Source organism: Nicotiana tabacum, chromosome 24 (assembly GCF_000715075.1).
Source record: "Nicotiana tabacum cultivar K326 chromosome 24, ASM71507v2, whole genome shotgun sequence".
In the NCBI taxonomy this organism is placed as follows: domain Eukaryota; kingdom Viridiplantae; phylum Streptophyta; class Magnoliopsida; order Solanales; family Solanaceae; genus Nicotiana; species Nicotiana tabacum.
The window spans coordinates 35693361-35765449 of NC_134103.1; the positions used below are offsets into that span (position 1 = coordinate 35693361).

The following is a 72089-nucleotide window of genomic DNA, read 5'->3' on the forward strand; positions in this document are numbered from 1 at the left end:
ATTTTAATTATGTGAGGGAACCGAAGCATGAGGGTCAAATTATTTAATTTTCACTATAAAACAGGCACCGCGTCGGCAATGCTGCGAGGTTATCGACGACGAAGATGGAAGTGGGAGCGTCTTGCATATCAGAATTAGAGGTTGCAATCCGTGGGAATCGGTGACGCCGCCCTTCCACGACAAGTACGGAGAATTTGCCTACTTTCAACGACGTATCCTTCAACCATTGAATTGGACAAGAAGTTTAAGTCTATGACAAGTGAATTGATGGGAAAGGAAAGAGTTTCTATGAGTATGAAGTAGAATTTTATTGTAACGTTTGATCATGCTTCTAGTAAACTAAAAGTATGTATTTTTATTTTGAAGACTTAAAGGTGATTGGTGAAGTTTCTAAGGATAAAATAAGCGTTGTGTATAGCAGTAGAAGCTAGTACAAAAGTGTCATTAACAAAGATTTATATTTATCAAACTTACACTACGTACAAAATCTAACCTCATGCGACATTTAAAACACATCTATGACTAGTCTTATAAATGTTCCCCCTCTCTATTTAGCGATTTTAACTTTTACGTTTTAACTAAATGAAATTGAAAACATAATTAAAGTCTCTCGTAAAAAATAAATCAAATAATTATCTATTTATTCAAGTACTACTACTTGTAAAGATAATTTTTATCATTTGACTATATTGAACAGAATAAATTTTGGTCGAAATGATAAATTCATTAATAGTTAATATGCATCATAATAAAATACAGGGCCCGTAAGACAAATTGTTCGAATGAATGATTCAGACTATAGATTATAATTACATGCCTAAATATTTTAGTAAAAATAGTCCCTAATTTGTTTGCCATAAGTGTATCTATGACAAACAAAGAGAAACTGTTACGTCAACCACATCACCAAAAAGTTTTCTCTTGGCTAGCTCCTTCCTTCGCTAGTTGATCCGCAGTTCTGTTTTGCTCCCTAAAGCTATATCTATGCATAGGGTTCCCTCACAATTAACTGCATTCTTTTAAAATTACATTATAAATCAAATTTCCTTGATCTAATAAGTAATGTGAGTCCACGCAATAAACTACTTGTTTTTTCAGAAAGATACACCAATAATGCACATACATATTTTATGGGCACGCCCTTAGATCTTCAAGTTATAACTAATGTAACTAATAATTACTTCATCTAAGATTCTTTTGTATTCATCGATAGTAGAACAAGTAAGTACTCTCACCGTCCACTTTTACTTGTCTATTATTCTAAAAATATATTTTCACTTTTACTTATCATTTTTAGCATATCAAGAGAAAATAATTTTTTTTTCTTGTTTCATCCTTATCATTAATTTTTATTCCTCAAATTATTCCCAAGACTTTTTGAATACAATAATTATTATGAAAAAAATTATAAAATACATATTTTATTTATATTTTTTTTTTAAAAGTGTAAAGTCAAAAATGAATAACTAAAAATGAGTGGAGGTAGTACTACTCGACTAATCTTTGTAAATACACATCGAATTTCTTTAATTTATTATTAATAACCAAATCTTTGGAACTTTGCGAACTACCTAGACTTTTACCCAAAAATGTACATTAATGAAGTTGCAAACTATATGATTTTTTCCACAAAAGTACATTAATGAAGGCACGTGCGCATGCCCTCATATATGTATGTATATGTATGTATCTATCTGTATGTATGATATTTTAACCTATTATATGACTTTAATTTGTTGGTTAACCACTATCTATTTTTAACTTTCCACAATTTATCTCAATCATTACGGATGTACATAGATAGAGTTGGTTCAATTTTTTCATTTACCAAACTAGACCAATTATGTTGGATTTTGTTTTTAATGATTTTGACTTAATTAAATTTGGGGAAAGACCTAATCTTAACCATGTTTGTAAAACAGTATCATGGAGGCAACCAACTATGCGTATAGATGCTAAAATGTTCAGATGTTTCACCTCCATCACGAACATTGGTAAATTTGATCTTACCTCTTGAGATTCCATAGTTAAGCAAGAACTAAGGGGTCGTTTGGTTACATGGATTAGATAGATTATCCTAGTTTAACATTGAAACTAATTTTATCCAGTATTTGATCGGTGGTATTAACTAATAATAGCATAACTTTTGTACCAACATTATTGTATATTGCAAATAGTGTCCAGACTTAAAAAAGTTGTTGTATCTTATGTTTATCGGAAAACGGTACAGTTGAATTTGTAACGTGATTTATAGACACGTGAATTAATTTGATCTAAAAATATAAAATAAATAAGAACAGAAGAAATTAATTAAAAATAACTTGAAAAAATACAAGCTTGACTGTGGGCTGAGTTTCTCTGAAAGCAGTAATAAGAGCAATATCAAGAACAAAAGAAAGGATCTTGTTTTATAAAATAAGAGCTAATTTTGCCTTTTTTGCATACAAATATTTCATGTCCTACGATGGATATAAATTCTTCTATTTATAGCTCAATTCATGGAGACAAGATCCCCAAATCAAGCTCTTATTTAATATAAATAAAACCCCTCTTGATGGCTGCATAACGGTTGGACATTAATGCAAAGATTCTTTGTAACGGCTGTGTAGATAATAAATTTGCGTCGAGAAAATAAAATCAAGACCGAAAAATATCGTAACAATCGTAGTATTTGATTTCAAATAATATGAGTATACAATCTCTATGAATCCTCTCATTCTTCTTTCCAATAGTAAATAAATTCAAGGGCCTTCGAGCTTGATCTTTGTAACGACCCGACTGGTCGTTTTGAGTATTACAATCCCGTTTTCTCATTTACTGCTCAAATTATACCTTACAGTTATTGTGTGAATTGCCGGGGTAATTGGTTTGGGTCCAGTGAGGTTTTGGAATGAATTGGAACACTTAGTTCCAAGGTTTAAAGTTTAAGTTAGAAAAATGGATCGGATATGGACCATTATGTAAATGACCTCGGATTCAAATTTTTATGATTCTAATAACTCCGTATGGTAATTTTGGGCTTAGGAGCATGTCCACAATATTATTTGGAGGTCCGTAGTGGAATTGGGTTTGAAATACCGAAATATTAATTTTTGAAAAGTTTGACCGGGGGGTTGACTTTTTGATGTCGGGGTCGGAATCCGATTCCAAAAATTAGAATAAGTTCATTATGTCATTTAGGACTTGTGTGCAAAATTTGAGGTCAAACGGACTTGATTCGATAGGTTTCAGCATCGAATGTAGAAGTTGGAAATTTCATAATAGACTAAAGTTCATGAGAGTTCGCAGAAGACCCAACTTCAAATGAGCATAACTCTCATAATACGAAGTGTTATATAACGTATTACCTATCAAATGAAAGATCTTTGAGTTTAGTTTCTAACGCTTCAAATCGTTCATCATTTGGAAATTCCTACAAGAAGTTATGACTAAATTACCAAAGGCTAGAAAAATGCGATTTTGCGACCAATTATGCGATTGCAGAACCATTATGCAATCACAGAAGTAGTTATGCGACCACAAAATGGTCGCAAACCTGTCCAGTGAAGCACATTTCTAGGAATCAATTTTGCGGTGCATTTTGCAACCCGCATATCCATTATGCAGTCCATTATGTGACCGCATACCTGCTTTCGGAGGGTTAATTTTTTTATTTTCATAACCCGACCATATTTTGATAAATAGGCTTTGGGACTCATTTTGGAGCAAAAATCTGATATTTTTAGAAAGAAGGGAGAGTGTTCTAGAGAGAGGAAGAAGCTCAAGTGCTTTGTTCATCAAGATCTTGTTCAAGCTTTGAAATTAATTGTGACTAGATTCGAGCCATTCGGAAGTTGTTACACGCAGAATGGAATTTCTGGAGCATTATTTAGAGTGCTTGACATTGGAAGCGGCTTGTTCGAGGTAAGTAACTCTTTTAATATTGGAGTTAAGGGCATGAACCCTGAATATATCTATTTCGTGAATTGTTGGGAGGTGACGCACATGCTAGGTGACGGGCGTGTGGGCGTGCACTATAGAAATTGTGACATAATTATTTCTGTGGAATTTTGTAGTTAAATAATCTTGAAATTTTCCATGCGGTTTTATGAGTTAAGAAATTGAGCTGAAAAGCATAAAAATGATGTTGAGGCTATGTGCCAGTATTATTGGGACTCATAGAGGTCATATTGCTGTGAATTATTGGTTATATTGAAAATTCATACTCGGTCATATTCATTTCATTGCATATCATATCTCAGTCTCTGTTGTTATTTATTGATACATCATATCATCATTTTTGGGCTATTCTCATGACATTGTGAGCCCATGAGAGAGAGACTGGAGAGATTGATGACCGAGGGAGGCCGAGGCCTGATTGCGAGGATATTTGTGGGATCGGGCTGCACGCCGCAGCAGGCCATGTTGGCTTTATATATATTATTACTATTTTATGGATCGGGGCTGGCCGCCTGCAGCAGGCCTTAGTGGCTTATTATTGCACGTGAGTTGGCCATGCAGCACGTGAGTTGGCCGTGCGGATCCTTATATTATTATTGCACGTGAGTTGGCCGTGCAGCACGTGAGTTGGCCGTGCGGATCCTTATATTATTATTGCACGTGAGTTGGCCGTGCAGCACGTGAGTTGGCCGTGCGGATCCAGATATTTATATTATGGCACGTGAGTTGTCCGTGCTTATAACGCTTGGGCTGTAGGAGTCCCTCATGAGTCTGTACACACCTCCAGTAAGCGCAGTCGACTATAAACAGGGATCGGACTGCACGCCGCAGCAGGTATTGTATAGCATTGAGTGATTGAGTGTGCTGAGCACAGTGAGAGAGAATGCGAGACAATGAGATTAAGTACTCTGAGAGTGTGAGTACATGAGTGCAATCTCTAAGATACATTGCATTGACATGCACACATGACATATATGCATAGAGATGTGTTTTTCCTCACGCTGTACGGTATCACATTATTAATAATTTCTCACACATGTTGACAGATGGGCATAGTGATGCATTTGTTTTACACTGGTTATCTGGGAAAGAAAATGAGATATTTTATTTATTATTGAAAGGATTTTGAAAAAATTATTGTTTTCAAACTTATTCATATTTTTGGTAACTTCGGTAAACGATTCGGGTTTTCATTAATGTACTTAAAAGGCAAAACTATTTTCAGAAGTCATGATTTAGCTGAGCATTTATTCTTTGAGTTACTTCTGGTATTACTTGTTTAATATTGTTATGAACTATTATTGGTTATGGAAGTTGGACTCTGACCTTGGTAGAAGCTCGTCACTACTTTCAACCTAAGGCTTGGTTTGTTACTTACTAAGTACATGGGGTCGGTTGTACTGATACTGCACTTCTGCACATTGCGTGCAGATATTGGCTGCTGTTGTGGCAGTGTTCGATGGTTGGCAGATTTGAAGATGTATCTGCATTCCTGTTGTAGCTGCCTCTTGTTCAGGGTAGCCTTAGATTTATAAAAGCTCTGTTTATGTACTATTCAAACAGACTATGTATTTATTTTATTTTCGCTTTGTATACTCTATTCTTAGAAGCTCGTGATTTGTACTACCAGTTCTTGGGGAAGTATATTTGTTTTAGATATTCTCTTTTAAATAATTGTTATTGTAATTGGATAATTGAAAGTTGGCTTACCTAGCGGGTTGGGTTAGGTGCCATCACGACTAGTTGGATTTTGGGTCGTGACAATCTTGAATATGTAGTTGATGCCACAAACGATGATCTTGTTCTTGAGTTTGAGCTTGATTGGTTGAACTTGAACTTGATTTGTTCTTCGTTATTGAGCTTGAACTTGACTTGTTCTTCGTTCTTGAGCTTGAACCTGACTTGTTCTTCGTTCTTGAGCTTGAACCTGACTTGTTCTTCGTTCTTGAGTTTGAACTTGATTGCTTGAAGCTTGAAACTTATGGAGGAATTTGCAGCGTTTGATCCACGAGCTCTTTCTTGCTTTTTGTTATAACTTCTGGTGTCTTTTATGTGTTATGAAGACCCTTATTTACAGTTGTGGGAGGGAAGAATTATGATAAAAACAAACTCTTTCCGACCAATCAAATTGAAGTGTGACATGGCCGCATTTGATTGGCCAAAACATGTCACTTGCACATGTGGCGCGATTTCATTGGCCTTTTAATATGACGTGGCATGCCTTGTCATTTTGACACATGTCCTATTGGCTCTTCCGCTTGACTTGGCGTGCCACATCATATGACACGTGGCACCGAACTGGGCCTCTAGGAAGATGACATCTTGGGATTAATGAAGTGGGCTCATCACTTTAGCCCAATTAAATGGGCTAGCCCAATGGATTAACAACAACAACAACAACAACAACAACCTAGTATAATCTCACTAGTGAGGTCTAGGAAGGGTAGTGTGTACACAAAATTTACCCCTACCCTAAGGTAGAGAGGTTGTTTTCGATAGACCCTCGGCTCCCTCCCTTCAAGAACTCCTCACCTTGCTCTTGGGGTGACTCGAACTCACAACTTTTTGGTTGGAAGTGAAGGGTGCTTACCACTATAGCAACCCACTCTTGTCGCCAACTTTTTGGTTGGAACTTAAACTAGTATCAGGAAACTTTTCAAAACCATAGTGGACAATTATATAAGACAACTTTCATGAGACATAGGAGTATGTATTTTACTCGAAGACAAATTGCTTCAGCTGATATCTACTTGATCATGGAAGCATTAAATCACCGCCTTTACCTTTGTCCCACATCGCCACTACATTTTCAACATTGTCTTTCAAAGTTGTATATAAACCCATATGCTCCTATTTTTTCAACACTTATTTGCGGCATCTACAAGCTTGTCCAGGTGTATCTTTTATAGGTAAAAAAAAAATCTTTTTCTTCTTCTTACGTTTTTGTGTACATTTGTTTTTTTGTAGATCAAGCAAGAAGGATATGTTCTTATTTAACGAAATAATCCATGCATGAAGAAGACAATCTTAGGGTACTCATCACGACCCGAATATTAGAGAGATTACTCTTATGGCCCAATTATCGGGGAGATTACTCTCAATGTGGCTTGACTATCGGAGAGATCACTCTCAATGTGGCTCGACTATCGGAGAGATTACTCTCAAAATGACCCGATTATCGGAGAGATTACTCTCAATGTGCCACGACTATCGGAGAGATTACTCTGAATGTGCCACGACTATCGGAGAGATTACTCTCAATGCGGATCGACTATCGGAGAGATTACTCTCAATGTGGCTCGACTATCGGAGAGATTACTCTCAAAATGACCCGACTATCTGAGAGATTACTCTCAAAATGACCCGACTATCGGAGAGATTACTCTCAATGTGCCCCGACTATCGGGGAGATTACTCTCAATGTGCCTCGACTATCGGAGAGATTACTCTTAATGTGCCCCGACTATCAGAGAGATTACTCTCAAGAGACTTACATATCCACCTTAAGATTGAAAAATATAGTTTCCTTTTAAGGACAAACCCACGAAGAGGCCAACTGAAGGTGCAAAGGGACTTATATGTCCACCTTAAGATTGGAAAGTTATGGTTTCCTTTTAAGGACAAACCCACGAAGAGGCCAACTTAAGGTGCAAAGGGACTTATATGTCCACCTTAAGATTGGAAAGTTATAGTTTTCTTTTAAGGAAAAATCCACGAAGAGGCCAACTTAAGGTGCAAAAGGGACTCATATGTCCACCTTAAGATTGAAAAGTTATAAAGCTTCAACTCGAAGATTTCGTGGACTTGACGACATTGACTTGAATATTTGGAAACTTTGAAGATTTGGAGGACTTTGCAGACTTCAACTTGAAGAGTGGCGAACGTGAAGACTTCAACTTGAAGACCGACAGACTTGAAGATTTCAACTTGGAGACTTCAACTTGAAGACCGACAGACTTGAAGACTTCAACTTGGAGACTTGGAGGGTTTAAGCATTTCAACTTGAAGAGCAGCAAACTTGAAGATCGGAGGACTAAAAGATTTGGTGAACATGAAGACATGGTAAATCCCTAAACTTCAGTGCAAATATTTGGTAGCCTCCTAAAAGATTGTAATCTCCCTATTGAAGACACTGGTTTATCATGAAGGCTTGCCCCCTCTAAGTCATATGAGATACAAAGTTCAAAAGAAGAATGAAATTTCAGCCTGATTTTCAAGTGTTGTTTGAATGAATTACTTCTATCATACTTCATTTGGACAACGACTAGGGCAATATGTATCTTTTGAACTTATGCGACTGAACTCAGAATGAAACTCTAAGCTGCCTACGTACCTCTGTGAAGAGGAACAAGTCATACCGTAGTTCAGAATGGGTGATTTATTTTTTATTTTCTTATTTTGGTTTTATTTTTTTATGTCATAACTTTTGCCTAGGCCGCCCCTTTCGATATTTTCAACCTAGCAGACTTTTTTTTTATGTCCTAACTTTTGCCTAGGCTGCCCTTTTCGAGGTTTTTAACCTAGCGGACTTTTTTTTATGTCCTAATTTTTGCCTAGGCTTCCTCTTTCGAGGTTTTCAACCTAGCGGACTCCTTTTTTTTATATCCTAAATTTTGCCTAGGCCGCCTCTTTCGAGGTTTTGAACCTAGCGGACCCTTTTTTTTTCTTTTTTTGGTGGTAGGCCGTACACAGTTACTCATGCGGGCCATGAGTGTAGGAACATGCAGTTTAGGCTCATGCGTCAAGGAGCGTTGCAACTTCAAGGATAATACTTCTTCAAAAACTTATCATTGATAGGGCCGATTCTCATGCCATCTGCATCAACTAGCTTGTAAGCCCCACTTGAGTAAGCTTCTTGTACGACATATTGCCCATCCTATTTTGAAGTGAACTTCCCTACAGGTTTATGGTAAGTAATTTTGGGTCTTCGTACGGCAAGGTCTTGATCTCCTACTTGAAAGGATCTTGGGCGAACTCTTTTATTGAAAGCGTGAGACAATCGAGCTTGATAACATTCAAGACTCTGTTGAGATTCCAACCTCTTCTCATCAAGAGCCTCCAACTCTGCTAATCGAAGTCGAGCATTTTCTTCATCAGTGATCCCTTCTTGAATAGCTAATGGTAATGAAGGTATTTGAGGCTCGAGTGGCAAGACAGCTTCGATTCCATAAATGAGTGCATAAGGGGTCGCTTGTCTTTGCGTGCAGTGAGTTGTCCTATATGCCCACGGAGCTTCCTCCATACGGTCATTCCAATCTCATTTGGATTTGGAGATGACTTTCTTTAATAAGTTGCATAGAGTTTTGTTGAATGCCTCAACTAGATCATTGGCGGCAGCATTATACATCAAAGAGTTACGTTGCTTGAAGCCAAAGAGATCACAAATCTTATTCATTAACCTATTATCGAATGGCTTTCCATTATTCATTATTATGTAACAAGGAATGCCAAAGCGATAGATTATGTTTACTCGAATGAAACTTGCAACATTTTTCTTCTTTACCTCCTTAAGAGCAACAACTTCAGCCCATTTTGAGAAGTAGTCAGTTACAGCCAAGATGTATAGGTGCCCATCAGAGGACTTTGGTAGTGGTCCAACAACATCCAATCCCCAAGCGTCAAACATCCAGGATGCCACGGTCGGGTACAACACTTCAGGAGGTTGATGAATAAGATTCGCATGGAATTGACAAGCCTTACATCTTCGAGCGTAGTCCAAGCAATCTTTTACCATCGTTGGCCAATAATATCATATCCTTTTTATATGGAAGTGGAGCTTTGGTCCAGACTAGTGTGACCCACATACCCCAAAATGTGCCTCTTCCAAAGCTTGGAGTGCTTCTTCTTCCCCTAAGCATTGCAAGAGTACTCCCTCGAATGACCTTCTGTATAGAGTATCTTTGTAGTAAAGGAAGCGAAGTGCACGACGACAGATTTCAGTCCTCCACCTTGGATTTTCTGGAAGTATCCCACAGCTTAAGTATTCGATAATGGGTTGTCGCCATTTTTCTTTCTCAGCTTCAGAAACAACGACAAGATGTTTGAGTTCATTTCCTTCACCTTCAACCTCATTTGGCAGTGGTACTACCCATTTTTGGCAGACAGTAACTTGCGCTTGATCAGGCAGGGTTAACGATGAAGCTAGGCAGCTAAAGCATTAGCCTTCTTGTTTTCTTTCCTTGGCACATGTTGAATAGTCACATCACCGATCCATCCCATTATGTTTTTAATATAATCATGATATGGGCGTAGTTCAGGTTTCTTGACCTTGTAACTACCTAAAAGCTAGTTGATCACCAACTGAGAGTCACTAAAGACTTGCAATTGTAACCGCTTCATTTCGAAATCCATTTCGAGCCCAAGTATTAGTGCTTGATACTCAACAACATTGTTAGAGCAAAGTTGCGACAACATAAAAGAGTAGGGCAGAACTTCACCTTGAGAAGTGACAAATAGTACACCAGCACCGTCTCCTCCGCAATGTGCAGCACCATCAAAGTACATCTTCTATAGAGGTTGAACTTCAATGACCATTACGTCCTCATCAGGTAGTTCGTCAGTTAGATCCCAATCATCAGGTATAGGGTGATCTGCCATGAAGTCTACCAATGCTTGTCCTTCTACAGCCTTTTGAGGGATGTACAAAATCTCGAATTATTGAAATTGGAGATACCATCTTGCTAGTTTATCACTAAGAACATGTTTTGACATCACGAACTTGATGGGATTTGCTTTAGAAACAAGACGAACAACATGAGCTTGAAAGTAGTGCTTTAACTTTTGAATTGAGAAGACTAGCGCTGAACACAACTTTTCAATTGGCGAATAATTCAGCTCGTTTGGTGTCATCATCCTGCTCAAGTAGTAAAGAGAGTTTTCTTTCCCCTTACTATTTTCTTGGGCCAACAACGCTCCAACAGACCTTTCTTGTGTTGAAATATATAGTATCAACAGCTTTCCAAGTATAGGGGCTGTTAAAACCCGAGGCTTCATCAAGTAGGATTTAATACTCTCAAAGGCATTGCTACACGCTTGGTCCCATTTGAAAGGGACACCTTTCTTCATAAGGCGGCTGAATAGTTGGCACCTCCCTGCTAGGTTTGAGATGAGTCTTTTAAGGTGTGCTAACTTTCCTTGCAGTCTTTTCAATTCGTGAATATCCTGAGGCTCAGGCATTTTCAAGATTGCATCTACTTTGGTTTGATCAATTTCAATCCCTCGATGTCGGACAATGAAACCAAGGAACTTTCCAGAAGTAACTCCAAAGGCGCATTTTAATGGATTCATCCTAAGTTGGTACCTCCGGAGTAATTCAAACACCATTCTCAAGTCCTTCAAGTGGTCGCCCTTCTTTCTTGATTTTACCACCAAGTCGTCCACATAGCATTCGACATTTTTGTGGAGGAGTTCGTCAAAAATATTCTGCATAACTCTTTGATAAGTAGCACCAGCGTTCTTCAAGCCAAAAAGCACTACCCTGTAGCAATAAATACCCTTGGGGGTGCGGAATGCAGTAAGATCTTCATCTTTTGGTGCCATGCGAATTTGGTTATAGCCTGACAAACCATCCATAAATGACATTACCTCATACCTAGTAGTAGCATCGATCATCAGCTCTGGATTAGGAAGTGGGAATTCATCTTTGGGACACACATTTTTGAGATCTCTGAAGTCGACGCACACTCGAATCTGGCCATTCTTCTTCCTTACAGGGACAATACTTGAAACCCACATTGGGTATTTAACTTTCCGAATAAATTCAGCTTCAATGAGTTTGTTAACTTCGGTTTCAATCAGGGGAACCAAGTTCGGCCTAAAGCGCCTTTGAGCTTGCTTAACAAGACTAGCGCCATTCTTGACCGCAAGGTGATGGACTGCTACTTTAGGGTCCAAGCCAGGCATTTCTTTGTAACTACAAGCAAATACAACCCTAAACTCCTTGAGTAACTCAATATAAGTGTTTTCTTCATCAATTTCTAGTAAAGCACTTAGGTAGGTGGGTCTTGGTTCTTCATCAGTGCCAAGGTTATCTTATTTTAAGGCATCAATCGTTAACTTCACCCCTTCCTCAAGTTCCGGGGGAGCATCTGTCGCATCTTCATCTTCTTGAGGGTCCCAATCGTTGAAGGATATGTGATAACACGGTGAAACATCGTCCAATTTCTCGTCATCCTCCATTAGAGATAAAACACTATACTCTCCTTGTGCAGTAACATGATACGAAGAACCCACACTTTCTTCGTCTTCATCATGTTCTTTAGTGTAGACCACAGTGTATGACTTCAGATTCAGTACCTCATCATACGAAATCATGACTTTTGTTTGTCGCTTCATTCTAGAAGGAACCAAACTTCGGAAATCTTTAGAGATCTTCTGAATTTTGGGCAAAGCGGTTGTTCTTGTATTTCAATAATTTCTCTAGAACTTATTCCCCTTCTTTAATGAACCCAATCTCTCAAATACGAAAGTTCTCACAATTGATTTTCCAAGTCGATCAAAGACAGAAAGCCTGTTAGAAGCGGCAGATTCGTCTTCTACAGTGATATAATTGATGCTTGCCCTTCTTATAGAGATGCACACTGGTGACAGTTGCTTGTATTCCAAACCTTCACGTGGTTGCCTCGTCGCAGCTTCTGATGGAAGCTTCCCTAACTTTGACGGCTCATTGGGATTGTATCCAACTTTTGCAAATATCCTGTAAGCGTTAGGATCAAAACCTTCATCTGTTCGTTTTGTAGGGAGTGCCACATTTTGCAAACGATTTTGGGCTACAAACCCTGCAAGTGGCTTCAAGGACAACTTTACTGCCTCAATTCGTTTTACCAGAAGAGTTAATTCCTTTAGCATATTAGTTTGGAGATTAGATGATTCGCTTTCATCTTTCTTCTTTTTAGGGATATATTGGAGCGCATGACTTACTTTCTTGCCATAAGACGCAATATCCCCTCTATGAGATTTATTCACGTCGGGTTGTACCTCCTCAGTAACAACTTTGGTTTTGTCGGCAACTACCTCAGCTCTCTTAGCCGTGGACCCGTCATCTTTGTCATTCATGACATCATCAACCTTTAGCTCCTTCACAATGCAGTTCTTCAAGTAGAACTTTGCATCGGCGAAGTGCGACTCAGCCTCGGTAAATGGCTCATCATCAACAATTATCTTCTTCTCAATTTCACCTTCGTAGTATTTCAAACATTGATGGTAGGTAGATGGAACCACTTTATTCTCATATATCCAAGGCCTTCCAAGCAAGACGTTGTATGAAGTCTTTGCATTGATCACATATAGCCATGCACTTGATTACATATCTTCAATGGTGATTCCCAACCTGATCGCGCCTATAGCTCTTTGCCCCTCTTGGTTGAATCCTTGGATCATCACAAGACTTTCCGAAAGTTCGTTCATGTGAATACCAAGTTCTTTCACAGTGCGAATTGGCAAGATGTTCATTGAGGATCCTCCATCAACCAAAATTTGATTTACCCTTTCATCACGCATATAGCTAACCAGGTACAACAGGCGGTTATGAATATTGTCACCTAGTAGAAGGTAGTCATTTGTGAAAGTAACCTTTTCCTCGCACGCGTTAACTTCTTGAGGGATAGACTCGATGAGCTTTTCTGGAGATGGTGCCAACAGTAGGTCATCACTCTTTTCTTCTCCTTTATTAGCATTGCAACAAGAGGCCTCAATACCATCACGGGAAATCTTCATGCGGAACTAACATGGCAAGAAATCCTCCAAGCTCACTGGATGTCGTGGCTTTTGAGGGTGGTGCACCTCCACTTTTGCTTTCTTCAAACGCCTAACTGGATTCCATTTCCTTGGTCTTTTTACCATCATTTTCCTTGTTGGTTCTTCTATTGATTCTTTTCATGGGCTCCTTTTATGGCGCTTACGACGAGTCACCAACATCCAACCTTCATCATCATCAGGTTGATCGACTTCAACTTTATTGTTCTCCAGTAATTCTCCATCTTTACTTTCTTTAAAACCACATAATTCATCCGGACTGAATGAGCCAAAGGTGATAGAGACTTGGTTTGCACTTGCTTTCTCATCTTCAAGCACGATCTTCTTTTCATGAGCCCAGTCCATAACTTTGTCCTTGAAGACAAAGTACTTCTATAGAGGGTGGCTTACAAGTCGATGGTATTTGCAGTAATTTGGATCATTCGTTTTACCAGCTTCATTTGGCTGCTTCATCTCCGGAAGCTCAATAAGATTTAACTTGAGGAGTTCTTCAAAAATTGCAGGCACATCAGAATCTAGAAATAGGTACTCCTTCTCTTGCATTTCTTTTAGAGTCAACTTCCCACTTGGTTTATCTTGAAAAGAAGTGGATTTCGTACTCTTTCTTCTTGCTCACCTGTGTTGTGAACTTCATAGGTGTTGTGTTGGCATTCATAGCTTCTTTGTTTTTAGACCTGGGTAAAAACTTGCTCCATTTCCTGACTTCTTACTTGCCGTTCCCTTTGTGAGGCTCATAGATAGGCAGCCTTTCGTTTCCAGTGGAGGTCATGCTTAACTCCATGTCGTGGGCACGAGTCGCAAGTTCTTCAAATGTGGTAGGCTTGATACCTTGCAAGATGTAGCGGAGTCCCTAATGCATGCCTTGGATGCACAACTCTATGCCAGAAGCTTCACTAAGCCTCTCTTTGCATTAGAGGCTTGCATTCCTCCAACGACTGATAAAGTCGATGACAGGTTCACTCTTTCGTTGATGAGTATTTATAAGTTCTATCATACTCACAGTACGTCTCGTGTTATAAAAGTGATTGAGGAACTCTTGCTCTAGTTGATCCCAGCTATCAATAGATCTAGTCTCGAGGTCTGTGTACCAGTCAAAAGCATTTCCTTTTAGCGAGCGGACAAACTGCTTGACAAGGTAATCTCCATAAGTCCCAGCATTGTTGCACGTCTCAACGAAGTGCACCACATATTGCTTTGCATTACCTTTACCATCAAACTGTTAAAAATTGGAGGTTGATAGCCATCAGGCATCTTCAACATATCGACCCTGGCAGTGTATAACTTTTCATATATAAGGGAGGGCTTGGCAGCAACTTCATACTTATTCTTAATGGTTCCTTCAATGAACTCCTTCAGTTGATCGATTCGAATCATCCCTTCAGATGAGACAGGGATAGACCTAGCGGATGCTACTTGTCTTGGGGGAGAATCAATCTCTGGGACTTCTGGGAGATTACCAGGTGCATGGGTGGATTCTTCTTCCATCAAGATTCCTTCCCTGTTTGTTAGCTTGTCAATTCTAGCATCTTGATTTTTCATGCACTTGGTCAAGCCAGCGATTGCTTCTATCAAGTTTGCCAATTGCTCCTCCACAGATGAAGTGTTCGTCACCATGGCTTGCATGATTATCGTGGACTATGTAGAGTAACATGGATTGTAACACAGATTGATCTTCAATTGGCTCACGCTATGTGGTATAAGTGGGTAGGATCCATCACTTGAAGCATCATCATTTTCCTTCATAGCATAGTGCTTGGATTCGGAGAGGTCAAGCAGAGCAAGAGTTTTCTTGATCTTTTCAGCAACATCGCTTCCTCCTTCGGGTGCGCTTGTGGAAGATCTTGCTCCTTTTGAGGATGAAGATCCGGAAATGAGGGTCGATGCGGACGGCACATGGGGTGCTTGTTGTCCTAACGAGCTTGCTTTGCTCCTCGTAACTGGTCCAAAGCTTCCAAAAGTAACATCGAGGATGCTTTCCACATTAGCATAGAACCTGAAATTAGCAGCCTTGGTGGAAGTTGAACTGGAGTTGATTTTATTTGAAGCCATTTCAATGTTCTTGAACTTTGGTGATTTGAAAAGTTGAGATGAGAGACATAGATTATCCCACCGGGCGTGCCAAAATTTGTAGACAATAAATATGCGTCGAGAAAATAAAATCAAGACCGAAAAATATTGCAACAATCGTAGTATTTGATTTCAAATAATATGACTGTACAATCTATATAAATCCTCTAATTCTTCTTTCCAATAGTAAATAAATTCAAGGGCCTTCGAGCTTGATCTTGAATATATAGTTGTTGCCACGAACGATGATCTTATTCTTGAGCTTGATTGCTTGAACTTGAACTTGATTTGTTCTTCGTTCTTGAGCTTGAACTTGACTTGTTCTTCGTTCTTGAGATTGAACTTGATTTCTTGAAGCTTGAAACTTATGGAGAAATTTGTAGTGTTTGATCCACGAGCTCTTTCTTGTTTCTTGTTATACTTCTAGTGTCTTTTTTGGGTTATGAAGACCCTTATTTACAGTTGTGGGAGGGAAGAGTTATGATAAGAACAAACTCATTCCGATCAATCAAATTGAAGTGTGACATGGCCGCATTTGATTGGCCAGAACATGTCGCTTGCACATGTGGCGCGATAATAGATGCAAGAAATCCTTGACCGGAAGAGGGCTCTTGATGTCGCTCTTAATTTCGGTGAAGGTCTATCTTCCATGAGTCCACAGCCTAAGGATAAAAAACCAAAAATAAGACATACCTCTACGGCTGAGACTCGGGAGAAGCCTTAAAAAAACCTCCAACTGGACCGACCACAGTGGTCCTTGATGAAGAATAAAACAATGATGAGGCGGTTTCTCTTCAAAGAAGAAGAAAAATATCTCGTCCTGCTCAACCGGGATAAATTCAAACACTCTTCACGAAAATGGAAATAGTTGAAAACACTGAATCTCAATTCTGCGCTCTTGTTGTTGCTTCCGGTCAGAGGATTTCTACCTTTGATGTTTCTCCAACTTCAACTTTAACACCATCCGCAACACCATCAACTCCTACCTCCCCACCAGTCCCAACCAAACGAATGGAAGATGTTTGCTCCCCACGATCACCCGATCATGGGAATATAGAGAACACTTTCCTAGCACCCATCTGAAACCCCGACGAAAATGTAGTGTCATTCTTTCGGTTTATAATAAGTGCCACTTACTCTCCAAGCTGATGGGAGTCGCCAACTACTTGAAGCCTATGGCTTCAAACAAAGATTGGAGAAAAATGGATGCTCTTTCTACGAGTGTCTGATCAATAAGAACATGTACCTTGCTGCTCAGGTATCAATTTAATCTTCCTTTTCTCCCCTTTTCTCTTGCTAGACATTGTCCTTATAACTTTAATCTTTGACTTTTTAGGCTAACCTTCTTGCCTCCGAGGGCTTACAAAAGATGATCTTGGACAAAGATGAACTTACCACTGAACAGGATTAGTTTGTTGCTGAACGAGATCAAATTGATAAGCACCTCCTAGTTTTAGAAGTAAAAGTTACTCAAATGGGCAAGCTAGAAACTTGATTGGAGCAATCCGAGCAAGAGAAGATGATTCACAACCAAGAGGCTGCTCAGCTACACGAAGAGCTTAAGGAGTTGAAAGCCAAGTGGGTTGAGCTACAAGATGTCGTAAATATCACAACGGAATGTGAGTCTGCTTCCATGGAACAAATCAACAATCTGGAAGCAAGCTTGCATTCCAAAACCGAGGAGGCTGGTGTTGCCGAGCAGAAAAGAGCCAGAATGGAGGAAAGGCTCAAAAAGGTCATGGAGCAGAACCATGAACATGCGAGAACAAATACTAACCTTAGCCAAACCTATGGCAACGTGAGGGCTGAAAATGAATAGCTACAATCCCAAATCAAGAAGCTTCATACCAAACTCCAAGATCAAGAAGACTCTTTCCTCCTCGAGAAAACTTATGCAATTTACCATATGATGAGGAAGACTTTAGAGGACGCCAAAGAAGGCATTGCAAATATGGATGATTGTATGGCTGAAGCTCTTGAATTGGAGATAACTGCCTTCAATAACATTCCTGCTCGGCCCACAACTTCAAGCTCCTCGATCACAAGTTCTGAGCCTTCAGGAACCGCATAGGAAGCTGGAGAAGAATATAAATATGAAGGTACTGGACCGAATATGGAACAACATTCATCTACAAAAGATGCAGAAGATACTTCCCTTCATTCGGACTCTGCCGGCAAAACCAATTAATGTTTTTTGTAAATATGCTAAATCATCTATTGAGTTTGGAATTTTCAATAAATAATAGACATCTTTTGCTTAATCACCGTGCAAAAATATTCTTTTTATTTGATAATGCTCGGATTTTTTTACATCTGATAACTTTAATCCCGGGCATTCATAGTAGCCGTTAATTGGAGTTCATAGAGTATTCTCTCTTCTTGTGGATCGAGCCAAGCGCCTCAGCAGTATAATAGATGCATCTATGGTTCACATCGGTCAGTCCTCGGCAGTGTACACATCATTCTGGATCGGGTCGTACGACCTCGACATAAATCGTGCATGATATTGCTTGGAGTCTGAATGTACTTGATAATTCTTTCGTGATTTGAGAATTTATGAATACTTGATGGCTCTTACTTGTTGAAATTAGTATGTGATAGTTGGAGACTCTAACCGGTATTTAGTTAAAGAACCACTTATTTATTCTTCATTAATTCGTTATTATTGATGTATTTCCCTACCTATTTATAATTTGTGCACTTTATTTATTGACCCTTAGTAAGTGTCGATGTCGACCCCTCGTCACTACTTCTTCGAGGTTAGACTAGATACTTACTGGTAAATGTTGTTTATGTACTTAACCTACACTTCTGCACTAATCATGCAGGATCTGAGGCAGGCACATCAAGCGGCCATTTAGGCATGTACCCCCATTACCCAGAGGCTTAGTGGTGAGCTGCTCTCTATGCCCGTTCTGCAGTGCCCGGAGTCTCTTCGCACTGTATTTATTTTTTGTCTATCTTACTCCAGGCAGTAGTATAGGAGGTTTTGTATATTTTACTAGTTTACTCGTGCACTTGTGACACCGGATTTTGGGAGTATTCTAGTAGATATATTATAGTTTGGGTATTAAATTCACTATTTTACTCTTTCATTATTTTATGCTTTACTTTACTATAATTTCCTATTAATATTTCTCTTTATAAATAATATCAATTACTTTAAAAATATTAAATGAACAATTACATGGATAGTTCACCGTTGGCTTTTCTAGCGGTGACGTTGGGCACCATCATGGTCTATAGTGGGAATTGGGTCGTGACAGCTTGGTATCAGAGCTCTAGGTTTACATAGGTATCATAAGTCATGAGCGGGCCTAGTAGAGTCTTGAGGATCAGTGCGTAGACGTCCGTACTTATCTTCGAGAGGCTATAGGGTGTGAGGAAACTTCTCTTTCTTCATCTAATATCGTGCAGTTGATGTTGTGCTAAGTATCTTTCTCTTATTCTCTTACAAATGGTGAAAACGCGCATGGTAGATGTACCCGGCCATGGAGGAGCTACTCTCCCTATTGCTAGAGGCAGAGGCTGAGGGAGGGCTCCAGCTTCTGCCATAGGATGAGGGCGTCCTAGAGTTGCTCCTATTGTGCCACCAGTGGATCCAGTGGAGGATCCTGTTATTGAGGGGCAGGGCGAGGCACCTGCATCTGAGCCGGTCTTAACGGATTTCATGTCCGCACCGGAATTCCAGGAGGTCATGGGCCGTATGATGTGGTTCATGGACTCTATAACGTATGCTGGTTTATTTCCAGCAGACCCAGCCATATCTCAAGCGGGAGAGGGAGCACAGACCCCTACCGGTCAGGCTCCAAGGCATGCTATTGTCATATATCAGACTCCAAGTGCACTATCCGTGGGCAGGGCTCAGACAGTTGCAACGGCTATACCAAAGCCTAGACCAGCCTCGACCGGCGAGCTGCATAAGCTATTGTATAGATAGATGAGGCTACATCCTCTTGCCTTAGGCGGTGAGCGACATGAGGACCCCCAGGACTTTATTGATCATTGCAGAGATAGACTGTACAACATGAGAGTATTGGAGTCCCACGGGGTGGACTTTACCACCTTTCAGCTCGAGGGCAAGGCCCGTAGATAGTGGCAGTCCTATCGTCTCCGCAGACCACCAGGTTCTCCTCCCTTGACTTGGGACCAGTTCACACATCTCTTTCTGGAGAGATATATCCCACTCTCTTAGAGGGAAGAGTTACGGGGTCAGTTCGGGCAGCTCCAGCAGGGTCAGATGTCTGTGACCGATTATGAGGCTAGGTTCTCTGAGTTGTCTCGCAATGCACTTATGATACCCCCACCGATGCACAGAGAGTGCAGAGGTTTATTTCGGGCTTGCACTATGGTATTCAGGTCACTATGGCCCGAGAGATTGAGATGGGGACTCGTTACGAGCAGGTTGTGGAGATAGCTCGGAGGATTGAGGGCATTCGTCAGCAGGGCCGAGAGCAGGCACCGAGGGACAATAGGTCTCGATATTCTGGAGGGTTCAGTGGTGCTCTATCTGGGGACAGAGGTCAGTTTGTGAGGGGCCAGTCTAGTAGGCCCACATATCCAGCACCACCGCCTTCTCAGGGTACTCCAGTGAGGCCCTATTTCAGCTCTATTCCAGAGAGCTCCTACCGTCCACCGGTGATTCAGGGTTCTTCCAGTGGGTGTTCATGTCCCTAGGGTTAGACTCAAGGTCATTAATCTTCCGCACGGAGAGCTTGCTTTGAGTGAGGGAAGCTTGGTCATGTGAGGAGATTCTGCCCTAGGCTTCGGGGCAAGGCAGTATAGCAGGGTCATTAGCCTATGATTATCTCACCAACTGCCGCACCAGCCGTCCGACCACCCAGAGGCGGAGGGCAGGCGGTTTGGGGTCGCCCTAGAGGTGGAGGCCAATCAGGTGGCACTCTAGCTAGGTTCTATGGCTTTCCATCCAGACCAGATGAAGTAGCCTCAGAAGCCATGATCACATATATTATTTCTGTCTGCGGTAGGGATGCTTCGGTACTATTTGACCTAGGGTCTATGAATTCATATGTTTCATCTCTATTTGCTCAGTTTTTGGGTATTTCTTGTAAGTCCTTGAGTGCTCATGTATATGTGTCCACGCCAATGGGCGATTCTGTTGTTGTGGATCAGATTTACTGGTCATGTATTGTGACTTTCTATGGTTATGAGACCCGAGCGGATCTTTTATTGCTTGACATGACCGACTTTGATGTCATCCTGGGCATGGACTGGTTGTCTCTATACCATGTCGTTCTCGATTGCCATACCAAGAGTGTTACCTTAGCGATGCTAGATTTGCCTAGATTAGAGTGGAAGGGTTCATCTATCAGTTCATCCAGCCGGGTTATTTCTTTGTTGAAGTCTCGACATATGGTCAAGAAGGGTTGTTTGGAATATCTAGCTTATGTTTTGGATACTGATGCAGAGACTCCCTCGATTGATTCAGTCCCGTGGTGCGGGATTTCTCCGATGTGTTTCCTTCTAATCTACCAGGCATGCCACCATCGATTTCTGTATTAATTTTGCACCAGGTACCCAGCCTATCTTTATTTCACTATACCGCATGGCTTCAAAAGATTTGAAAGAAAAGCTTGAGGAGGTGCTAGCGAAGGGGTTCATCAGACCGAGTGTATCGCCTTAGGGTGCACCGGTGTTGTTTGTAAAGAAGAAGGATAGGACTATGCGAATGTGCATTGATTATCGCTAGTTGAACAAAGTTACCATTATGAACAAGTACCCATTGCCGGTTATTGATGATTTAGTTGACCAGTTACAGGGTGCCAGGGTGTTCTCTAAGATCTACTTGAGATCGGGGTATCATCAGCTGAAGATTCGTGCTTCGGATGTTCCGAAGACGGCTTTCCGGACTAGATATGACCACTCTGAGTTTCTAGTGATGTCCTTCGACTTGACTAACGCCCCGGCGATATTTATGGATTTGATAAACCGGGTGTTCGGGCCATATATTGACTCATTTGTCATTGTCTTCATTGATGATATATTGATCTACTCGCGTAGCATGGAGGAGCACGATCAAAATTTCAGAGTTGTGCTTCAGACCTTGCGGGAATAGAAGTTATATGCTAAGTTCTCCAAGTGCGAGTTCTTGTTAGATTTTGTGGCATTCTTGGTGCATGTTATATCAGGCGAGGGTATTAAGGTAGATCCTAGGAAGATCAAGGCAGTCTAGAGTTGGCCTCGTCCTGCCACGTTGACCGAGATCAGGAGCTTCTTGGGGTTAACAAGTTATTATCATCATTTTGTGGAGGGCTTCTCATCTATTGTGTCACCTTTGACTAGACTGACCCAGAAGGGTGCTCCGTTTTGATGATTTGATGATTGGAAGGTGAGCTTTCAGAAGCTCAAGACCGCATTGACTACAACATCAGTGTTAGTGTTGCCTTCCGGTTTAGGGATGTATATTGTGTATTGCTACGCTTCACGTGTTGGCCTGGGTTGTGTATTAATGTAGGAGGGGCGAGTTATTGCATATGCTTCATGTCAGCTAAAGCCCCACGAGAAGAATTACCCCGTACATAATTTGGATTTGGTCACGATAGTTCATGCTCTCAAGATCTTGAGGCATTATCTTTATGGGGTTTCTGAGGCATTATCTGGATCGCGACCTGAGGTGACGTCCAAATCCACTACTAAAAAGTAAATGGACACGGTCGTATGCTATATAATTTACCCAACTATGAGTCGGGGTCGAATCCCACAAAAGAACAATATGGAGGCGATTAGGCGTGTAAGAGAATTATCACTTATTATACTAAGCCAAACACTTAGAATGATTTTAAGAAAATTTTTATAACTAATTGCAATAATGTAAACTAACCTAGAAAGCAAGTAAAATTATCAATGGCTGCAAGCATGGATACATGGGGATTTACACTCAAGTAACGATCCAATGTATTTTACGATTTTACAAATATGAGCGAGTTTATGTTAATTAGCCTCGGGTAATAATTCTATATTAACTTCTTCCGAAGATTAGCAACACTTCCTAATTGAATTATCCCTAAAACAATTAAGAGATTAAGCACACCCGAATATGGCTACAAGTAGTTCAATCCTATACCTAGGTAGAATTTATAAAATGAGGGTTAAGGCCTCAAGTTCTTGTTAATTAATCTTTTTCAACCCCAAATTATCTTTCCCAAAATTAATTCTAACTAAATGGGCGAGTCCTAGGGTTAGATAATCCCTTTGGAAACATTAAAGAATAAGAATAATTAAATAAACAATAACTTACTTCATAATAAATAAAAATCGTTCAATACATAAGCACAACAACATATTTAAGCCACACTTTAAATATGAATAATCCCATAAACAAGATTCAAGTGTTGGAAAAAATACTACACACATAGATATACAATACAAAGCAAGAAAATAAAAAAATAAACATAAATGGGTAAGAAATTCTCAACCAAAAGCTTCAATTCTTCAAGTCCCAAGTGTGTGTGCAAGAACCCTAGCTTCAAAACTTGTGTTCTCTAGTCAAGAGACTGAAAATGTCACGACCCAAAATCCCACCACAGGCGTCATAACGGCACTTAGTCTCTAAGACTAAGTAAGCCGATTATAATTACAATTCAAGCCATTTTTTTTTATAGATAATCAAAACCAATAGCAGAAATAATTACAAACAACATCCCAAGACTAGTAATACTAAGTCACGAACTCTAACTGAATATATGAAATGATATCAAGGATCGAATATTCAATACTGTTGGAATAATGATTTAACCGTACAATAAAATGGAAAGACTCCAAGGGACTGCGGTGACCAAGCAGCTCTACCTCGAATCCTTGCGATCTCACCTGGCTCCGATAGCTCCAATACCTGGCTCTGCACAAAAATATGCAGAAGTGTAATATGAGTACACCACAGTCGGTATCCAATAAGTATCAAGACTAACCTCAGTGGAGTAGTGACGAGGTACAGTCGAAACACTCGCCATTCTAATAACATGTGCAATATAGCATATAAAATAATAGGAAAGAAATAACAATGATGGCAACAATAATCAACCAGTAATATACACAGCAGGGCGACAAGAACACCATAAATATTACGCAACAAATAATGAATACAAGTAAAATCAATTAATCAAGTCCTTCCAATATAAATATTTCACCTATATAATTTTCAAATAGAAATTTTCATGATATAATACTTTCAAATAAATCTCTTTCAATCTCTTTCAAATATAATTCTTCAAAATAAATATTTTTCAAATAAAATTCTTTCAACTAAATCGCCCGGTGACACAACATTTTAAAATAATAAAATACGGGTCTCAACCCACTTTTATATTTCCACGGCACTTCATGTCAATTTCTCTATCACAACCGCACGGACAACTCACGTGCCAAATATCATCATTCATTTAACCACGGCATCTCGTGCCCATGTTTCATATCACAACTGCACGGACAATTCACGTGCCAATATCAATATTATTTACTCACGGCACCTCGTACCCACATTTTATATCACAACTGCACGGACAGTTCACGTGCCAATATCATCATTATTTACTCATGGCACCTCATGCCCACATTTCATATCACAACTGCACAGACTATTCACGTGCCAACATCATCATTATTTACTCACGGCACCTCGTGCCCACATTTCATACCACAACTGCACGTATAGTTCACGTGCCAATATCATCATTATTTACTCACGGCACCTCGTGCCCACATTTCATTTCATAATCTACCTGGCAATAACCGCAGGCTAACAATTTCAACATAGATCAGACTATTATCAATTTACCAATAACAAGACAAACTGCAAGGTATAAAAATGAACACAAGGAAAATCACAACATCACATGAAAATTACCAACGCAATAACCCCACATCATTACATATCATCCCTGACAATAGCCACCCTTATCTCTCCTATAGCCACCCTTATCACTCCTATAATAGCCTGCCTTATCCTTCCGCCCTGACAATATCAATGGACACCTTTATCGCTCTTATAGTCACATTTATCACTTCTATAATAGCCTCCCTTATCCCTTCGCCCTGAGAATATCAATATTCACCATTATCGCTCTTATAGACATCCTTATCGCTCTTATAGCCACCCTTATCACTCCGCCCAGACAATATCCCAACACACATAACAACAGTGAAATGTCACCCTTATGCCCACTTAATATCAACAATAGAGTGCCACCCTTATACGCCGCATAACAGTAACCCGAATCATACAACAATTCACACCGAATATTATCACAACATCATCAACTCGTATTTATAAATTGCCCGTAGGCCACAACCATTCCAAAGGTACAATAAAGTCAATTAATTTCACAACAGATAGTCCACGGCTCAACACAATGTATATAAAATCTCAAAAATAACTCATCACAGCACAACGCCTTCTTTAATCCAACTTTTTGATAAATATATAAACGCCTCAATTAAACTTATTTGCAAATGAAAATCCATAATGTTATTATTTTCCAAAAATATCAAATCAACAACACACGGAATTCATATAAAAATCCAAGTGACAATAACACCAAATTATCATATAAAATACAAATTCGACAAACAAGGAATGAGCGGTGACAAATCAAGGATTTACTAAGTTCCAACAATTTTCCAATTTAATACATAAGGGCATTTATGAATTTTAACCGATATAATTTGTACATATAAACCAAGTACGTACTCGTCACCTTGCGTACATAGTTTTCAATTACATAATTTCCGCATAAGACTCAATGCCTAAGGGGTAATTCCCCCACTCAAGGTTAGGCAAGATACTTTCCTCGTTTCGCAATCAATTTCAAGATTCCAATAAACCTTTGCCTCGCGAATTCGTGTCTGAAAGCTTAAATCTAGTCACAAACAATTCAATATACTCAACACGAATCATAGAAATTAATTCCATATGAAAATACTAGTTTTCCAGCAATATTCGAAATTAAACTCAAAAATTGCTCGTGGGGCCCACGTCTCGGAATCTGACGAACTCACAAAATACGACAACCCATTTAATTACAAGTTCACCAATACCAATTTTATCAAATTCTGATATCGGATTGACCTTCAAATCTTCATTTTATATTTTTGAAAGATTTTACAAAATATCTGATTTTTCTTCCATAAATTCACGGATTCATGATGTAAATGAGCATGGTATCATGATATATAATCAATATAGTATAAGGAACATTTACCCCAAGATTTATCCGTTAAAATCGCCCAAACATCGCCCAAATGAACAACTTGAATCTTTTTGGAATCAACTCTACAGCCACACTTGGTTTGAACGACAATTGTGTATACTTCTTTGAATCTGGTCCCTTCAACACCGGTAGTGCTCTCGGGATATGATCCAGTCGAGCATGGAATTCTTAGTATTTTGGTCCATTCTTTCATTCATTCCCCTCATTTATCTCATGAGCTCGATTTTTAAAGGATCATTAGCATTGTTGTCGTTGCCGGATCCACTACCTATTCCACCTGCTTCATTTTTATTAAAATCGAACTCCTCTCTCAAAATGACGTTACCGGTTCTTTGTGCTTTTTGATTTGAAGGCACGCTGGGAGAGGCTCTAACTCCTCCATTAGAATTATTGGAAGAAACTGAAAGTGCTTACTTCAACTTCGTCAGTACACGATCTTGTCTTGAGAGATGATTCATGATTTGTCTTCGTGAACCGGAATTGTCTCATCTTCATCGTTGGGAGTTTCACTAGTTGAATCATCACGCAAGAACATGTCCTCACGCTCGTTGTTTGTTTTAACATTGAAAGAGATGCTCACATTATTAGCTGCCATGTCTGATTTATCTTTTGCTAAAGAAAAGAGTCAAACTGCGTTAGTAACAAATGAATGGATCAAAGTAATAATACAATTGTCTATGCCCCACAGTGTGGACCAAACTGTTTACATGAAAAATAGTACAGTTGAATTTGTAACGTAGTTTATAGACACGTGAATTAATTTGATCCAAGAATATAAAATAAATAAGAACAGAAAGAAATTGATTGAAAAAAACTTGAAGAAAATACAAGCCTAACTGTGGGTTGAACTTCTCCGAAAGCAATAATAAGAGCAATATGAAGAACAAAAGAAATGATCTTGTTTTATAGAATAAAAGCTAGTTTTGCTTCTTCTTTTTTTTGCATACAAATGTTTCGTGTCCTACAATGGATACAAATTTTTCTATTTATAGCTCAATTCAGGGAGACAAGATCCCTAAATCAAGCTCTTCTTTAATATGAATAAAACCCCTATTGATGGCTGCATAACGATTGAGCATTAATGCAAAGATTCTTTATAATAGTTGTTCATTGAATGATGTCTTTTCCAACCGATATCTTTCTTTTGAATCTTTGCCCCCGATTTCAACGCATTCGAAACTTATTTAGTACCGGTCACATGTTCGTAACCGATGCCAGCTATTTGCTGACTCATATCTTACTTGTCTTTATTTTTACGTGTCAACTCGTCGAGCATCCATCCGTCGTTTATCAATTTTACCCCGTACATCTTACAAATCTATAGAAGGATAGTAACAATTTGCAATTTAGGCGTTTTTAGGCCACGTCATTAAGAGGCTAGGGGGTTGGTGATTACAAGAGACTTTTCATTTCATGTGGTAGGTGAGTACAATAGACTTTTAGTTTATGGTGTAAAATCATACATCTTCTGGTCCACAATAATTGATCATTTTACCCTTTTATTTTGGTCCAAAATAAGTGTTCATTTACATAATCAAGAAGGAATTAATTTTGTTTTTTCAAAATTTGTCCTTATTTACATATTCTAATGTGTCAAGGTTACAATTAATTAAAATTAATTTGATGAATATATTTTTTTTTTCTAGAAATTCGTATTTCCTTTAATTGGCGTACCAAAGGTAAAATGATCATTTGTGAACCGGAGGGAGTAATTGGTAATCCTCTCTCCATAAGCATTTATAACCATTAAAGCTTGTTAATTCAAATTATATTTTTTGTTTCCTGATTTCAAGATTTTCTCAAATTTGCGTGCTCCTTTAATTTTTAAAGCCCCGATACTGTCATAACTCGAACGGCATATGCGCTGTAGCTTCGCTCCTTTGCAAGTTATAGAGAATTGTGCCACATCAAGAAACGTAAACCAATCCCACTGGTTTGCACTCATAAAGTGACTTAAATATGGCATCTTTTTAGCTTTCAAATATTTTTGAATCCTACACTACGATATTATTATATATTATAAAATATTAGAATATGGCTATCAGATAATTATTTTATTTATTATCCCTTACTTGTGAACTTCTTTTCTAGGACTGAGGTGTCATTCCTTTTTTTTTCATTTCTCTCAACCGAACTCTTTCTTCTTTATGCAATGTATAAAAGATTCAACAATAAAAGTTTCCAACTTAGTAATCCTTCGTCCTAAAATAAGTGTTATTTTTACTTTTTGAGATTCGATTCGGCTAAAACTAAATTGGATTAGATCAACTTAATATTTTAATTAAATTAAAATTTAGATATTCAAAAACTGTACGATAATTATTACTTCCTCAATTCAATTTATGTGGCGGTATTTGACAGGACACAAAATAATAAAAAAGATTAATTTGCGTTCCAAAACAAGGCATAAATATTTGTGTGACTGTAAATCATCTCACTAAGAGTAAAAAAAAAAAATTAAAGTTGAATTATTTCTAAATAAAAAAGTATGATACTCTCTCCGTTTATTTTTACTTGTCTACTATATTAACAATATATTTTCATTTTTACTTGTCCATTTTAGCATATTAAGAAAAAGATAATTTTTTTTCTTCCTGTTTTACCCTTATCGTAAACTACTCATTTCTCAAATCATTCCCCAAGACTTTTTGAAATGTTATAATTATTATGGGTAAAATTAAAAATATATACTTTATTTATTTATTTCTTAAAGGAAGCGCAAAGTCAGTTGTGGATAACTAAAAGTGAATATGAGGTGTATTTCTTTTTGTGGGATAGACTAAAAAGAAAAGTAAGACACATAAAATGGGGCAAAGGGAGTATAAGTTACAATTCTTCTTGCGTCAACATGATGAAAATTTATATTTTAAAATATTACTCAAAGTTCACATATAGTTTTAATCTAGATGTGAAAATTGACCAATAGTTTGGAACTGAGGGAGTAGCTGAAAATTGAGATTATTAGATGATGAAAATTCAAATTAATATTACCTTAACCTTGAATGGTCGTTAGAAAATTGAACTACTTTAATCTTGAATGTTCCTTAAAATATTAAACTACTTTAAAATGTTCCTTAAAATATTAAACTACTTTAATCTTGAATGTTCCTTACAAAATTAAACTAGCAAGTAGTCGGTGAATAGCCCAGGTGTGTGCAAGAAGACTATCTTGAATAACACCGTTGTTAAAAATATCAAATAATAATATATAAAAAAAATTATTAAATAAGTTTAATACGTACCTTCTTATCAAGGATTGGGGAATGCCTGCCATTACAAACCTCCTCATCCATTCAAACTCTGGAAAAACTACGTCCCATTTCCTTCGGAGGCGGATGTCGTTAGCTGCTTACATGTTCAACTATACCCATAATTTTCAATGCAGAGTAAAAATTTATACATAAAATTTTATTAAAATTACAAAAATAGTAGATGTGAACCTATAACTTTAAAAATATAATGGGTTCAATGCTAAAAATATTAAAGTTGAACCTATAGGATTTAAATTCTGGATTCGTCTCCGCTTTCCTTATAACCTCAAATTAATTAGTCCCAAATATTTTCACCATTTCATGAAGGACTTTCTAATAGCCATCTGCTAAGTTGCGGCCATATATCTAATCTACTTCACTGCTAATTTCTCCAATACGTCGAAGTTGTTTAGCTATTCAGTTTTTGGTGAACATGAAAATAACACTGATGAAACAAACGTATCACACATTCTGTTTGGCATTGCAGGGTCCGCCGAAACATGGAAGAATCGCTCGCGTTACTCTGAACTCTGGTGGAGGCCAAATGTAACGCGAGGATTCGTGTGGCTTGACAAGATGTCCTCGGCCCCGGGAAATGAGCCCTTGCCATAGACTTTCCCACCCTATAGGGTCTCACAAGACACTTCCACATTCAAGTACACTTGCTCGTACGGTAACAGGTTAGCAACGGTGGAGCCAGCTTAATCCTTTCGCTGAAAAATGTACTGCGTAACTAGGTTAATATTTTTTATTGACGTATATTATCATATATGTTGAATCCTCTTTAGCTTCTTTATTTGCTTACTTTCTTATCTCGTGAGTCGTGACACCTCTGAGTGAAATTCCTGTTTCCGCTAATGTCTACTGCAGGTCAGCTGTTAGGATTGCGAGGCTTGTGAAGGAGAGTTTTGAACTAGGCTTCAAGAATGTGAGGTGGTTCGTCATGGGAGATGATGATACAGTTTGCTTTACAGAGAATTTGGTGACAGTTTTAGCTAAATATGATCGCAACCAAATGTATTATATTGGTGGGAATTCTGAAAGTGTGGAGCAGGACGTAATATGTTCCTACAGTATGGCTTATGGCGGCGGCGGCTTTGCTATTAGCTATCCTCTAGCTGCGGAGCTCGTGAAAATTTTAGATGATTGCATTAATCGCTACCATTACTTGTATGCTTCTGATCAGAAGGTTGGTGGGTGTATGGATGAGATTGGCATTCCTCTTACGAAAGAACTCGGTTTTCATCAGGTATATATATATGTACAATCTTTTGGATTATCTTTCAAATCGAAGATTTTACTTTACGTAATAGTATCATTTTTTTTGTTGTCAACTAGATTAGTACTATGTCCGTTCTAGTTTATGTGACGTACTTCAGAGAACGAGAGTCACTAATTTTCAGCGTGAATTTGAATATAGAATTTTTAAAATAAAAGTTATATATTTGAAAACTACATGAAAAAGTACTATAGTCACACTTATTAGCAATTTAAAATATATAAAATAATATATACTTACAAAAAACGTGATCAAACTAAATCTTGTTTGACTGTCTAAAAAGTAAATGTACAACATAAAGTGGAATAGAGCGAGTAATATATCCTAGCTTAAATAACACTATTATCATTTGGAGAATCATTTCTTTTTTCTTTGATTAGAACTCTAGAAAATATTCTTTAAACAATATTTTAAACTACAAAATACCTTAATCTATAGTAGTATTACTTTTATGTTGTTGTCAAATATGTTAATTTTATTTTAAAAAATTCTAAGAAATATATGTTCGAAATCACATATAAAGTTGGACCCTTTTAACCTTGATACTCTGAACAGCATTTTTCGTTTTTTGAGACGGACGAAATACTGTTTTAAAGTTAATTTGTTTAAATCAAAATTGTAACACAAATTTGTTGTAAAAAAAATCAAAGTGTGAATAAAATTTCAGTACCCTATTCTTATGTATTCCAGTATTCATCGTGGAAGGGTAGGAAAAGAGCAATTACTATATACTCTTATATAGAAACTGAAAATTTTACTAAGCGTGTTTGTTAAAGATGGATATAACAGGAAGCCCGCGAGGGTTTTTGGCAGCACATCCCCTGGCGCCGTTAGTGTCACTGCACCATTTGGACATGGTACATCCTCTAATTCCTTTAATGAGCCAAGTTGAATCAGTGAAGAAGGTGACTCAGGTTTATAAAAAGGACGTGAGCCGGACGTTGCAGCAGAGTTTGTGCTATGACCTAAATAGAAACTGGTCAGTATCAGTGTATGGGAATATGTTTACCCGCAAAACGGATAGAGTTGAATTTGTACGTAGTTCTAAGCTAAGGATATGTGATATAACTTGACACAAATCGTAAGAGTAAATAGAAATATCGAATATTGACTATAAAGAATGAAAAATAAGCAAAGTTGAAAAAAAGATTTATGGATTAAGCAAGATGAATCAATCTATGAAGCTAAAAAAGATAATTCTTCAATATGGGAGTGTATGATATCTGAGTTACTATGTATGCAAAACTTCCTCCTTTACAGAAACATAGCCATCTCTTTTATAGTGGGGGGATCCTACTTTAGATATAATTTAAAATACATAGTGGGGAACCCATGATAAATCAGTTTTTCCCTAATTCCCGCCGAGATTCTCTCCCTTAGTGCGGTTGTAACGGCTCTTGTCTATGAGCTCGATCATGATCGGACTCGGTATTGGTCGGTATTGGTCGGTTTCCAGTTTTAGAGCTCAATGTAGGTTTGAGCTGTATGCCGACTCTGGCTCTTAAGCTCGATTCCGTCGCTTCTCAGTATAGTTCGATTTGGACTCAAGCTCGATAATGGCATCGAGCTCGGTATTCAATCTGACTCCGAAACTCGAAGCTTGTTCGTGCCTTCTTCATATCTCATCTCGATATTATGAAGATGCTCTTCGGTCCATCTTCACCAATCGTACGAAGGTTGAAAACGGTTTTGACCGTATACAGATAGTCCCCTCGTTTCTCGGGAAGGATGTGGCGAGATACGATATAATTTTCCAACGGCTTGATTAGATACACGCTGACATTTTCATCGAGCTCGATCATGATGTACGTGATAGATGTCCCGCCGGTTTAGTTTATCAAGGCATTTAATGCGTGTCAGACGATGGTCGGCCACTGTTGATACTGAATGGACGTTGCTTAATCTATAAATAGCCCCTTTCTTTACCATTTATCACTTTTGCATCTCCAATCTCCAAATTTTATAAAGATCTTTCTTGCATCTTCTGAGTAAATCTGTGATTTTTCTGCAAATATCTTTCTTCAAAACACCACATCTTTGTCATCTCCTTCTATTTACCATCTCTAAATAAAAAATGGCGAAAACATCTAAAATCGTTCCTCAAAAAGAAAAAGCTTCTTCTTCATAGCCTGTCATCGAAAAAACACCAGTGGAGCCACGACCTGAGGAGTGTCTTCCCGGGGCATGTGTTCTTACCTCTGATTTTAAGGTCGATAACGGTTCGTCGGTTCCCGGTCGGTGCGAGCCAATATAGAGGTATATGTGCTCGATAACCGAGGGGCATCTCGAACAGATAAGGAAAGATTACAACTGGTAGAACAAAGAAGTGGTAATCCCGGCTCCCGAAGAAGATATCACTACTTATGTGAAAGGGTTTTTAAGTGTGTATACTTACTCTTTCACACTGGCCCCCCTCGACCCTGTCGTCATTGATTTTTGCCGCCAATATCGAATAACCCTAGGTCAAATACATCCTTCATTTTGGCGGATCATTATTCTGACCCGCTTCTTCGTGAACAAGATTGAGGGGATGCCTTTCTCCCTCGACCACCTCATTCGATTGTACAGCCCTCGCCTCTTTCGAGGCGAGTTAATAAAACTCCAGCGCCGGGCCACCAAGGTTCTGTTCTCGAGTATAGACGAGGACAAGGATCGAGGTTGGATGGGTAGATTCGTTCGAGTGAAGACTTCGGACCTAATACCGGCCTAGAAGGTGCCATTTCCCGAGGAGTGGAACATGAATCGTAAGTGTAACTCTATTGTTATCTCCTATTGTTTTGTTCCTCTAATTCTTTCTCACTGATATCCCCTTTTGTGATGTAGCGGTTCCTTGGATGCCCGGTGCAGTTTCTGACCTTAAGAACTGGGTACGGGATCAGGCTTCGACCTCTACATACGCCGAGCGCTTATGGCGTGATTTGTCAAAGGGCCGATGGGACGCCAAAAATCATGGTAAGCCTTTTTCTCGTATCTTTGATAGTTCGAACGAAGCGTTTTAAATATACTTAATCAATTTTCTTGTGTGTAGGCCTGGGCAAAGATGCGGTTTTGAGGCCCCCGTCCGACGAGGAAGAGGCTTCGGCCTTTGTTCCAAAATCGGTGAAGGATAATAAGAGAAAAAGGGCCTCTACTTTCGAAGATCCAAAATTGAAAACGAGGACGGCTCGTAAGCCGACAAAGAATACCATCCATTTGACCGAAGAATCAGTTCGGCGTCTAATGGATGAAGATAAGGAAGAAGAAGACAATGGGTCCGTACTAATCATCGATGCCTCAAAGGCAGCTGGATCGATGGTGGTTTGTGTGTCTCCGCCTCGAACTGAGGTGGTATCGGAGAACGATTCGGGCAGAGTCCCCGAATTGTTAGAGATCGAGGATGCTTCCCACCGAAGTCAACGAACGGTGGGTAGATCTGAAGGGGCCGGTCTTGAAGCTCTCCGAATTGAGGAGAACGCCCAAAGTGAATCGCTTGGGGCAATAGTAATCGGAGACTCTCCCACTCTCCCTGCTTTTTTCGAAGGGGCGATTCGGGAAGCCCAAGCTTTGGGGGCCCTCGAGATAAACCGGTCTCATGAAGGGGAGGACCCCTTCTGTGATTTGTTTACTGGTGTCGAGGATGTTGCTGGCCCTAGTGATGTGTCAGGCCTTTTCTGTGAAGTGCAACAAGCTCTAAATCGGGTAAGCTCTAACTACCTTCGTTGATATCACTTTTATGTTTGCTATTCTTCTCTAAATTCTTTTATTCTTTCTTATGTGGGCCGCAATGGTTCATCGAGAAGCATGTTCTCGGTCTCGATCTGAGTTGCGTTGTACGAGGCCGACCTTCGACGGTTCACGGAGGAGAGGAATGCCCTTAAACTCCTCTTCGGGCAAAAGGAAGAAGAAATCAAGGGCCCCCGAGTTGAGTTGGCCAAGGCGCATCAAGACCAGACCGAGCAGGTAATAATAATCTTAAAAACTCATGGGCTCGATCCTGGAACAGTGGCTAATATTTTGATCTCACAGATGCAGCAGAAGCTTGAGGTAATTGGGAAGCTTTGTGAGGAGGTCGATATGATAAGGGAGGAGTCCTTGGGATGGAAAGATGGTATGGACCGTCTTTCCGCAGAAAAAGAAACTGATCGAGCCCAATTATCATTGGCCAAAAAACAACTTCAAGGTATGAAGGAGAAGAGCACAGTTCAAGCAAGAAAAATAGAGGATCTCGAGGCTCGGTTGGCCTCCGAACTTGCCAAGGCCAAATCGGACGCCGAAAAAGCAAAGGCCAATGCGGATGCATTCGTGGCCGTCTATCGGGCCGATGCTGAAGCTGCTCAGGTACAAGCAAGAGAGGCAGCCGAGACCGCTAACACTCGAGCACATTGTGTTGTTGAACTTGCTAAATGCCAATCTCGGAGGGAGACCCTCGAGGAGATCCATGCTCGAGGTTTCGATCTCACCGAAGAGATAAAAAGGGCTAAAGAGCTCAAAGTCGATGATGAAGCCTTGGCTTCCAATGATGATGATGATGATGATGATGGTGGTGGTGGTGATGATGAGAGCAAAAGTGGGTCCGAGAGTAGGGAGGAGCCCGATGGAGAAGAGACCGCCCCCGGAGATAACCAAGAAACCTAGCCCTTAGTTTCCATTTTGGTTTTTTGTGTAGGGTCCTGTTCGGACGTTGTAAACACTCTTGTATATATATATAAAGATCTTTTCTTTTCCCGACTTGCCTCTATTTTATTCTCTGCCTTGTGTAGATTTTGTTTCATTCATGACTTATGAAGGTTTAGATTTTGTTTCATTCATGCCTTATGAAGGTTTTCATAAGGCTTTAGGCAATTTGATCGAATTTGGAACTTGTAGCCTTTATAACCGAGAGAGTGATTGCTCAAACTCGAAATAACGTAGCCCGTAGGCTTAGTAGTCGAGTGAGTGATTGCTCAAACTCGAAGTAATATATCCCGTAGCTTAGAGGTCGAGTAAGTGATTGCTTAAACTCGAAGTAATATAGCCCGTAGGCTTGGTGGTCGAGTGAGTGGTTGCTCGAACTCGAAATAATATAGCCCGTAGGTTTAGAGGTCGAGTGAGTGCTTTGCTCGAAGTTGAAGAAATATAGCCTGTAGGCTTGATAGTCGCGTGAGTGATTACTCGAACTCGAAGAAAGGTAGTCCGTAGCCTTAACAATAGAGTGAGGGATTGCTCGAACTCGAAGTAAGGTAGCCTGTAGGCTTAATAGTCGAGTGAGTGATTGCTCGAACTCGAGGTAAGGTAGCCCGTAAGCTTTATAGTCGAGTTCTTTGTTCGAACTGGAAGAAAGGTAGCCCGTAGGCTTAATAGTCGAGTGAGTGGTTGCTCGAACTCGAAGTAAGGTAGCTCGTAGGCTAAATAGTCGAGTGAGTGCTTTGCTCGAACTCGAACAAAGGTAGCCTGTAGGCTTTATAGTCGAGTGAGTGATTTGCTCGAACTCGAAGAAAGGTAGCCCGTAGGCTTAATAGCCAAGTGAGTGATTGCTCGAACTCGAAGTAATATAGCTCGTAGGCTTAGTAGTCGAGTGAGTGATTGCTCGAACTTGAAGTAATGTAGCCCGTAGGCTTAGTAGTCGAGTGAGTGCTTGCTCAAACTCGAAATGATGTACCCCGTAGGCTTAGTAGTCGAGTGAGTGTTTGCTCGAACTCGAAATAAGAGTAGCCTGTAGGCTTAGTAGTCAAGTGAGTGATTGCTCGAACTCGAAATAAGAGTAGCCTGTAGGCTTAGTAGTCGAGTGCTTTGCTCGAACTCGAAGAAAGGTAGACCGTAGGCTTAAAAGTCGAGTGAGTGATTGCTTGAACTCGAAGCAAGGTAGCCCGTAGGCTTAATAGTCGAGTGAGTGCTTTACTCGAACTCGAAGAAAAGTAGCCCGTAATCTTTATAGTCGAGTGAGTGTTTTTCTCGAACTCGAAGAAAGGTAGCCCATAGGCTTAATAGTCGAGTGAGTGATTGCTCGAACTCGAAGTAATGTAGCCCGTAGGCTTAGTAGTCGAGTTAGTGTTTGCTCGAACTCGAAATAAGAGTAGACCGTAGGCTTAGTAATCAAGTGAGTGATTGCTCGAACTCGAAGTAATGTAGCCCGTAGGCTTAGTAGTCAAGTGAGTGCTTGCTTGAACTCGAAGTGATGTAGCCCGTAGGATTAGTAGTCGAGTGAGTGTTTGCTCGAACTCGAAATAAGAGTAGCCCGTAGGCTTAGTAGTCGAGTGAGTGATTACTCGAACTTGAAATAAGTGTAGCCCGTAGGCTTAGTAGTCGAGTGAGTGCTTGCTCGAACTCGAAGTGATGTAGACCGTAGGCTTAATAGTCGAGTGAGTGATTGCTCAAACTCGAAGTAAGGTTAGCCCTTGGGCTTCGTAGATAGTCCCCGAGTGAGAATGGTTGCTAGAACTCGAGTCGGTGTAGCCATTTGGCTTTATAGTCGAGTGAGTGTTGCTCGAACTCATTGATATTTTGGTTGTCAGTCCCCGATTTATGGGGTAATGGTCTGCCCTTAAGCCTGTTTGCATAATAGATCTCAAAATAGAGGAATTTTTCTTGGATATAATATATCGGTAAAGAAAAAATATTTCTTTGTAAGTCATTATACATGTGTTCCTGTTTTGTGTCAGTTCTCGGGCCAACTACATGGGCATGGCTCGTTTGATCATTTGGCCCTTACAATTTTTCCTGTCGAGACCCTTTTGCCATGAATAAACGAAGTAACTTCCTTTGTACCGAACTTGATAATCATCATTGTTATGTTCAATGACAATAGGCCTCCGATACTGTTGAATTGTTTTAGCACGATCAATGGTTTCCTCATTAAAAAACCTTGCCTAAAAACCCATTTGGGATAAAACCGTTCTAAGGGAAAAAGAGTGCAAAGCGTGCTTTCAGACCTAAGGCTTCGTGTTGAATAATCCATCCTTGTTCCTGATCGAACGCCTACAAGGGTTAGTTTCGAAATATAATTTAAATAGGGGGGGGGGCCGTACCTTAGCAGTAGTATCATTTTAGGTGTGACACGTTCCAATTGCTTGGTAGTTGATTGTCGTTTATCACACCGAGCTTGTAGGATTTCCACTATACGGCAGGTATCGGTCTCTCATCGACCTTTGGTTGGTAGCCCTTTTAATAACAGCCCTTTGGTTGGATTGATATCGATTATGCACATCGGCCCAAGTAATAGATGGGTACTCGATCAGATTATGCTTCAGCCACCGTGAAGCCATCGAGCTTCATTCGTTTAGACCTTGAGTGAAAGCTTGAACAACCCAATCATCAGTGAATAGTGGTAGATCCATTCGTTCCATTTGGAAACGAGATACAAATTCTCTTAGCATCCCGTTATCCTTTTGTCATACCTTGAATAGGTCTGACTTCCTGGTCTTGACCTTTATGGTCCCAGTATGTGCTTTTACAAATGAATCTGCAAGCATAGCAAAAGAATCGATAGAGTTAGACGGTAAATTATGATACCATATCATTGCTCCCTTTGTCAGGGTTTCACCAAATTCTTTCAATAATACAGATTCGATCTCATCATCCTCTAGATCGTACCCTTTGATGGCATATGTGTAAGAGGTGACATGTTTATTGGGATCAGTCGTTCTAGTATATTTAGGAATCTCGGGAATGCGAAACTTTGTGGGGATCGGTTTTGGAGCTGCACTTGGTGGAAAAGGCTTTTGCATGAATTTTTTGGAATCCAACCCTTTCAACACTCGTGGTGCCCCCGGGATCTGATCAACCCTGGAGTTATATGTTTCCACTTTTTTAGCGTTTACCTCGATCCTCCTTTCTCCTGACTCTATTCGTTTGGTCAGTTCTTCGAACATCTTAGTAATTTCGGGATTAGTCCCCGATTCTTGCTCATTTGACCTTACTATAGCTAGCTCCGTTCTATGGGTGACTTCTCGGGGTGGACTGGGCTCCGACCTGCTCGGTACCTTGGTTTGACTATACAACTGAGATATTGCTACATGTTGAGCTTGCAATATTTCAAAAATCATACGCAAACTGATTCTGTTTTCCTCAACGTTATGAGTTTCTCGAGCTGCAGATCGAGTACCACCATGAATGCTATTTGCAGGTTCAGAATGTAGGTTTGCCTCAATGGCCATATGCGAATTAACGTGTAATGGTATTTCGACTCGAGCTCCAACAGCGTCGACAAGTGGCATTCCGGCCCTGGGCGTCAAGTTGTTGTTCTCACCTTGAAGGCTAGCTCTGTTGTCGATAGGTAAGGCCATTTAATTGAGAACTCGTCGTTGCTAATCCGAAATCAAAGACACTTCCGAAAACAAGCTTAAAATGGTGTGTTTTTGCAGATTCTTATCAAATAATCACTATTATCCTTAGCCCCACGGTAGGCGCCAAACTGTTTACTCAAAAACGGATAGAGTTGAATTTGTACGTAGTTCTAAGGGTATGTGGTATAACTTGACATAAATCGTAAGAGTAAATAGAAATATCGAATATTGACTGTAGAAAAATAAGCAAAGTTGAAAAGAAGATGATTATGGATTAAGCAAGATGAATCAATCTATGAAGCTAAAAAGGATAATTTTTCAATATGGGAGTGTATGATATCTGAGTTACTATGTATGCAAAACCTCCTCCTTTACAGAAATATAGCAATCCTTTTTTAGTGGTGGGAGGGGGGGGGGAGGGGGTCCTACTTTAGATATAATTAAAAATACATAGTGGAGAACCCATGATAAATCAGTTTTTTCCTAATTCCCGCCGAGATTCTCTCCCTTAGTGCGGCTGTAACGACTCTTGTCTATGAGCTCGATCTTGATCGGATTCTGTATTGGTCGGTTTCCATTTTTAGAGCTCGATGCAGGTTTGAGCTCGATGCCGACTCGGGGTCCGGTATTGACTTGGGCTCGGTATTGGTTGGCCTCTAGCTCTTAAGCTCGATTCCGTTGCTTCTCAGTATAGTTCGATTTGGACTCGAGCTCAATAATGGTGTCGAGCTTGGTATTCAATCTGACTCCGTAACTCGAAGCTTGTTTGTGCCTTCTTCAAATCTCACCACGATATTATGAAGATGCTTGTCGGTCCATATTCACCAATCGTACGAAGATTGAAAACGGTTTTGACCGTTTACAGGATACTCAGTTCAATTATCCATGGTTGATGAATGTCAGGGAATTGGTGACTCCAATACGGACGTTCCAAACATTTAATGGGTTTGAAGAGCCATTCACATTCAGTACTCGACCGAATTTTGTAGGACCGTGTAAGAGGCCTATAGAGTACTACTTGGATCAACTTACTGACATCCGCTATGGTGAAACCTTAACTAGTTATAATAGAGTTGGTGATATTAACAAGCAATGCGAGAACGAGCAGTATAGACCAGCATTAGCAGTCCGTATGGTTAATATCAAGGCATCTATTCTATCTCCCCAAGTATGGAGACAGGTAAATTTCTACTCCCTCTATTTTAGCTTATTATCTTATGTGAATGTGTTTGATTGAACACGTAGTTTAAAAGAAAAAAAAAGACTTTTAGATCTTGTGTTTTTAAACATACAATAATTTGTGTGACAATAAAATCATATTTCCTCTGTCCCATTATATGCGATATTGTTTTACTAGACACGTAGTTTAGGGAGAAAAATGACTTTGAGACTTGAGGCATAAAACAAGGTATAGATAATTGTCTGTATGTAATTATTCATTAAGAGTAAATAAAAAATTTAAAGTTAAATTATTTTCAAATATAAAGATGTGTCATTCTTTTTGAAATAGACTAAAAATGAAAAATATATTCTATAAAATGGGACAAAGGGGTGTTACTGGGGTAAAATGATAAGTTTAAAGTTAAATTGTTCTGAAATATAGAACGATGTTAATTTTTGTAAAATAGACTAAGAAAGGAAATAGTTCACATACAATGGAACTGAGGAAGGAATCAATTTTGATGAAATCTTTCTTATTAAATTTACTAATTTACTAACTTTATAAATAGCAGGTACCACGTCGGCAATGCTGCGAGCTGATCAATGGCGAAGATGGTATTGGGAGCATCTTACATATCAGAATCAGAGGCTGCAATCAATGGGAAACAATAACGCCACCCTTTTACGAAAAGTACGGAGAATTTGCCGACTTTCAAAGAATGGTGTGATAAATGAATTTGGCTAAAAAATATTTCAATGGCTATGAGGGAGGGAATTGAAATCCTGCTAACCAATTCTATCCTTAAATTTCTAATTTTATTGTCAAGAAAAGAGCAACACATAATGAGAGATCTCTTATGTAGACACAGAGATTAAAGTGTAGAAATCTTTGATTCCAATCAAAATTAAATTCTATCGTCCCTTGGCTTTGCTAAGTCAATTTCAAGTCCGCTCTTTGCTATATTCGGAAACACTTGTATGTTGTTGCCTTGTCCATTGCAAGAGGGGTTCCAATTGCCCTTTATTTTTTAAAGCCACCATTGGTGGTGATTAGGTATAGCCTAATCTATGTATTGATTGCAATAAAATTACATAGCCAGTGTACTGGATTTTTGTCCAAGCCACCCTGCCAAACAAAAAGGATGAATAAATCCCTATGACAGTTTACATGGGATTAGGCATCAAGGTTGGGAAACTTCTAAGATCCTTAGTTACAAGAAGAGCAGTGTACATATGCCCGAACCAAAAATTCCAAGCATAACCAACCATTATCAGAAGTAAAGGCCTTCATTTTAGCTCGTATTCTAAAATTTAGGATTCCTTCCATGTCATTCTTCAACCAGTTTTTAGCCCCATTAGGTAGGGTCAAATCTTGTATAAAGAATATATTTTGCTTTTGTCTCTCACCAGAATTAACTAAATAATCTACATGATTATTTACTTCCCTGTAGCAATGTTGGAACTTGAAGTTGCCTTGTTTCTTCCAGTTGTTGATCTGGCTTGTGATATGCAGAATATGTCTATTAACATTGTTTTGATTATTAGTCATGTTGATGATGATCATAGATTCAGATTCAATATCCACATTCCTAAATCCGTTTGTAATGCACCATTGAATTTCATAAAGAATAGCTTTGGATTCAGCTACATTATTAGAGCATTCTCCATAGTATTCTGAGTATCTCTTAGAACACCACCTCCTCCTGCATTTCCTGGCTTTCCTTTGCTGCACCCATAAGGACTGTATGAACTATATTCTTTGTCTTGCTCAGCCACCATGTAATAAGAGTATCTCTTATTCCTCCTTGTCTGATAGTAATACCACAGCTATTGGAGAAGTATTTCCAAACTGTGTCAGCCAGCTGTCCTTCTTTGAACAGATGATTCACACTCTCCATATTTCCTGCTTTGCAACAAATGCACTTTGAGGGTCCATGAACTTTAAATCTTTGCAATGTTTCATCAGTACGAAGTTTGTTGTCCGTTATTGTCACGACCCAAACCGTAGGGCCGCGACGGGCACCCGGTGCCTTACTCAAATGAGTACTAATGTAACATATTTTTCTTATCATACCATCATGGGTAAGTGGGGCAGAAGGGCCGTCATGAGATAACTAGAATAAAACATAAGGGAATACTAGACATAGAAAAACCCAACATGGTATACAAACTCATATATATGACATACGGGCCTATACGACCGAAATGATCATTTGTATACTCAAAACATAGGCCGACAAGGCCATACAATCATCCATATACATGACATATGTCTACAAGCCTCTAAAAGTACATAAATATCATAAAGGCCGGGACAGGGCCCCGCCATACTAATCTATACATGTCCAAAGCATACTGACCAAATAGGCAACTCCAGAGCAAGTGGAAGTGCACCAACACCTTCCGCTAAGCTGATAGCCTACTAGGAGGACTGTCAACCTGTCTATCGGGACCTGCGGGCATAAAACACAGCATCCCCAGGAAAAAGGGACGTTAGTACAAATAAAGTACCGAGTATGTAAGGCATGAAAAGCAGTATATAAAAGATATGAAAGAAACATAGAGTAAAAAACTCAATCTGTAAGTCTGAATAGCTCTGTGAATCATGAAACATTTATAATGTCATGCATATGTGTATAAATATCATACAATGCATAGGTATATGCAAACATAACATCATCAAGCCTCTGAGGGCATCACATCATATCATCTCGGCCTCTGTGGGCAAAATTATCAACGTATACCAGCTGATCAAGTGGTGGTGCGTATATAATGCCGTAACCTTTCCCTATACCCCATGTACATATAATATACGCTTATATAACATCATCTGGTCATGGGTCAATGTACATGTATAACTGAATGTAATGCATAATGAAGTAAGTCAATAAGATCTCTCGGAATGTCATAAGATCAAACTTCCTTCAGATAAACTTTATCAACTCACGTATTTTCTGAGACCCATGAACAGATGATATAATAATAGGACACATGGGGAATCAAGAACATAGGCAACCCTAGTAATTTTAAGAATATAGTCACTTGTGAAAGTTGTGTTGCTCGTTTCGTTGTTTCATATGGATCATGCCAAAAAGGATAGCCTTAACATACTTTAACTCTGTTGAGTCCTTAATACCTTCCAAGAAATTCTTCAAACAACTCAACTCAATCTACCATAGCATAAGGAGATTCGAAATCAGTGCCGAGTAAAGGTTAAGTCTGCAACTTAAATTAGTAGCTCGTTTATGTAAATTTGGGCAGCATCTCCCCTGTAACCCTACTTTACCAAGTCCATAAACCGACACGAACCCATACAAACTTCACCTATATACTTTCATAACCACAACACAAATCAAGCTACACAACAACAAGTTCATACACATCACCAACGAAACTACTATTTAACCCGACAAACGGCAAGCTCGGATTGAATCCCTTTTGGACCCTTTAACCCCAAATTCATTTATTCATTAACTTAACAACGTAGCCATATTAAGTACAATGGGAGGACTTCTAACCTCCTATTCACCTCCTAATTCACCCTCAAATAGCCCAATAATCTAACAACAACAACAAGTACAACTTTCCAGTGTTATGTTGTCCTTTCTCTTCATACTCACAGTACCAACAACAAGTTTGACATATAGAATATATTTTATAATAACAACATCATAAGAGAGTCATTTTAAAGGGTTTCCAACCATATATAGTTTATGTAAACAACCTTTCCAAAAAAGTCCACTAAAAATAATAACATCTCAAACTATTTCAAGTGTCCTCTTATAGTATTTTGCTCAAATAATGCAACAAACACACAAACAACTTCAAGCACATATAGTAGGATTTTATACTCACCTTAACCATTAGAAACAACACTAAAAATCAGCCAAGCACAGCCCACAACTATCCTCAATGACACCACAACACTATAGGTGTTGTATTCTCTTCTTGAATCAACGTTTGGTGTTTAAGTTGGTATGTAAACACTAGTAGTTCACCTTGAAAATCTAATATATATGAAGAAGAGAGTGGTTAGTACCTTAATCAACAAGAAAAACATAAAACCTGAGGCTAATTCACTTGAACAATCCTCCAAAACAGCCACAAGATAAAGGACTATGATCTAGCAAACACCACGGGATCTCTAGCATTGAATTCATGTTTTTCTCTTTAGTTTTCACTCTAGAATCATGGAGAATGCTTTGAGAGTGTTGTGGGATAGTATAGGGTCTGGTTGGGTTGAAACATCACCCCAAATGAGTCTTGACCTGATCTTTAAAGGTTGTAGAATCACCCATCGCCTAAGTGAGTCCCATGGGAGCTGCTTGCGCAGTCTCGCACAAACGCAAATATCTCTCTACTCCGACATTGTATCGATGAACGGTTCAATGAATTGGAAACTAAACTCATAGAGATTAAATTTTGTATGTGGATCATCCCTTAATTCCATGTATATTGGGAGAAAAACGCATCTATATTTTACCTAAGTTTTAGCATATTATGAATGTAACTTGTGATGACCTTTGCCAACTTTTGTTCCATGACTTGCTTGACTCCAAAACGTAACACACGACTATCATACGACTAAAATAAATCATAACATAACCTTATTATCATGTTAAGTACCCTAGTCTCACCCCAAAAGTATATGTTATAACTTTCCCCGCTTGTCGACTTTTGACGAAGCTTATTTTCTATAATTTGTTTAGCTTCTAAGCCTTCCAACACTCTTGGTTCTTGTTATTCATGATCTTAAATATTTGTTACCTCCAAGGTAACTTGATTAACTTACTTTATAAACTTTCAAATATGATCTCATTTCTAAGCTCATATCAATTGACTTATGACGTACTCTCATGTACGAAAACATAGGGTGTAACATTATTCCCCCTTTGGAATATTTGCCCTCGAATGTTGACTGATGCGCTTATCAGTCTCATAACCTATAGCTCTTATGATTACTTTAATACTGTCTTTGCCCTCAGGTAAATGTTCTGTGAATAAATCTAAAGGCCATGGCGTTCCCCCCTTTAGGCCTCTTTCTCACACCACGGCCTGTGGTTGGAATTCTTCCAATCTCGTAACTGTTGCTGCCTTATGTCATGCAGCCTGTATGATTATGTCCTTGTATGTGTGCCTATGCGACTCTTCTCTCCTTTTTTCTCCAGCTTTTAGCCAATCTCTAGGCCTTACTTTGTGAACATATACAGAACTATGACGAGTTGTCACTCTCGGCATCTATAGGTGTACGAAAGTTCTTCGCTCGGTACTTTGTCGAACATACGACTGTTGTTATATCTTGTTTCGTAACCTCAGATATCTATCCTTATGGCTTTACTGCATCTAGGTAGGTCATATTATACCATAACACTTACTTCGATTTTATTATTACCGAGGTCTGCTACCCAACTCCAGGTTACTCTCTCACTGCTTATCCTATATGTATAAATCTAAGTCCTTTAATGCTTCCTTATTACTGTTCATCTATAAAATTACATGCTAATCTCCTCTCATACTTTCGAACTTTTATCCATCTATTGCTGATTCACCTTAATGTTTATCCATAATCTACCACTGATAACTTGAAATCTCGTATGTAATACATTGTCACTAGGGCTCACGTCTCATCGGGGAACATCTGAAGTGATTTGCCTGATCCACCTAGGGAAAATACTATACTTCAATAACCATATTTCATGGCATCCCAACGTGATTCATTTTATGGGGATATTCTAATCCCACGCAATTCATGAAATCCCTTTTCTTTAAATCATTACTCAATCAAAGGCCTAGACGTCATCCTTTTATCAATCACAATTACATTCTTATAATATTTCATCTCTCCTAATTGCTCATAGTCTTAGACTCCTCCAAGTTCATTCAGGAAATATTGAGCTTTCTATAACTTAAGGAAACCATCAACTCTCTTGATTTGATGGGCTTAATACCGAGGCCTTACCTATTATTGTCATCTTCTCACTCACATTTTCTTATCCTTATTCCTATCCACCTAAAACCTTGTCGCTCTACCATACTTTAGCTTGCGACCTACACCTATCTATTTATACTACTCGCAACCTTCCTTTAACTCGCTAGCACTATAGATTTCCTTTCGTTCCTTCTCAGTTGTCTTTAAACATATGCAATTACTTTTCCTGGTCATTCTGCCACTTGTTGCATGACTACTTGGCTTATCTTATTGCCCACGAATACTAGAATTTTCTATAACTCATATAATATCAAATATCACTTTTGATTTTTTTCTTCTTCCCGTTCATTAGCCATGATATATGCCACTTTCTTATGGAGTGCATACAATATTGTAGTGAGACTATTGTTACAGGACCGTTTCTTCTTTATGTCACTATGCTTAGGTTGAAGCCTTCTTCCTTATTTCCTCAGCTAGTCTTTCTTTGTAGTAATTAGGGGAGACTCTCCGACTTATGTAAAGCTGCGAGCTTATTACATCGTATACCCGAAGGAATTTTTGATGTTCTTACTCTCCTATAATTATCCTTAGTTACTTACCTCTGCACTCTTGTGCTCGTATGGTTGCTTCTGAACTAAAATTTTGAATGTCTCCCCAGTGGCACTCTCTTTTATTTCTGTAACACCTATATGGCACCTTTAACTACCCCAACTCCTATCTAAATATTTTTCAAGTATCATGATGTCATATCTGCGAGAATGAATTCCCTATGTTGGGGTTCACTATGTTTATCTTACACGCTCTGTAGATTTATCTGTATCCTCTTGTCTAGCCATAACTAGACTCTTCCTAAATAAGCTACTAACTACTCGTTGGTCCATTCATATATCTATATTCCGTGTAATCTCTATTGGGTTATTTCCTTTGTCTTAACTTACCTCTCGCACTGGCTCCTTATGTATGCAGTGTTCATTCGCAATTATTTATCAATAACATCCTTGGCGAGATCCCTTATTGCCTCTCCCCGACGTCGTGCTTGCATAATGTTCTAAAGTCGTAACATATCTGTATAATCTAAATAAATGCAATCTCATTCCTTTTGCTTTTTTACTACATTCTTCCTTTACAATTTCGTAGTTACCTAAATCATATAACTCCTACTTAATACCATATCTCACCATCTTCCACCCCCTCTTTATCTTTGGAATTTTTTCACATCTTCACTAACTCTTACTCACCTTGCGGTAACCCTTCTGTACCAAGGATAACAAAATTTCTTACTCACGAGGGTGACACCTAGTGTAACTGGCACACTTAGTCCCTTAAGCTTAACTCTGCTTATAGTGCTTGCTTTAGGGAAGCGTCTTCCTGAATGCCTTTCAAAAGGTTATTCTTCTGTTGTCCATTCTATTAGCGCCGGAATGCAATCTCTAAAATTCTCACGATGCCAACTATTATCAAGTCATTCGGTACCTAATTCATGTTCAGTTTATCTTGTTCACCAGCCCATATTGATTTCTATTACTCTGGGGTCTAACTTTTCCTTTTGGTAATCATGTTGGAGACACCAACTTATTTCTCGAAATGAGGATATGACTTCATGGCTTATACCCTTTTATTGATTCAAGTCATGTATCCTTTTGTCTTTCACTTCACTTGACTATAGACTCTATCATGCTGTCATATTTTGATTTACCGTTATCACCCATTTATCATATCTTTCTCATAATGCTTCATTTACTCTTTTCTTATTCTCCGGCTAATATTTCTGTCTATCATTTTATTTTGAAAACTTCAACAAAATGTTCTTTCACTTTTAGCTCCCCTTGCTTCATCTCACTGGCTCTTCGGGATGCCTAACATTCTCTCTCCTTTTTTACTAGGGGCGAGAGTCATACTAAGGTAAATATTTATCCCTTCTAGGTTTCCACTGCCTATCTTCTGAAATTTCTGAATATTCTAGTATTCATATCTGACTATACTATTCTAGAGTTCACCATCTAGGTGTCTCACAAGGATATCTATTACCATATTTGCACTATCATTCAAAAATGTTAGCGAATGATAACAATCCATCCACTATTTTGGGTTACTCTAACCCCAACTGGATCTTGATATCCCATTCTTCTCTTAAACTATATTTGTTAACTCCCATAGGGCATAATTGAGATGGGTGTGGTCAATTGTATATATCTATGTTACTGTTGAAAGTAACTCAAAATGCTTATATTTCTCTGTCCAAATTGTAAATGTTGATAATCTTCACTAACTGGGTACCTCGTACCCTTCTTCACCTTGCGTCTTTTACTTGTTGAAACTTGTGTCTACCTTCTGATTCTCTTGTTGATTTTTACCATATGGGTGGATAGCTATTCATGCCTTAGGGCTCCTTATCAAGAAGCTTACACGTCTTAGTACACACATGATCTGCTAAGGACCTCACATTTACTCATCATAAGTATGATACAAAATCGAGTTTCTCTGACTCAACTCTTCCACAGCCACATTCAATCTCTTACCAATTATCTTTAGGAGTTTGAATTCTTACAACTGAGCTCTACCACACGATCTAGAGTAAAATAAAAGAGTAACATCCTAAATTCCCTGTAGCCTTCTACTTATAAGTGTAATGCACAACACACCCATAAATAAGACTCTACTAGACACGACTTGTAGACTCCCTAGGGCAGAACTGCTCTGATACCATTTTTGTCATGACCCAAACCGAAGGGCCGCGATGGGCACCCGGTGCCTTACTCAACCGAGTACCAACATAACATATCTTTCTTATCATACCATCATGGGTAAGTGGGCCAGAAGGGCCTTCATTAAATAACTAGAATAAAACATAAGGGAATACTAGACATAGGATAACCCAACATGGTATACAAACTCATACATGTGACATACGGGCCTATACAACCGAAATTATCATTTGTACACTCAAAATATAGGCCGACAAGGCCATACAATCATCCATTTACATGACATATGTCTACAAGTCTCTAAGAGTACATAAACACCATAAAGGTCGAGACAGGGCCCTGCCATGCCAATCTATACATGTCCAAAGCATACTGACCAAATAGGCAACTCCGAAGCAAATGGAGTGCACCAACACCTTTCACTGAGCTGATAGCTTACTAGGAGAACTCTTAACCTGTCTATCGGGACCTGCAGGCATGAAACGCAGCATCCCCAAGCAAAAGGGGCATTGGTACAAATAAAGTACCGAGTATATAAAAGACATGAAAGAAACATGGAGTAAGGGACTCAACATGTAAGTCTGAATAGCTCTATAAATCATAAAACATTTATAATGTCATGCATATGCATATAAATGTCATCGTCGGGAAGAGTCGAAACTAAATAATTAATTACTAACTATTACAGGTCGATAGAATTCAGAGTTATGATTACAGACCATATTGTCTAAGAAAGCAAGAAATAAATCCAACAAAACCAACTGGCAAATAGAAAACAAGTACAAATACAATCAAATAGAAGCACCCCACACTTAAGAAATTGCATTGTCCCCAATGCAAAATAGTAAAACAAGAGTGGAAAGGTAACTCCCTGAGGCCCGTGGCCTACTCCTCATCAATACCCTCAAAGGTGCGCAGGTACTCTTTATCATCAGAGGGAATAGAGTTTGCGTTCTCATCTGGTGGCATCTGTACTCCATTGGCTAAGCCCAACCACTGTTGCGTAACAGCGGAGAGGGGATAGTCCTCCTGCAGCTCTGCCAAGTCAACCTCCCCCCGAGCAACGCGAAGGCGCATATCAGCAAATAGCAGCTACAGTGTCTCCTCAACACGAACAAATCTCTGATCCACAGGAACAACAACATTGGGGGGAAGGGAGGTCTGTCACAGCTGTGACTAGGGGTGTTCAAACCGAACCGCAAAACCACATCAAACCGAAAAGTCAAACCAAACCGAATAAAAAATCCGATTAGGTTTGGTTTGATTTGGTTTGGTATTGAGTAAAAAAAAACCCCGAACCAAACAGACATATAAATATATGATTTTTATATATACTTTTAAGACTTTATATAGAATTGTTTTAAAAATATATCTAAAAATATTTGTGACCCTCTCATTGGATGTAATATTTAATATAACTATAAAGTACATCAATTTTTATTTACTTTAAATAATGGGTTGTATCGTCACTTTCTTATCAATTGTTATCGAAATGCCTCAATCGTTTTGTTAAATTCTTATATCTTTTTCGAATTTGAAATGGTATTTTGATAATTTTAAAATTAAATATAACATATCATTATTTAGGTTTCATATTGATTTTTATGTTTAATTATTAAATTTGGTTAACCTTAAAAACATACATCAACAAAAAATTATTGTTAGACGACTAGGAAAATTACTATCATGTGTTACTAATACAATTCACCCATAAGAATATATTAATAGATCATATGTTTGTTAATTTTTAAAAAATTTACTAAACATATATTCACTTATCAAAACGTTATCTATCATTTTAACAAAGTAAGATTAAAATAATATTCATGCAACAAAAAAATTCGAGAAACCCAAAAAATCCGACAAAACCGAACCAATCCAAACCGATATAGTTGGTTTGATTTGGTTTTGATAAAAACCAGACCAACCCGGTTCATGTACACCCTAGCTGTGACATCAAAAGGCTTAAGAGGCTGCAAAACCGAAATCGTCCTATCATAATGGAATGCCTCTTCCACATGGTGGGTCCTCAGAAGCCGCGTGATCATACTCAGGAAATACAGGCGGCGGGCCCCAAGTGGTCGTACTCGAGACGTGTGCTCAAGCATAATCTTACCCAGATCAAACTTCATCCGAGTCAAGATAGCATAAATGAGACACACTTTCAACTGGAGAATGACTCTGGCGGGACGCTGGAAATGGCACTTTTTCATATCCTTGTGGAACTCATTAGCATCTCGCGTCCATGTGGCAAGAGACCCTGCGCCACGCAGTTGGCATCTAATATCAGGATAGGGGGGCCAATGCAGCAACCTCAAGAACAACTTATGTGAATGCTCCGTGAATCCCATGATTTTATTTATTACCCGGGAAGAAAATGGAATCATCTTGCCCCGCACCTCTACTTCATACACTGCATCTAAACTGGCCTCAGGTTTCCAGTTAGCGTAAAATTCCTTAACTGTGTTCACTTTCACCGACTCACCAGGACGGAACAAGCTTTCAAAACCCATGTATCTGATGTTGTTGTAAATCCCCGAGTATTTCCTGGCAAACTTACCATCATCAATGCCAACTTTCGGGTCGGGACTCACCGCTGGAACAAAGGTCCGGTACCACATCCTAGCATGAGCTGGCACAACCCGAATGCCATACTTGCAGCCTGGTACTACATCCGCATCAGGATCAATGCGCTCTTCTTCCTCCTCTACTAGGGCAGGGGGAGGTGCCCGCCTACCTCCTCGACGGCTACTAGAGGCAACCTCTGAGGTACCTGTGTTAGAACGTTTGCTAGGACGGCGAGACATTGTACCTGCACAAGATGAACAACATTAGCCACAACACTTAAAACAAAAGCAAGACCAAATGGGATAACCACCCCACACTTATATTATTGGCATGTTCACAAGTGCAATGTATATCGGGGACTCAGACTACCCCATTGAAAGCACACCACGAGTAATCAACAACCCACCCGACCACTAACATAACATTACAACAACATAACCACGGACTACACTAATGTAACAGACAAAATTAAGAAGCTAAACTAGTAATTATTAAAGAAGAATAAGAAGTTAGTCTAATTCACTACTAACAAAATTAAGATACAATACAACACTACACAAGCACATAGCATGAATCGGACACCCCATTTAGCACCTAGCAACACATTAGCATGGGGTGGTTAATCAATTAGCACTGGGGGCTAACAAGTTAAAGTTTCACAATATACGAACATGACCTCCCACCCCACACTTATCATCTAGCATCACATCCCACAAAGCACTTCCCTTCTAAATTAGAAACACTACATAATTTTATGTCACTAAGGCATTTCAACAAACACATTGTGGGCATACCCTTCACCTTCTTATTTCAATTCAAAGTGGGTTAGAATCATCATACAACCACATCAAAAACACCACTCACCATAACCACAACATCACCACATCTTCACAATAGCACAAAGTGCACAAATTTTACACAAAACTTCACTAATTTTTGGCCACATTGGCACCCCCACCAAACTTCAACACAAATTAATTCCAACACCGTCAAAACACAACAACAATCACCCACAATCATAAGAACAATGAAAATCCCACAGGTTTATGCAAGAATTTCGGTCAAAAGATGAATATTAACCAAAAATAAAAAATTGAAAAACTACCTAGGGTTAGAGATATGAACTAAACTACCTTAAATTACTACTAAAGAGAAGAGATGAGAAAAGAAAACTTACCTTAATGAGTGATGGAGGTAGGAGAATTGGAGGTGAAAAACTTTGAAGAAGAAGAAGAATGGGGAATTTGGGGGTGAGTTAGAGAGGAGAGGTTTGAGAGAGAATGAAAGATATGGTGGAAAGTGGGGAAAATCGGGGGTGGGGGGGTAGTCTTTCCAGTTTTTTCAAAATCTGATTTTTAATTAAATTCTTTTTTTAAAGGCCGAAATCTTTACACAACCGTGTCGCTGGGCGCGGCGCCCCATGCGGCGCGGCAGTGGAGATATTCAGAGAGCTTGTGTTTTGATAGACCACTTTTGCACTGCCGCACCGCACCTCGCGGCTCCCCATGCAGCACGGTAGTGGCTTTTTCTCAAAGTAAATTCGTTTGTTCACTTTTTGACATCCGGATTTGGTCCTCGACCCCCGAACGCGATCCCAACTTAATTTATTGGGCTTCTACTCAGACTTCAAAGCTCCAACTTGTTCGATTTTGCTCCAAATTACCTAAATAGCTCAGAATCATTTCCTACAAGGCATAAAATACCTAATAAGTATATTTCAGTATCATTTAATCTCAAATACACGTAAAGTGCAGTAATTAGAGTGCAATACTGCAGCTAAAATACGGGTTTCTAGCCTACCATCAATAACCCACACTTAGACCATTGCTCGTCCTCGAGCAATCAAATTGTACTTCACCTAGAGATGACCTTTTCATTAAACAATCTCCCTAACACACCATGCCAAGAATATTAAAAATAGTCTAAACACCAAGTAATAACATCCTAACCTCAAGACTCGACTCAAAAGCACCACGAGTTTTTCACAACCTGTTCACTTACTCTGAACAGAGGTCAAAGACTTTATCTTACATTCATAAGTTGTGTGCCCTCACACAACCAATAGAGAGTAGTTCCATACGCAATAAAATTCAAGAACAAATATGAACTCAAGATAGAAAACATTCACTCACTCTCAGAAATAAAAGTCATGCGCCACAGAGAATGTACCATAAACTTGCCCGTAGTGTAATAATCTACTAATTGAGATAATTCAGTCAAAGATTAAGTAGAAATTTATTTTGGTTGTAATGTAGGCTGCGGGATAGGTATGATACATTTGGATATAGTGACTACACCTCCCTGAGCACTTTAATACATATAAATTCACCAATTCAGAGAGCTTGCATTTTGTCAGAAGCTGCCTCATGGCCTAGAGCGGCGCCCTATGCAGCACAGCAACACAGTTTTCTCAAAGTTCCGGCGAGTTTTTGGTTTTTAGCCCATGGGTTGCACCCTAACTCTATTATGTACTTATTTTGTGTTAGATTCATGCTTATACTTGTCCAAACAAGTACCAAAACTCCTAAACTCTAATAATCCTACACTACAATTATCTAACTATTCTGCAAAAGCAAGAAAAAAAGGTTAGAAGTAGTTCTGAGTTATAGTCGTGAGCTTGACTCCGCCACTTAGGCTCATTTGATCATGATGCTAGAGGATTGCTTGTCAAATCCTCCAACAAGGTACAGTTTCAACATGTGCCCATTCACCTTAAAGCTTTCATTCTCTTCTTCATCCTGAATTTTAATGGCGACATACAGTGAGACATATTTCATCACATACGGACCTATCCATCTTGATTTGAATTTTTCGGGGAACAACCTAAGTCTACTATTGTATAGTAAGACTTTGTTCCCTTCATGAAACTCTTTTGGCTTAATCAGACGATCATGTCATCTTTTTGTGTTCTCTTTAAAGATTCGCGTATTTTCATACGCGTCCAATCTAAACTCCTCCAATTCGTTCATCCGCACCAACCTGTGTTCACCTGCAAGACTATGATCAAGATTAAGCATCTTAATTGCCCAATAAGCTTTATGTTCTATCTCAACATGTAAGCGACACAATTTTCCATACACTAGTTTGAATGATGAAGTCCATATGGTTGTTTTGAACGTAGCTCTGTATTCCTATAGAGCTTCATCCAACTTTAGAGACCAATCCTTACGGGAAGCACTAACCGTCTTTTCAAGAATTTGTTTAAGTTCATGGTTAGCCACTTCAACTTGCCCACTAGTTTGGGCATGGTACGGGGTTGTTATTTTGTGTGTGATTGCATACTTAGACAATAGTGCAGTGAACTGCTTGTTCACAAAGTGCGACCCATTGTCACTGATAATCACTCGAGGTGTCCCAAAGTGGGTAAAGATGTTCTTCCGTAAGAACTCACACACCACCCGAGCATCATTGGTCCTAGTAAGGATTGCTTCAACCCATTTAGAGGCGTAGTCAACGGCTACTAGGATATACTCATATGAATAAGACGATGGGAACGGACTCATGAAATCAATGACCCAAACGTCAAAAATTTACATGCCAGAATGGAGTTTAGTGGAATCTCATCCCTCTTGCTAATGTTACCTGCCCTTTGACACTTGCTAAATGCAGCTACGTACGCCCGTGCGTCTTTGTAAAAAGTAGGCCAATAGAAACCGGCTTCTATGGCCTTTGCTCCAGTGTGATTTCCACCATAGTGTCCTCCAGCTTCTCCATCATGGCAATGAAAAATAATGCTTGCCATCTCTCTTTCAGGCACACACCTTCGAATCACACCATCTGCACACAGTTTAAACAAGAAAGGGTCATTCCAAAAATAACTTTTTACCTCACCTTAAAGCTTCTTTCTTTGATCACGAGAGAGGTCACTAGGCCACCATCCATTAGCCAAAACGTTGGCTACATTAGCAAACCAAGGCGGTCTTTCGAAGGCCATAGCAATGGAGAAACTTTTCTCATCAGGGAACTATTCTCTTACGTCAACTGTTTCAACTGGAGGTCTCTCAAGTTGAAATAGATGATCAGCAACTTGATTTTCTGTGCCCTTCATATCTTTGATCTCCAAGTCAAACTCTTGGAGCAACAACACCCACCGCATCAGACGCGGATTGGACTCCTTCTTACTCAACAGATACTTCAAGGCTGAGTGTATGTACAATCACTTTGCTCCCCACCAGGTATGATCTAAACTTGTCAAAATCAAAGACCACAACAAAGAACTCTTTCTCAGTAGAGGTATAGTTGACTTAAGCACCCATCAATGTCCTGCTTGCATAGCAAATGGGCTAAACATTTTATATTTTCTTTGTCCCAGAACTGCCCCCCACAGCTACATCACTGCATCATACATTATCTCAAATGACTGGCTCTAATCAGATGTCACCATAATAGGAGAACTTATAAGCCTTTCCTTTATCAATTCAAATGCTCTTAAACACTCCACATTGAAAACAAACTTGACATATTTCACAAGCAATGCAGTCAACGGTTTGGCAATGCTGGAAACGTTTTTGATAAACCTCCTATAGAACCCAGCATATCCCAGGAAACTCCTTATGCTCTTCATAGAAGTCGGTAGAGGGAGCCTAGCAATTACATCAACCTTAGCTATATCAACTTCAATTCTATGTGCATTCACTTGTGGCCTAAGACAATTCCCTCTTTCACCATAAAGTGATAATTCTCCCAGTTATGAACCAAGTGCGTGGCTTCACAATGTTCCAACATGAGCTCCAAATTCTTCAAGTTGTCCTCAAAGTTATCACCAAAGAGGGTGAAATCATCCATGAATACTTCTAGACACTTTCCATTTAAATTATGATATAGACATCATGCACCTCTGAAAAGTGGAAAGTACATTACACAACCAAAACGGCATCCTCCTATAAGCAAAAATACATGACGGGCAAGTGAATGTGGTCTTCTCAATATCTTCTAGGTCAATGGGTATCTGATTGTAGCCTGAGTACCCATCCAAGAAGCAGTAGCATCCTTGTCCATCCACTTTCTTGAGCATTTGATCAATAAAGGGGAGTAGGAAGTGGTCCTTCCTTGTTGCATCATTCAACCTTCTATAATCAATGCACATTCTCCATCCAGTGACTGTTCTTGTGGGGATCAATTCATTGTCTTCATTTTTTACCACTGTTATATCCCCCTTCTTAGGTACAACTTGCACTGGACTAATCCACTGGCTATTAGAGATGGGAAAAGTCACTCACGCATCTAGCAATTTGATGATCTCCTTGTGCACTACCTCCTCCAAATTTTTGTTCAGTTTACCTTAGGGCTGCACCACTGGATTGTTATTTTCTTCAAACAGAATTTTGTGCATGCAAATGGCTGGACTGATTCCTTGAATATCAGCTATACTCCAGCCAATGGCCTTCTTGTGCTTTTTCAGCAGCTCCACCAGCTTTCACTCATGTGTGCCTGTCAGAAAATTGTTAGGTTCAAGAAAATCATATTTTAAGTGAGTAGGGAGGACTTTCAATTCCACATCAGGCTTAGAAGCCTCCTTTTTTAGTTTCTCCTCATCAACCACTTGATCCTCAGTTTCAAGAGCTTCAGCCTCTTTATTTATTTCAGGATCTTCATCTTCCACTGTGCTAGACTGAGTAATACACCTCTCTAGAGTATCCCCTACAAACTTGTCAAACTTGTAATTTTTAGCCAATTCTCCAACAACATCTAGCTTGAAACACGAGTAGGCGGACGCCTCATCACTGGGTATTTCATCATCCTCTTCATCTGGAACACCACTTTTTCATTGCCCACTCTGAGCATAAGCTGCCCTTCACAGATATCAAGGAAAACTCTGCATGTACATAAAAATGGCCTCCCTAGAATTAGAGGCACCTCCTTGTTCACCTCCATATCCACCACAATAAAGTCTGCGGGGAAAACAAACTTGTCCACCCGTACTAGAATATCCTCAATGATTCCCTTAGGTAGAATGGTGGTTTGGTCAGCCAGTTATAGGGACACTGGTATTGATTTGATCACTCCAAGCTCACCTTCTAGTTTTCTGAATACAGACAGAGGCATTTGATTTATAGATGCACCAGAATCACATAGGGCATTGTCAAAATTTTTACTCCCTAACGAGCATGGTATGGTGAAGCTTCCCGGGTCCCCACACTTTTGGGGAATTTTATTTTGCAATATGGAACTGGAGTGGGCATTTAGCTTGACCGTTGTTGTTTCCTCTAATTTTCTCTTTCTAGACAGGATTTCCTTCAAGAAATTTGCATAAGTAGGCATCTGAGCGAGTACCTCTGTGAAGGGAATGTTTACATAAAGTTTCTTGAGCATCTCCAAGAATCGCCCAAAATATTTTTCAAGCTTCTCCTGCTTCATATTTTGAGGGAATTGTTGAGCTGGCATATGTCTACTTTCTTGAATCTCCTTTTGTACCCCACTACTCTGGCCCTTTTGCTCTTTACCCCACAAATAAATTCCATTGTGGTGACACTTTCTTACTATATCCTTGAATCTCTCCCCAAGCTTCGAAAATCATTTATGTCTCCTTCTGGCAGAAATTGTGGATTTCCCTTCTGAACTTCCCTGTTTTTGCAGTTGAGAAGTACTTGTCAAGAAACTTCTTGGTCATATCTTCCCATGTGCTGATCGAACCTGTGGGTAAGCTACGAAGCCACTTCTTTGCATCATCTTTCGATGAAAAGGGAATGCCCTTAAGTAGACTGCATCCTTTGATACTCCATTATATTGGAAGGTGTTCATGATTTCTTCAAAATCCATCAAGTGAGTATTAGGATCTTCGTTCACCTTCCCTCTGAAAATGCAGTTGTTTTGGATAATTTGAAGAAAGCCTTGCTTCAATTCGAAGTTGTTTGCTGCTATGGGTGGAGGTCTGACACTTGACAGTCCTTGATTATATACTGGCCTAGCATAGTCACCCAATGATCTTCCAAGCCTAGGTGTTGCATTCTCGAACTGGTCTTCAACCAAGGGTCGGTTTAGATTTAATCTTTGACTTCCATCATCGTTGACGGTCTCATCAATAATTCTTCATGTAGCTTCTTGTTGTGCTGCCTCTCTTGCATCTAAGTCTACTCCATCATTCTCTTCGTTTGCCATGGTATCTTGAGTCGAAGTTTGACCCAAGAATTTTTCTGTTAAGTCTCTTTCTTTTCTTAGTTGTCGCAGGTATTTCTCCAACTCTGGTTCGTAGGGTATCACTTCCTTTGAAGAGGATCGAGTCATACACTAGAGAAACCAAACCTGTATCCTGCACACACAAGTGAGAAACATGAATACACTAAAGTAAATTTTGGTTCTTGAATTAGTGCTAAAAACTATTTTAAACACTATTGATTCCCAATCCCCGGCAACGGCGCCTAAATTTGACGAGTGCAAAACACAACACAAAAGTATTGCTCGCTAGTCAAAGATAGTATAGATTAATTATTGTTTCCACATGGATTGGATTTAAACATTGTTCGAATAATCTCCAGTTGATTACTATCCAGGAAAATTAACACTTGATTTGATGACTGTTACTACGATTAACTACTAAAAATTAAGCAAATAACAATTGATCACAAAAGACAGCAGATGAGCAACGAAGAAATATCACTGAGAGGGATAAGGGTATTTGACTAGATAGGTGAAGGATAACTGACTCGGGATCCAATTCTTGAGTTAATTCACTCTATAATATGGTTGATTCTCACGAATTCAACTGATAATCATATTGCACTTGAAGTTAATGTTCCTCTTTTGATTAAACGTTAATTCAGTAATTAATCCAATTGAAGCAGGGTAAACAGTTGCAACAATCAAATGATGGTTATGATCTAAAGGGTAACTTCTCACGAATATTTTCCTATTTTCTAGTTCGATTAATAATTCAAGAGACTCTTTCGATTACCTATTTGAATCATGAATTTAAACTAGAGCATAAGATGTGAAGAAATTCAATATCAAACTCGTCTTTCGATTAAGCAAAATAACAAATAACTCACAATATAAATTAAAGCTCCATCAATTAATTCTAACAATTATCAAGAATCGAATCCCTAATCAAGTTATCGAAACACCATATCTGTCAACGCCCTAATGGAAATTACTCCATAGCAATGGAGTATGACATCTCAATAAGGTTCAAAAACAAAGAAAATATCAATTTTAATGATTCGATACAAACTCTCGTATTACACCGATTGCATGTTGAAATATTGATGAATTCTTGAGTCTTTTTGCCTTGGTTGGTTCTTAAATCTTTCGTAGGTCCAAAATCCTTTCAAAATCGTATTTTGGTGTATTTATACCATGTGGAAACAATCCCGGACGAAACTAACCTTTCCAAGCCGAACTTGAAAATAACTCTAACATTTTTGCACTACCGCGCCGTGCCGCCCCATGCAGCGCGCTTCTGGGGAAATCCAGAGAGCTCGAACTTTTTCCTGATAGACCACTTCTACACTGCAGCGTCGCTCCTCGCTGCGCCCCATGCGGCGTGGTAGTGGCTTATTCTCAAAGTAAATTTGTTTGTTCACTTTTTGACATCTATGGCTAGTTGCTTCTCTGCTACTGGTAGATATGACAAACTACCCACACTCTACCTTTTGACTCAAGGCATTGGCCACCACACTGGCCTTTTCGGGATGATACAGAATAGTGATTTCATAGTCTTTAAGCAACTCTAGCCATCTCCGCTGCCGCAAGTTAAGATCTTTCTGTTTGAACAGATGCTGGAGACTCTGGTGGTCGATATAGACCTCGCATGGGACACCGTACAGATAATGCCTCCAAATCTTCAATGCATGAACAATGATTGCTAATTCCAAGTCGTGCACCGGGTAATTCTTTTCATGAACCTTCAGTTGCCGAGACGCGTAGGCAATCACCCTACCGTCTTGCATCAACACTGAGCCAATACTAACACATAACGCATCATAATACATAATGTAAGACCCCGAACCTGTAGGCAACCCAACACTGGGGTTGTAGTCAAAGTAGTCTTGAGCTTTTGAAAGCTCGCCTCACACTCCTCGGACCATCTGAAAGCAGCACCCTTCTGGGTCAATCTGGTCATAGGTGCAGCAATGGATGAGAAACCCTCTATAAAACGGCGATAATACTCAGCCAAACCAAGGAAACTCCGAATTTCAGCAGCTGAAGATGGTCTGGGCTAACTCTAAGCCTCAATCTTTTTAAGATCTACCTTGATCCCCTCACTCGACACCACATGACCCAAAAATGCCACCGAATCGAGCCAGAATTCACACTTCGAGAATTTTGCATACAATTTCTTCTCTCTCAAGGTCTGGAGCATGATCCTCAAATGTTGCTCATGATCCTCCCGACTGTTGGAATACACCAAGATGTTGTCAATAAACACAATGACGAATGAATCAAGATATGGCTTGAATGCACTGTTCATGAGGTACATAAATGCTGCTGGGGCATTGGTCAGTCCAAATGACATCACAAGGAACTTGTTGTGACCATACCGAGTCCTGAAAGCAGTCTTTGCAATATTCGAATCCTGAATTTTCAGCTGATGATACCCTGACCTCAAATCAATCTTTGAGAACATTTTAGCACCCTGTAGCTGGTCAAATAAGTTATCAATGCATGGCAATGGGTACCTAATCTTCATTGTAACCTTGTTCAGTTATCTATAATCAATACATATCCACATAAAACCATCCTCTTTATTCACAAATAGAACTAGAGCACCCCAAGGTGACACACTAGGCCGGATGAAACCCATATCAAGTAGCTCTTGCAGCTACTCCTTTAACTCCTTCAACTCCACTGGTGCCATACGATATAATAGGATATAAATGGGCTGAGTGCTTGGCAATAAGTCAATACCAAAATTGATATCTCTATTGGGTGGCATGCCCGGATGGTCTGCTGGAAACACACCAGGAAAATCTCCCACTACTGGAACTGACTCAACGATAGGAGTATCACCACTAACATCCCTCACAAAGGCTAGATATGCCCCACATCCCTTCTCAACCATCCGTTGTGCCTTAAGGAAGGACACAACCCTGCTAGGAATATAATCCAATGTACACCTCCACTCTAACCGCGGCAAACGTGGCATAGCCAATGTCATAGTCTTGGCGTGATAGTCCAGAATAGCATGATAGGATGACAATCCATTCATGCCCAAGATAACATCAAAGTCTACCATACTGAGTAACAATAGATCAACTCTGGTCTCAAAACCACCAATAACAACTAAACACGACCGATACACACGGTTCACAATAATAGAATCTCCCACAGGCGTGGACACATATACATGAGAACTTAAAGAATCACGAGATATATCAAAATATAGAGCAAAGTAAGATGAAACATATGAGTAAGTGGATCCCAGAACAAATAAGACCTATGCACCCCTATGACAAACCGGAACCATACCTGTGATGACTGCGTCTGATACGATCGCCTCCGTCCTACCCGAAAAAGCATAGAATCTGACCTGGCCTCCCACTCTAGGGTGACCCCTACCCGCCTGACCTCCACCTCTAGCTGGCTATGTAGGTGGAGCGGCAACTGGAGCACCAACCACGATCTGAGAAGTCTAAGGACCCTGTGGATTACGTGGAGCCTAAGTAGTCTGTGGAGGTGCACCCCTCCTGAGTCTGGGGTAGTCCCTTACTATATGTCGGGTATTACCACACTCAAAGCAACCTATCAGTGGGCGTGGCTTCTAAAACTGGCCCTGGCCTAGTCGGCTAGATTGACCGCTGAAGGCACCTCATGCAGGAGGTGCACTAGCTAGTGTCTGAGCAAAATGGGCAACCTGAGACCTCGGAGTAGCCGGAGCACCACTAGAAGCTGGAAGTGATGAATGAACTAGACGGCTCACATAGACTCTACCATGATGGGCTACAGCTGGGCCATGAGCACCACTATATCCTCCAGAATCTTGAGGCCTTTTGGCCTCCCTGTCCTCCATCTCACGGCCTAGCATACCCTCCAACCTCCGCACAATCTCTACCACTTGTTGATATGGAGTATATGTATCCAAATCTTGAGCCATGCTGAACCTAATACCATATTTGAGCCCTTCGATGAATCGGCAGACCCGCTCGCTTACTGTAGAGACCAAGGCAGGTGCATGCCGGGACAACTCACTGAATTTGATAACATACTCTGACACTGTCATAGTAACCTAGCGCAACTGCTCAAACTCCACGCGCCACGCGCCACACGCCACGCGCCACGCGCCACGCATCATGAAGGGTCTGGGGAACAAACTCTCTCAAGAACATCTCTGAAAACTGAGTCCATGTGAGTGAAGCTACATCAGATGGGCTACCCTCCTCGTAAGCCCACCACCACTGATACGCTGATCCTGACAGCTGGAATGTAGTAAAAGCAACTGCGCTCTCTCCACAATACCCATAGTATGGAGAATACGATGGCACATCTCTAGAAAACCTTGTATATCCTCCGTAGCTAGGCCGTTGTAAGTAGGAGGATAATACTTCTTGAAACTCTCAAGTCTAAGATGCTCCTTCTCAAATACCACTACCCTAACCTTAGGCTGAACTGGAATAACGGGATACACTGGCACAACCTCTAGGACCTGATCAACATGGACCCACTGCTCTGGAGTACAGGGCCGCGGGAGTCTGAGCTCTTCCCTTAGCCTAAGATGCAGCTGGAGCAAGTGGAATCAACCCTACATGAGCTAGAGTATCGAACATGCTCAGTAATTATGCTAGGGTCTCCCTAAGAGCAGGGGTGACAACAGGAACCTCGGGTGCCTGTCCCCCAATCGGAGCTACTGTGGCTCCTTAGTCGCATCTCGGGTAGGTGCTCTAGCTGCACCACGTGCCCCTTCTCGGCCCCTGCCCTGCCCCGGCCTCTCACGGCTCTAGCAGGGGGTGCGAGTGTCTGATCGTCAGATCCAGCAATGCATGTCCTCACCATCTGTAAGAGAATAGAAAGACAAAAATTCATATTTCGAAGTCAACAAATTTGCATGATAAGGAACCAAAGAAGTGGACTTTTCCTAACAGTTTTGTAGCCTCTCGAAGATAAGTACAGACGTCTCCGTACCGATCCGCAACATTCTACTAAACATGTTTATGACTCGTAACACCTATGAACCTAGATCTATAATACCAACTTGTCACGACTCCATTTTCCCTCCTTATGATGTTGTGACGGCACCTAGTCTCTAAGACTATGTAATCCTAACAAACGAGAGAATATGACATAAATAAAGACTAGAAACATAATATAAACTAATAAGTCTCATAAACATTTCAAAACTGAATCACAGCTACAATGCTCCCAAAACCCGGTGAGACTGAGTCATAAGCTCTATAAGAAGTACTAAAACATCCGTATACATCATTGTCTGAATAAAGGGTAAACAGTAATAAATGGTAGCAAAAGGTGACTCGTAGGCATATGGACGTCGGGCAGATATACCTTGCAGTCTCCGAACTGTATGATCCACTCACTAATGCCGAGGTACCTGGATCTGCACAAAATGTGCAGAAGAGTAGTATGAGTACACCACAACGGTACCCAATAAGTATCAAGCCTAACCTCGGTAGAGTATTGACGAGGCTAGGTCAAGATACCTACTAGGATAAGAAAAACTAACAAGTATAGTATAGTCTAATAATGAAAACGAGGAAACAGTGACAATAAAGCAATAGAATAAGTTAAGCTACAACTGAATTTAAAGCAATAAAGGTGGCAAGGAAGGAGCACGTAATAAGAAATTCAAGGAAACAATGTGGACAAATACAAGTGAGGTAAATGAGAGATAACAACAAGAATCACAACCGAGGTACCGCCTCGTAATCACATTTCTCAATCTCAATCACAATCTTTCTTATATCACCGCGGGAGCCTTACATTTAGTTTTAAAAATTATTTTTTCTAAAATAGCTACCCGCCTTTTAGCCCACCTTATCACACCGCGTGGCTTCAAGTAGTTCCCCTACTAGCAACACGCGTATCAAGCTCACCTTATCTCACCTCATGTGTATCAACCCCTAGTCTTATACTACCACATGCGTATCAATATCACAACATAATAACAACTCGCACCACAAGTGCCCATATCCACAAATTGCCAAAAGAATCAACATTACCAATGGTTCCACAATAAATAGCCCATGGCACAACCACAATGTGTACAAGAATCACAACAATAACAAAATAAAAGTGAATAGCTCAACAAGAAAGATATCTAAACAATCAACAACTTCGCCTCAATGTGATAATGGCTTTTACAACCTCAACACCAATAACTCAACAAGAATATATTCCATGAAATAACAACTTCAAGTAAAGTAATTCAACAATTAAAGAAGTAACAAGACAATAAGGAAGGCAATAACTTCAACTAAAGCATATAAGAGGAAAATGACAAGTAAGAGGTGGATCAAGTGTTACAATGTCAAATAAAGCATGTAAGGGTAGATCAACACATGTAAGGGTAGATTAATAAGCAAAGATATAACATGTCAAGACAATTCAATTAAAGGCATAAAAAGAGTCTAAATAGCCTAAACCGGTCAAATACGACATATAGCCCGTGTACCCATTCGTCACACTGCGTACACGGCTTTCATATAACACAAATAGCACAATCAACCCAAATCCTAAGGGGTAGTTTCCCCCACATAAAGTTAGGCAAGATACGTACATCAAACAAGCTAAATCAACCCACTAGTAAGCCTTTTCCACGAAAATCCAACTCCCAACGGCTCGAATCTAGCCAAAATAACCTAATACCATAAATACAAACCGTAGGAAACTATTTCGAATAATAAAGGTGCAATCTTTAGAGCATGTTTGGAAAGCAACCTGGGAATTTGATTTGGGTGTAATTGGATGTAATTACACAGTTTGGCATGTTTGTCTGGCCAAGTAATTACTTGGTCAGTATGGAATTGGGTGTAATTGAAGAAGTGTAATTATACTCTCCAATTCTCAAGGGGGAGGTGAGAGTTGGTGGTAATTACACTATGCAATTACAAGGTTACTTTTTAATTTCTTTCATTTTTTATTTTATTTTTATTTATTTTCTTTACACTTTTTATTTCCATAATTTTAATTTCTTTTTATTTTAATTTCTTTTTATTTTTTACTTTTTAATTTTAAAATATATTTTCTTTGTACATTATTTATCTTTTATTTCTCTACCGTTACTTCTTGTGAATCCATGTAATTGCTCGTATATTTTATTTCTTTTTTTTGGTTTTATTTTCTTTATTTAGTGTAACTGCGTTGTTGTTCTAGTTTTTGAAACTACACCTCCTAATATTAAAAATAATGAGTCATTAATAAACTTGGCATATAATGGGTGATGTCGTTACAGTAGAATTTCGTTGTTGAATGAGGCTATAAACTTATTATGTTTCCTAATCTTAAGTTGTATTGGAACTTATTTTTATTATGTTGGAATTTGACATATGTTAAACTGATTTTTTTTAGATTTTGAAATTGCATTATATTTATGGTTCCAATTTACTTTTTTTAGTAGTATTTACTTATTATTTCACATTACATATTGTTAATGTTTTAGTTAGAATTGATAGATTAGTCTTGTCAAATATTTGAATAATGTTATGAAATTATATTTATAAATATTAATTTATTTTATCAAACATGCATTCCATGGTGTTCTTACAAAACGTATGTTTTCTGTTTTAATAATTAATTAAATTAAATATTATTAATTTGTAAAATATATATCAATTATTTTTTCAATATTAATTATAAATATATGATTACTAATTAATGTATATTCAAGAAAAAAATATGCATCTTAAATACCAAATCTTATATCATGTATACTTATAAAATATTATTTATAGGCATATATTTATTATATTAACTTTTAAATTTTGATAATTACTTCCTTTAAAATTTAACCTAACTGTGTAATTACACTTGTGCAACCAAACAGTACGCTTGTAATTAAATTGTAATTACGTTATGACAAACAAACATGTCGTCGTAATTACTATATTGTGTAATTACTACCCTAGTAATTACACTAATTTCAATTACCGGGTGGCTTTCCAAACAAACCCTTAAAGAAAATCAAAAATTCAACTCAAAAAGTCAACCCCGAGCTAGCACCTCAGAACCCGATCAAATTTACAAAATTCGAACATCCATTCAATAACGAGTCCAGACATACTATTTCGACCTTCAAATCCCCAATATATAGTTAAGGAAATTTTCACAAAATACCCAATTTTTCCAATTCAAAACACTAATTAAATGATGAAAGAAATGATGGATTCAAGAATAATAAGCAAATCCGAGTCAAAAAATACTTACCCCGATCCAATCCTTGAAAATCCCCTCCGAAATCGCCCAAAACCGAGCTCTCTAACTCAAAATATGGATAATGAAGTAAAACCCTCAATTTCTCTATTTCTGCCCAGCGATATCCGCTTCTACGGAAGATTGGTCGCTTCTGCGATGCCGCTTTTACAGTGGAAATCTCGCACTTGCGAGATTCACTCAAGTCCTGACCTTCCGCACTTGCGGTGGCGCATCTACACAACTCTCCGCTTCTTCGGAACTTGCAGACCAACACAGGGTCCGCTTATGCGAACACTTGGCCGCACCTCACGGTCACGCTCTTGCGCCTCCTTGTCCGCTTCTGCGGACTCGCAGATGCGGAGTCCATTCGCACCTGCACTTCACAGGCAGCCTCCCACATACTCTAACATGTGCACAAAATGGATGCTCATGCGTCTCCGCACCTGTGACCAAAACCTTTGGCCTCGCAGGTGCGGCTACACTAGAACCAAAAACCAACAGCACTTCTCTAAGTCCAAAACTCAATCTGATTCATACCCGGGGCTCCCGGGACCCCATCCAAACATACCAACACATCCTAAAATATGATATGAACTTAGTAGAAGCCTCAAATCACATCAAACAACATAAAAATCATGAATCGCACCGCAATTCAAGCCTAATGAAACTAATGAACTTCCGACTTCTAGAACTAATGCTGAATCATACCAAACCAACTCTGATTGACCTCAAATTTTGCACACAAGTCATAAATGACACAACAGGCCTATTCCAACTCCTGGAACTAAATTCAGACCCGATATCAATAAAGTCAACTCTCAGTCAAACTTCTCAACCTTCCAAACCTTCAACTTTCCAACTTTAGAAAATTCAAGCCAAAATGATCTACGGACCTCCAAATTAAAATCCAGACATACTCCTAAGTCGAAAATAATCATACAAATCTATTGTAACCATCAAAACTCCATTCCATAGTCGTCTACACAAAATTCAAACCCCAATCAACTCTTTCAACTTAAGCTTCCAACTTTGGGACTAAGTATCCCGATTCACTCTGAAACTCACCCGAAACCAAACCAACAACCCCGGCAAGTCACGTAACTATAATTTAACATAGACTAGGCGATAAATAGGGGAACAGGACTACAATACATAAAACAACCGGCCAGGTCGTCACACAAGGTCATTCATCAAGTGAGTGCAATTGTTCATTCCATGGCTCCTAAGTTGGAAGATCACGGTGCTTTCACGATTCCTTGTACAATTAGGAGTGCTGATTTTGCTAAATCTCTTTGTGATTTTGGGGCGAGTATCAATTTAATGTCCTATTCGATATTTAAAACTTTGGGAATTGGGAAACCAAGACCCACATATATGAGGTTGCAAATGGCCGATCGTACCATGAAAAGACCATTAGGAGTGATTGAGGATATTTTGGTCCGGGTTGATAAGTTTATTTTTCTGGTGGACTTTGTTATTATAGATTGCGAAGTTGATTATGAAGAGCCTATAATTATTGAGAGACCTTTCCTTACTACGGGTAAGGCTCTTTGTGATGTGAAAGCCGGAGAACTCACTTTTTGGGTTGGTGATGAAAAAGTGGTATTCCATATGTGTAAGTCTATGCGGCAACCAAATAGCAATGAGGTGTGTTCTTTTGTGGATTTGGTGACCGATATTATTGTTGATGATATAAGTGTTTTAATAAATATTGGTGATATGTTGGAAGCTATTTCGCTCAACTTTAATGATGATGAGATGGATGGTTTCATGGAATGTGTGAATTCTTTGCAAGGGATGGGGTCGTACACCTATGCACCCCGAAAATTGTCTTTGGATCTTGAAAATAGGAAGATTCCTCCTACAAAGCCTTATATTGAAGAGCCGCCTACTTTGGAGTTGAAGTCATTGCCTCCATACCTTTGGTATGAATTTCTTGGCCTTTGTTCTACTTTACCGGTTATTCTTTCATCGTTTTTGACTAACATGCAGGTTGATTCCACATTGGCGGTGTTGCAAAAGAGGAAGAAGGCTATTGGGTGTACTATGGCGGATATTCGGGGTATAAGCCCCGCATTTTACATGCATAAGATCAAGTTGGAGGATGGTGCTAAACCATCTATTAAACATCAAACAAGACTCAATGAGGCTATGCAAGAAGTGGTCAAGAAGGATATTATCAAGTGGTTGGATGTTGGGGTTGTCTATCCCATCTCTGATAGTTCATGGACCTATCCAGTTCAATGTGTCCCAAAGAATGACGGTTGTTACCAATGATAAGAATGAATTGATTCCCACAAGAACGGTGATCGGTTGGAGAGTTTGTATGGATTATCGTAAGCTCAACAAGGTCACAAGGAAGGATCATATTCCGCTTTCTTCATGGACCAAATGCTCGATAGATTTGCCGGTCGTGCTTTATATTATATTCTTGATGGGTACTCACGCTACAACCAAATTCTTATTGATCTGGAAGATCAAGAGAAAACAACTTTTACATGTCTTTATTGTACTTTTGCTTTCAAGAGGATACCTTTTGGTTTGTGCAATACACCGGCGACTTTTCAATGGTGTATGATGGATATTTTTATGGACATAGTGGAGGACTACCTTGAAGTCTTCGTGGATGACTTCCCGGTGGTCGGGGATTCTTTTGATGATTGTTTTGCAAATTTGGACAAAGTGTTGGCTAGATGTGAAGAGACCAATTTGGAGCTCAATTGGGAGAAATGTTATTTCATGGTTGAGGAAGGCATTGTCCTCATCCATAAGATCTCAAACAATGGAATTGAGGTTGATAAGGCGAAGATTGAGGTAATTTCTAAGCTTCCACCCCCAACTTCGGTGAAGGGTGTGTTCTTAGGCCATACAGGTTTCTACTAGAGCTTTATCAAAGATTCCTCTAAAGTGGTGAACCCATTGTGTAAGCTCCTTGATAAGGATGCCAAGTTTTTTTTCAATGATAATTGTATGAGGGCTTTTGAACAATTGAAGCTCATGTTCACAGCCATTCCTATCATTACCACTCCAAATTGGAGCTTGCCTTTTGAACTCATGTGTGATGCAAGTGACGTAATGGTTGGGGCTATTTTGAGGCAATGTATCAACAAAGATTTTCATCTAATTTAACATGCTAGTAAAGTCATGAATAGTGCCCAAGTTAATTACACTGTTACGTATAAAGATCTCCTTGCTATTATGTTTGCAATTGAGAAGTTCCGCCGGTACTTGATGGGTGCCAAAGTTATTATCCACACGGATCATATGGCGATTCGCGATCTTATGAGCAAAAAGGAATCTAAAGCTCGATTGATGAGATGGGTTCTCTTATTTCAAGAATTTGATATTGATATTCAAGACAAGAAGGGTAGTAAAAACCAAGTTGCGGATCACTTGTCTCGTTTGGAGGAGGAGGGGAGGCCACATGATGGCCTTGAAATCAATGATTATTTCCCTGATGAGCAACTTTTGGCACTTTCAATGAAAGAGGTGTCGTGGTTTGCGGACTAGGCAAATTTTCTTATGAGTGGTATCATTCTGGATGAGTTCTCTTCAAACCAAAGGAAGAAGCTCAAAAGAGATTGTCATGATTATTATTGGGATAAGCCATACCTATTCCGGATTTACACGGATGGGGTGATTAGAAGGTGTGTACCGGAATATGAGCAAGGTGATATTCTTGGCGCTTATCATTCTTCGCCATATGGTGGTCATCATGGTGGAGCAACAACGGCGGCCAAAGTTCTAACTAGTGGTTTCTATTGTCCTACTCGTTACAAGGATGCAGGTGACTTATTTAAAAAATTTGATGAATGTCAACGGGCCAGTGGAATTTCAAAGAAAAATGAGATGCCTCTCACAACCTTCTTGGAGATTGACATTTTTTATGTTTGGGGCATTGACTTTATGGGCCCTTTTATGAGTTCTTGTGGAAATACATACATCTTGGTCGCGGTTGATTATGTGTCCAAATGGGTTGAGGTCATCGCCTTACCTAACAATGAGGCAAGAAGTATAGTGCCTTTCTTGAAGAAGAATACTTTTACAAGATTTGGTAATCCACGTGCAATCATAAGCGATGGGGGGTCACACTTTTGCAACAAGGATTTTGACACTTTACTTAGCAAGTATGGTGTTACTCATAAGGTCATGATTCCCTATCATCCACAAGCTAGTGGTCAAGTAAAAGTCTCCAACCGGGAGATAAAGAGTATCTTGTATAAAAAGGTGAATGCAAATCGGATGGATTGGTCCAAGAAGCTTGATGATGCATTATGGGCTTATAGGACGGCTTACAAAACACCTATCGGAATGTCTCCATACCGGTTAGTGTTCAGGAAAGCTTGTCATCTTCCGGTGGAACTAGAGCATGAGGCAATGTGAGCGTTGAAGAAATTGAATCTTGATTGGGATGTAGCCGCTAACTTGTGGGTTGCACACTTGAACGAATTAGATGAGTTCTGGTACCATGCATACGAGAGTTCGTCCTTGTACAAAGAAAAGATAAATTATCTTCATGACAAGTACATTAGGAACAAAGAGTTCAAGGCCGGTGATCTTCTATTATTGTTTAACTCAAGGTTAAGGATGTTTCCTGGGAAGCTTAGGTCCAAGTGGAGTGGCCCGTTTGAAATTGTTGGTGTGACACCCTTCGGTGCATTGGATTTGAAAAACAAGAACAATAAAATATTCTGAGTCAATAGTCACCAGGTGAAGCACTATTTGGACAAAGTTGGAGAGAGCCATATGGTGGCGGTCATTTACTTCACTTAAGGATGCTTTGACATTGCGTCATACCACGACGTTAAATCAGGCGCTTCTTGGGAGGAAACCCAAGATCTTTTTATTTTCTTTTTATAGTTAGATATTCTTTGTTGTTTTCAACTTGATTTGAAGTGTGTTGCAGGGTTGAGTGTTAGATGAAGAAAGGTGAATAAAATTATGTAAGTGAAGAAGGAAATGCGGACCGCACTTGTCAATTGTGCGGCCCCAGAAAAATTATGGCATTGCTGAAGAGTTTGTGCGGCTGCATATTTCATCTGCGGACCGCACATCCTGGAGAAAAATTGGATGTCAAATGACACGGTCTCTGATCTTTTTCCATGTCAGTGCGGGGCAATTGTGTGACCGCAAGGAAAATTGTGCGGCCACACTTGAAATTATGCAGACCGCACATGAGAAGCAGACCTCTGAAGGCCAGGTGAAGGAGTGCGGACCGCACTTGGAATTGTGCAGCCGCACTTGGCCCTTTTCCCTCTCATTAACTCCAAGTATAAATAGAAGTTTTGGCCTCATTTTACACTTTTCACCTTCTTGAGAATTCATTGTGACTTTGAGAGCTTACCTAAGAACCTCATACTGTCAAACACACACACACATTTGCAATCATAAGATCTTGCACACTCACATCATCTGGTATGCTTCATTTCATGTTGATTTTTTTTTTATTTTGATTTTTGCATTTATTTTCTTCTTTTTAGCTTCTTTTTAGGCCATCTGTTATTATTTTTCATTCATGTATCCATTTGGGGTAGATTTGTACTAGGTAGTTGTTGAAAGATGCTAGAATGAGTTGGGTTAGTTGAATCTTATGTGTATACCATGTTGCCGCTTAGATTTGAACAAGTATTTGCAAAACCTAGGTAAAAATATAGACTTGTTCATTTATCTTTGA

General features: G+C 39.3%; 2 pseudogenes; both read left to right on the forward strand.

The window, feature by feature from the left end:
- The window catches only part of LOC107794362 (uncharacterized), a 2525-nt pseudogene extending 2144 nt beyond the window's left edge, over nucleotides 1-381 (forward strand).
- Nucleotides 382-20124: 19743 nt separating this feature from the next.
- Nucleotides 20125-41594, forward strand: LOC142178102 (uncharacterized; annotated as a pseudogene).
- The last annotated feature ends 30495 nt before the right edge of the window (nucleotides 41595-72089 follow it).